The sequence below is a fragment of the Salvia splendens genome, chromosome 6 (genome assembly GCF_004379255.2).
Source record: "Salvia splendens isolate huo1 chromosome 6, SspV2, whole genome shotgun sequence".
Lineage (NCBI taxonomy): Eukaryota > Viridiplantae > Streptophyta > Magnoliopsida > Lamiales > Lamiaceae > Salvia > Salvia splendens.
In genome coordinates this window covers 27,405,543-27,475,534 of record NC_056037.1, presented here as the reverse complement: position 1 = coordinate 27,475,534, position 69,992 = coordinate 27,405,543, and the positions used below count along the sequence as shown (strand labels likewise).

The following is a 69,992-nucleotide window of genomic DNA, read 5'->3' as shown; positions in this document are numbered from 1 at the left end:
ACAACTTCATCTTCTTTAACAAATCAACATGGAAAACAGGGCAAAGAACAGATCTGAAAAGTTAAGGAAGACGAAACATCATAACAATCCATGAATTAAATCTACTCCTAGAATCTAAACTGTGGCTACGTAACACAAAACTAACCCATGATCATGCAGAAATGGAACATAAACACTCAGATCTAAACATCCTAAGACAACTTAGACATGAAACATCAGATCTAGCCAAATAAAAACATAACCAAACATTTTAAACTAAGTTATGCATCACAAAACAGAAATCAAAAGCATATCTGAAATACCATGCATGAAAACAGAACACATTGGCTGGAGATAAAATCATTATTTCAAATCTACTAAATCAAAACATCAAATATCGATAACATTAAAAGTAAACTGAAAACAAACTACGAAAGCAGTAAATTGTTTCATCGCCCCTTCTCGGAGCGGAATACAGAACCGAAAGCTGAAGAACGCAGAAAACCAGCTCCAAACTACCAGCTAACTAAACTGAACTAGGACCAAGTGTGTGGGTGCGACAGAATCAAGAACAAGAAGTGAAAGAGCTCCGATTTCAACCCCAGAAAAGAGCTGAAATCCTAAAGATATTCTAATTAAGAGTGCTTGTGAGACCCCCCTTTCAGTTGCTCGGACTCCTCTTTCTCTTGTGTTAGGCTTTCCTTATATGATCTCTAGGGTATCGTCCTCTCCGTAATGTCATTACTACCTTTCACATTTTGTAGTGGGGTCTCTCGCTCTATCTTCATGTGGAACTTCTGCTGGGTCCGTTTGATTTTTGACTTGATCCACTCAATGCCGCAGTTTTTGCTTCTTTTCTTGCTTCGCGCTTCCGTCCAACTGATTTGTTCTTTCTTCTGAAAATGGTGGATTTCACACACACCTGGCTCAAAAATAGACGTTGGTACATGGATTTGAGCATAATTTTGCCATGGAACACATGCATGAACCGAGCCTTGTCACATGCTAAAAGCAATTACAATATGTAATAGACGAGTACTAATATTTGTTTACAAATATTATAGTAACATAAATTGAACGTGTGAAAAAATATGTTGTAACTTGTTATATAGGCCACCTGTCTTACACTACCATAAATACTTGTATAAATACATTCCCACGTAATTACATATATTTCTAATTATCCTACACGTGTTTTTAAAAAAGATTGATGTGTATGGTTTGAAAACATCCAAATACAAGCATAGCTACTAAGACACGTGTGTTTCGTTAACCTCATTTATTCATAAAATATAGACTAAAGTCCCAAAATACTCATTAATATATTGCGATTTTTTTAATTTTGGTCCAAAACATTATCTTTTGAATTATTCGGTCCCTCACATTTGAAATCGGATCACATTTAGTCCGAAATGGACGGAACCGTTAAAATGTAACGGTCAACGAATTTTAAATTGATTTTGACCGGATTAAGAGTTATAATTATGTTTTATTAATGTCTAATATCTAATTAACCTAAATAACTAAAGGCGAATAAGAGTTTGATGCATGCGTTGCTGAAGGGGACGTGCGATCGCATGCATCGTGATATTAGGAGTACGTGGAAAATAAAGCTGAAGGAATAATGGGTACAAGTGGCATCCGAGTTGGCATTCAAGGGGGAGCATGTGGCATGGAAAGTGCATGGAGAGTGTGGAGGGCGTGTGCTGTGACGGAAGGGGACGGACGTTGTTTGTTGCTGACGGCCGTGAGGAACATGCAGACGGCAAATGATCTACAAAATGAGGGGGACCACCGCTTTGTTAAGCATGTCAATTATGTGATTGTTCTTGGCCTACGGATCTGTGATCCAAAGGATTTAGCTATCATTTCCTTTTATACCTTGTTATCACTTTCAGAGTTCTTATCAATATATTGCTCATTCCCCTTATATTCTCATTTCCGCTTATTTCGCTGCTTTTGGGTGAGAGTGCGTGTGTTCCGATGACAGATTTAGCTCATACCCTATCAAGTGGTATCTAGAGCCTTCGTTCTCCGGACATGGCTACTCCGAGTACGAGGTCTGCAACGGAAGCAGAGAGGAAGCTGATGGATGTGGTGGATAGGCGGGTGAGCGAGGTGATGAGTGATGTGGTGGATCGTTTGGTGGAGAGGCAAGATAAGCTGGATGGGCAGTTCGCGGAAATGATGCAGGCCCTCGCAGCTATTAACGGTCAGCTCCGGCGACAACCGTTGAAAGCGGAGGAAGGAGAGGCGTTCGTGGGTATGGGAGGTGAGAACGCAGATCCACCGAAGGATTGGGGGCGATCCACGCGCTACGAATTTCCCAAATTCGACGACGACTGATCTGAAGGGAGGCTGATGCGTGCAGAGTTCTTTTTCGAGGTGGTGAAGGTGCCGGAGAGAGGAAGGGTGCGTGTAGCGGCGATCCACATGGAGGGCAAAGCCTTGCAATGGCATAGGGGGTTCATGAATTTGCAGGGTGAAGCGGGGTACGCCAACTGGGATTGTTATGCGTCGGCGTTGGGAGCTCGCTTCGGTGCACAAGCTTACGAGGATCCGCTGGCGGATCTGAGAAATCTTAGGCAATCGGGATCACTCCAGGAGTATATGGAGGCGTTCGATGAGCTGTACCCACGAACTGGTATCTGCGAGGATCATGCCTTAAGTCTCTTCTTGTCCGGACTAGTTGATGAGCTACAAATGCCCGTTCGGATGTTCTAACCGAAGAGGTTGGTGGAGGCATTCTCCTTAGCTAAACTACAAGAGCTCACAGTGCATGCGTTGGGAGGAAAGCCGAAGAGTAGCCCGGGTGGGGGGCAGTCCGGGAGTGCCGCATACTCTGGTACTAAATCCTTGGCTGTGACAGCTACGACCTCGAAGCCGGGGGGATTTTCTGGAACTTTAGCACCTCAGGAGCAGAATCGGGGTGGAAATATGCGACCTCGTTTGACTCCAAAGGAGATGGATGAAAAGAGGGCAAAGGGGTTGTGTTATTGGTGTCCAGAGAAGTTCACAACTAATAATGTGCTCAAGGCGGCGGGCATTCGTGATGCATATGGCTGGAGAGGTGGAATCTGACAAAGAGGAGGAGCCAGTTACAGAGGAAACCGAGGAGCTGCTTAATCTGGAGGAGATACAACTCTCTCTCCATGCTATGTGGGGAACCAAGGCGCCGCAAATCATGCGTATTCGAGGAGCGAGTCATGGAAAATCCTTGAAGGTGCTAGTTGATACCGGAAGCACTCATAATTTCTTGAGCTCTCGGATGGCCGAAAAGATTCGATGCGAGACTGTGGAAGTTCCTCTTAAGGCTGTAGAAGTGGCAAACGGTGAAGTTCTGAACTGTAATCGCAAGTGTGTAGAGTTTTCGTGGGTGATGCAGGGGACGAGGTTTGCTACAGAGGTTTCATCGTTGGCCTTGAGACTTATGACCTGATTTTGGGAGTCCAGTGGCTGGCAACCTTGGGCCGCATATGGTGGGATTTCGGTGACATGAGCATGGTCTTTAAGCTGGGAGGGAAGGAGGTACGGTTGACAGGGGAGAAGGGGGCTGCTCCAAGGGAGCAGTTACAGTGTCTTCATGTGTGGAGTGAGCAAATTCTGGAGGATGAAGATGTTAAGATCAGTAAGGTGATGACTGCAGTTGAGGGGAAAGGAATGTCCTGTTTTAGTGCGAGTCAGGAGGAATTATGGCCGGCTTTGAGTGAGGTATTGCAGGAGTTTAAGGAGGTTTTTGAGGAGCCACAGGGGCTGCCACCCCAACGGGAGCATGATCATCGGATCACTCTCAAAAGTGGTGCAGAGGCGGTGAAAATACGCCCCTATCGGTATGCCAATCAACAACAAGATGCAATCGAAGTCATGATAGCAGAAATGCTGCAGACAGGGGTGATTCATCCTAGCCAGAGCCCGTTTGCAAGTCCCATCGTGTTGGTGAAGAAAAAGGACGCGACATGGCGTATGTGTGTAGATTATCGCGCCCTCAACACTATCACCATTAAGGACAAGTATCCGATTCCGGTGATTGAGGAACTCTTGGAAGAGCTGGGATCAGCAGCTTGCTTCTCCAAAATAGATCTTCGATCGGGCTATTGGCAAGTCCGTATGGCTCCGAAAGACATCTACAAAACAGCTTTCAAGTCACACACGGGCCACTACGAGTTTTTGGTGATGCCCTTCGGGTTGACAAATGCGCCGGCAACATTTCAAAATCTTATAAATTCGGTATTCCATGAGTTTTTGAGGAAATTCGTTTTGGTCTTCTTTGAAGACATCTTGGTATATAGTGATAATCGAGAGGAACATGTGCGGCATCTAAGGCTGGTTTTGGAGTTAATGAGGGAACACAACCTTCTTGCTAAACGCTCGAAATGCTCATTTGGATGTAGTGAGGTATCTTGGCCATGTAATCTCGAAGGCAGGGGTAGCAACTGATAAGGGGAAAATTGAAGTGGTCTTGGCTTGGCCTCAGCCTCGAACTATCAAGCAGGTGCGGAGTTTCCTCGGTCTAACGGGGTACTATAGGCGGTTTGTGCAAGGGTATAGCTTGATAGCTCGGCCCTTGATTGATGTTGTCAAGGGCAGTGAGTTTCAATGGACTACACCAGCTCAAGAGGCTATTGAAAGACTCAAGTACGCACTAACAACAACCCTGTTTTGGCACTGCCCGATTTTTCGCGAGACTTTATAGTTGAAACTGATGCGTCGGGAGTAGGGATTGGGGCTATCCTTATGCAAGATAAACATCCGATCGCATACATTAGCAAGGTACTATCCCCAAAGTATCAAGCTCTGTCCGTTTATGAGAAGGAATTATTGGCTATATTTCTTGCGGTGAAGAAGTGGTGCCACTATCTTCAATGTAGGAAGTTTGTGATTTTAACCGATCATCAAAGCTTGAAGTACCTGTTGGAGCAGAGGTTAACTACCCCCACGCAGCAAGCATGGATGACGAAACTCATGCAATTTGATTATGAAATTCGTTACAAGAGGGAGGTCGAGAACTCGGCGGCTGATGCGCTATCTTGGGTACCAGAAACAGAGTTATATGCACTCACATCATATGTTATTCCTCTCGAACTTATTGCTAAGGTTCGTTCTTCATGGGCTAAAGATGCTCAGATTATGCAAGTTATTGAAGATAAAAAGAAGGATTCCACTTCTCATCCCAAATTTGAGTGGAGAAATGAGGAGTTGAGGAGGTCGGGGAGGCTGGTAGTTGGGAGTGACTTGGAGCTGAGAGCTCAGATACTTTCATTATTTCATGCCTCGGCTGTAGGAGGGCATTCAGGAGGTTTAGCCACTTATAAACGCCTCTCATCGCTGCTCTATTGGCCAAAGATGTTGAGGGATGTGCGCGAGTTTGTGAGGATGTGTGTAGTATGCCAGAAGTACAAGGCAGGGAACTCTCCTCCGTCAGGATTACTTCAACCGTTGCCAGTGCCGACGGCATTATTCACTGATTTGACGATGGATTTCATCGAGGCTCTCCCGACTTCGCAGGGGAAGAATGCTATTTTGGTGGTTGTTGACCGAATGAGCAAGTATGCTCACTTTATGGCTTTATCTCATCCCTTCACGGCCAAGCAAGTTGCCGATGTCTTCTTAAACTCAGTTTTTAAACTCCATGGCATGCCAGTTAAGATAATCAGCGACCGATGAGCCATTTTTGTGGGTGCATTTTGGAGGGATTTCTTTGGGTTGCTAGGCATTGAGCTGCTCTACTCGACGGCCTATCACCCCGAGACGGATGGCCAATCGGAGGTGGTCAATCGATGTCTGCAGTGCTATCTTCGTTGTATGATTGGGGAGAGACCTCACTCATGAGTGGAATGGCTGGGGCTAGCAGAATTCTGGTACAATACCTCGTACCATCCTCTATTCGGATGACTCCGTTTGAGGTGTTATACGGGTTTCCTCCGCCGATACATGTTCCCTACTTACCCAGAGACTCGCGGGTGGAAGCGGTTGATATTGCTCTGAGGGATAGAGAAGAGATGATAGATGTGCTCAAAAGAAATTTGCAAAGGGCGGCTGATCGTATGAAAAGGGAGGCTGACAAGCACAGGGTTGACCGGGAGTTTGAGATAGGAGAGTGTGTGTTGCTGAAGTTGAGGGCTTATAGGCAGAAGTCGATCAAGGGGAATCATCAAAAGTTTGAACCAAAATTCTATGGACCCTATCAAGTCTTGGACAAGATTGGGAAGGCGGCCTATAAATTGCAACTGCCGGCCACCGCCACTATCCACAACGTTTTTCATGTGTCCTTGTTGAAGGCTGCTGCACCACCCACTGTTCCGAGCTCTGACCTGCCTCCGGCTTCACAGATTCAGGAGAGTGTTCCGCAGGCAATTCTAGAGCGCAAAATGGTGAAGCGCCGTGATCATGCAGCTACACAGTGGCTTATCCATTGGGCCGGTCACTCTCCGGCGGACGCATCTTGGGAGTTCGCAGATGAAATCAAGGCTCGTTTTCCTTGGTTCCTTGAGGACAAAGAACCTTAAAGGGGGAAGTATTGATGCATGCGTTGCTGAAGGGGACGTGCGATCGCATGCATCGTGATATTAGGAGTACGTGGAAAATAAAGCTGGAGGAATAATGGGTACAAGTGGCATCAGAGTTGGCATTCAAGGGGGAGCGTGTGGCATGGAAAGTGCATGGAGAGTGTGGAGGGCGTGTGCTGTGATGGAAGGGGACGAACGTTGTTTGTTGCTGACGGCTGTGAGGAACATGCAGACGGCAAATGATCTACAAAAGGAGGGGGACCACCGCTTTGTTAAGCATGTCAATTGTGTGATTGTTCTTGGCCTACGAATCTGTGATCCAAAGGATTTAGTTATCATTTCCTTTTATACCTTGTTATCACTTTCAGAGTTCTTATCAATATATTGCTCATTCCCCATATATTTTCAATTCCGCTTATTTCGCTGCTTTTGGGTGAGAGTGCGTGTGTTCCGACGACAGATTTAGCTCATACACTATCAGAGTTATAATTATGTTTTATTAATGTTTTATTAACACAGAAATTAATGTCTAATAACCTATTATTCAATATTCAGGTCACATTTTGTTCTTCAATCGATCAATTCGAAGCCTATTTTAGTGAAAAAAATGAGCATGTCGTAGTTCCTAGACGCTGCGGATTCTTATGCTGATCTGCAGATATGGAACAACGCCGCCTTCGACAACGGCGAGATTTCTGAAGATTTGGCGGCAAGCAAGCAGCCCTGGGGATCTCTGAAGCCGAATTTCAGAAACCCTAATTCATCTTTCGATTCTGTTCCGGATAAAGAAAATCAAGGTTTCGCATCGGAGAATCAAAATCAATTCCACCCTGTTTCCCTTTTCCCCAGATCGGCCTCGACGACGCCGTTTAAGCCGTTCACAGCGGTCAAATCAGTTCAAAGATTGAAAATGAGAGCAATCGCGGACAATGGTTTCAAGAAAAATCCAGTCTTGAAAATCGACGAGGAGATTGAAGAAATTGAGTTACAAATCACTCGATTGAACTCGAGATTGGAGGCTTTGAAGGCTGAGAAGGCAAGCGCGGGAGCTGTGGAGAAGAAAGGGAGATTCGTTGAGGCGAAGTTCATGGAACAGAAACAGAGCGGCAAGAATGATGAGATTTCGAATTTGGGCGTAAGAACAAAGGCTAACAGAAGAGGGATTAGTTTAGGGCAAGCAGAAATCCTCTCTGCAGGGCGTAGAGGGATGAGTTTGGGGCCTTCTGAGATTTTCGAAGCAGCGAAATCGAGCCAGGTGATGATCAATAACAGCCCTCTGTAGAGTAGGAGGCAATCTTGTTTGTTTAAGCTGTAGGGGATTGATGAGGAGAGGGTGGAGAGTTGCAGTTTGAGCCTGAAATCAAGGAAATTTGCTGCGAAATCGAGGCAAGCTGTGACCACCATTGGTTCAAGAAAGGATGTGAAGAAGGAAGAATCTGTTTTGAACACAGTCCAACGAAGAAGTTGTTTAGAGATGGCGAGAAATCAGTTCCAAACAAGAAGGCGTCTAGGCCGGGGAGAGTGGTGGCGAGTAGGTATAATCAGGGCGCGTCTCAGGCTTCGGCAATGAGGAAGATATCTCTGCCGGAGAGTGATGGTGATGCAGGGAAAAGGGTTGACAAGACGCTGTCTTTTTCTGTGGGGAAGACGAGGGCTAATGAGGGCGAGGGCCGTGTGAAGAAGAGGTGGGAGATTTCTAGTAAGATTATAGTTCATAGCAGTGTGAGGGGAGGAGGAGATTGAGATAGAGATAGAGAGGGAGAGGGAGAGGGAGAGGGAGAGAAGTCTCCTGGATGTGTTGTGGCGCCTGGCCTATTAACACAAATTTTTGTGTTAATAGAACATTAATAAAACATAATTATAACTCTTAATAGCCTTTAGGTTAGTAGACATTAATTAGATATTAGACATTAATAAAACATACTCATAACTCTTAATCTGGTCAAAAATCAATTTAAAATTCGTTGACCGTTACATTTTAACGGTTCCGTCCATTTCAGACGAAATGCGATCCGATTTCAAAGGTAAGGGACCAAATAATTAAGAAGATAATGTTTTTGACCAATATCAAAAAATTGCAATATGTTAAGGACCATTTTGAGAATTTAGTCTAAATTATAACACTCATTTATTGGTAGAATATATAAATACCTACTCTCATTTTCTCGATTGCATGCATGTATGTGAATCAATCACTTCCTCTCCACATTTTTGCTAAAACACGGTACGAAACCGAGGTCGGCGTCTCCCTAAACCCTAGACTAGACATTTATCTACCACCAGCGTTAATTGCTCAACCACAATCCATTAATGAAGACGGAAGAAGTAGTTTAGCTCTAATGGTGTATATAAGGTGATATACAAAGACAACAAAAGTATCCTGTGAAACCATTCTCTCCGAAATGAACTTCCCCATTCCTCAACAAGCAGCGTTCTTCAATCGAGGGAAATGGAATCGAGGGACGGATACCCTCCTTCTTTCGACTATGGTCAATATGAGGGGTGGCCGGGAATGGGACGATGATTGAGGGACTGATGAAGTGCTTCGCATTCTCCGTGGAGTGATCAACTCTCCATTTGGAGCTGAACTTTCTACCGAAGACATATCGATTCGAGTGAAACTGCTGAAGGCCCGATACATAACGTTTAAGAAAGTGGTCGGGACAAACAGAGTGTATTGGAATATGAAAGACAAGGTGGTGATTGCCGACGAGTCGACATGAAAGCAGCGGCGGATCCAGGTGGGGTCTGTTAGGATCGTCGACTGCAACATTAGTTTGATATTGTCCGCTTTGGGTCAAGCCTGCACAGATTTGTTTTTGGGTCACTTCCAAAAGGCCTCAAACTAATTGGGGTTGGACAGGAATTATATACACCTTCCAACTTCCCTCACTCATCCGATGTGGGATAGGTTTGTAACCCAACAAACCTCCCCTCAAACCGAGACCACATCGGGAACACAGTCGACACAAACATGGGTCGTTCCAACCCTGGCCCTAGGTCATCCTGGGCCCGACTCTAACCCGAGTCCTTCAGGGCCCAACCCTAACCGGGGCTCATCCAGGCACAACTCATAGCCACCTGGGCTCTGATACCACTTGTTAGGATCGTCGACTGCAACATTAGTTTGATATTGTCCGCTTTGGGTCAAGCCCGCACGGATTTGTTTTTGGGTCACTCCCAAAAGGCCTCAAACTAATTGGGGTTGGACAGGAATTATATACACCTTCCAACTTCCCTCACTCATTTTATGTGGGATAGGTTTGTAACCCAACAAACCTTCCCTCAAACCGAGACCACATCGGGAACGCAGTCGACACAGACATGGGTCGTTCCAATCCTGGCCCCTGGGTCATCCTGGGCCCGACTCTAACCCGAGTCTTTCAGGGCCCGACCCTAACCGAGGCTCATCCAGGCACAACACATAGCCACCTGGGCTCTGATACCACTTGTTAGGATCGTCGACTGCAACATTAGTTTGATATTGTCCGCTTTGGGTCAAGCCCGCATGGATTTGTTTTTGGGTCACTCCCAAAAGGCCTCAAACTAATTGGGGTTGGACAGGAATTATATACACCTTCCAACTTCCCTCCCTTATCCGATGTGGGATGGGTTTGAGTGAGGGAATGTGTATATAATTCCTATCCAACCCCAATTAGTTTGAGGCCTTTTGGGAGTGACCCAAAAATAAATCCGTGCGGGCTTGACCCAAAGCGGACAATATCAAACTAATATTGCAGTCGACGATCCTAACAGGGTCGAGCCCCCGGACTGCTGCCGGAAAGTTTGCCTTTGACCCTACGGCGTCCGATCCACCGCCCCTTTACCCAACACAGAGAATTGATGATGAGGTGAGCAAGAGATGAGGAGGAACTACGCTGTGGCAGCCGTGTCTGAAATCCGGCGGCGACCAAGAAGGCGAGAATGAAAGATGGAGAGAGCCTTTTCAGATTTGTTTTCAGAGATACGTGCTTGTTGTGATGAGGAGAGAGTGATTACTATTACCGGGGAGGAGAGAAAGTCCTCTACACTTATTACTTTTATTCCCTATAAATTTATATACAAGAAAATAGGTGGCACCATAAAAAATTGACACATTCCTACTCTAGTTATCTACTGCTATTTCTAATTTTATAAATAAACTTTAAAATTTTAATGTATTTTTTTATTTGTATTATTTCAAATTAATCAAGCAGCAAAAATGTATTGATATTGGCCTAACTTCACTTTTAAACAATTTTAACCATTTAATCAATTTTGTACATAAAATACTTTATTGATATTTCCACTAATTAATTTATTTAAATTAAACACATACTTGAATAGTGATATTAATATATAGTGATATTTCTTTATTTTTTCTATATTTTTTACAATATAATTTAACATTTCAATCTTATTATACATATTTAAATTATTTTAAAAAATTATAGTAATTTTTAGAATTTTTGATATTATAGATAATATGTCATTTCCGAATATAAATACTCAAATTAAAAAATAATTTTTAAAATTAATTATTTTACTATTATACTCCACAATATTCAACTTCTGGATGTGCCATTGCATGAAAGCTGATTTTCCAGGTTCGTATACATCCGTAGTTCAATAATTGTGAAAAATGGCCTTACTGAAACACGTTCGCATATTACTACTGTGACGAACCCGAATTCAGCCTTCTTGCGAGTTTGTTTGGATTGTTCGACGTCAAAGATGAGTTCCCTCGTTAGGTTATTACCCTATCGGACAACACTGAGGTCATCGTGTTAAGTGAATCACTCGTACCCGACGCACCCATACGGGGGATGCGATATGATTCCCCGGCCGATTCTGACGAGCCATCCACACCAGTTCGTCATAAGCTATTTGATGTGGGTGGTCCATGCTTCGATGGGGCGTCTGTCTACCAAGTCTCCTACGCGCTTTAACCCCCGAAGACGGAGATATTAGGGCCGCCTAAAGGGTCATCATGCGCATCGTGGAGTCCTTGCCTGATTTCTCGTAAAACAGTCCCGTAATGGGACGGTTTTACCTTGTGCCGAGGATCGCATCATCATGGTTGTTGTGTGTTCGTGTTTTGTAGGAAGATTACTCTTCTCTTTTATGTTTGGAAATTAGCTCTTCTTTTGGTTGTTGTTGGTTTGGGATGTAGTGTTAATTGATGGCTAAGTATTAGTTTATCTAATGTGTATTTTTTAGCAAAAGAGTTATGGAATAGCTTTGATCCATGTGTGATATAATATTAATTGGCATTGTTGAAATAAGTATAAACCAGACAAAATAATATAGATTTTTTGTTTTCTGAATTTGTCTATGTTTCTCTCTTAATTGTTCATCCGTGATATTTATGCTATTACTTATGAATTTTAGTGAAACAGAGATCTATATGATATGGAAAAAAAAAATCAGCACTTCCAGTTTTATTGTGTTGTTGCGCAGATGAAGGAAAATGATATTATGATTTTCCTAAGTGATTAATTTTCATTTATCAGTTTTGTTAGTCTTGTTATGTTGCAAGAGCTTATAACACATGATATCTTGAGGAGTAGGTAGCCTCGTATTATGGCAACCAAACATCACATCACATCACATGAGATATGTTATTCGAACCACAATCATGGATTCTCATGTGATTCGAACCACAATCATGGATCTGACCCAACCCTCTCATGGCATCAAACGAGCCTTTCACGTGAATAGCCAAATACTTCCTCTGTGTTATTTTTAGTGAAACATTTCTTATTTTGTGCATTGAATTTCAAGTTAAGTTTAAACAAAATAAAGTAAAGAAAATATTAAAGCGAATGGTGCTTATTTTAAAAAATGTACTAGTACTATCATTTAGAGCATTTTTTAAGGCGTGGGCCAGCCCGCACATATGTCCCGCCTTTGAACCTTCATATTTGTTGTATTTTTGAGTTTAGGAGGATTAGTCGACGGAAATGGAAGTAGAGAAAAAAAATGAAAAAGAGCGGGGAAGAAGATGACTGTGTGGGAAAAGAGGAGGGAGAAAATTAGGTTTAATATATTTATTGGGCTGGACTTTATTTCAATTTTATGTATTTAAGTATTTATTCAGTTTTTAATGTATTTTTTTTAAATTTTAAATTTCTATGTTTGCAATTCTTAATTTTCGAATGAAGAATTAATTTTTCGTGTTATAATTGCTTAACATTTTTTATTTTACAAGTAAAATAGCTTGTAGTCGTGAATAATGAAATTTAATAGTTGGGGGTGGAGGAGCCTGCAGTGTTATGAGAGTTGTGGCGTGACATAGAAAATGAGAAGAATGATGACGTAGAGGGGATTTGGAGCCTGAATCCGAGACGGAATTTCGGATCCTCTTATAGACTCAAACTTTAACACAAGCAACACTGATTAAGTACTATTAACCTACAAATTAATCATAATTAACAAACAACACTCGAGATCGAAACAGAATCCCCAAAACAGCAACAGATTGCCACATTGCCCTCAAATCTCAATCGAATCCAACACGCATTGGTATAATTGCAGATCAGCGGCGGCAGTGGGTGATGGCGGAGCAGCCGCGAGAGTAGGGGTGGACGGGCCCCCTCGCTCTGTGGCAATCGTGCGTGTAGTAGGAGCGGCCGGATCGCGGCGGGTAAGGGATCCTGTTGGCGAGGAGAGCGCCGTAGGAGATGTAGTAGTGGATCGCTTTGTTCCAGAACAGAGATCGCCGATTAGGCGCGCCTTCTTCCTCGCCGTAGCCTGGCGTCTCACATTTGTCGGCGGCGGCGGAGAGGAGGAGGAGAGTTAGGGCGAAGAGGAAGTAGTTGTGGGAAGCCATTTAGAGGAATGAGGGTTTGGCGTTTGCACGAGAATTGTTTGTTGCTTTGCTCGCCAAAATTATATTCCAGCTGTAATTATCAAATTCTGTATCAGTTTTTGTTTTTCTAATAAATAAATACTAGTAGTACCTTATTCACTGGCAGCTGTTTTCTTTCAACTATGCACATCTCATAAATGTTTTAATGTCTATTTTCTCATGTTTTAATGTCTAATGTATTCCAGCGGTTTTACGGTCCATGCGTAGATTGGATACACGTCTAATGTAGATTGCAGAATTTGCACGTCAGATTGGATACACGTCTAATGTAGATTGCAGAATTTGTCACGTGCAGTAGCTGGTCTAAGTACTTCAATTGGACAGGGATCTTCTTGAGCACGCTGTATCGCCGAGCGTGCTCAACAATCTGACACCTCTCACGTCTAGATCGGGCACTGATATAACAATGTAACACTGTTGTGGTTTCTTCACGATAGAGGAGCATAATGTCCTCGAGCAACAAGCATAGTTGCGCTGATTTGGTGGTCAAATGACTCATCGACCGATTTGGCTATTGGCCTTAACTAGATAATAAGGTATGAGCAAATTGTATGCTTATCAACACAACAACATAATAAAATGGCACCCAAAATATAGATACTCGTGGTCCCTAGTAGAAGTTGCATACACAAACGGAAATTTCAGATCTCAACAAAGTGGGGTCGGGTATTATCCCAAAAGAGATAAGAAAATAACATATTTTTGGCAAGAAGAATAATAACCGAGCAAATACAACTCATGAATTTTTTGAAAAACTCCGTACCTAGGCTTACAGAGGACGAGATCAGGAGCACGATGACGATGTCTAGCCCAACAGTTTGTAACTTTCCCGATTCTTGATCCTGAGATAGGTCTAAAAAAAACTCAAAAATTATGGTGGGTGTTAAACTCAATTCGAGCCAATTATCCGAGTGTGTAAATTGAAAGAAATAGCCGACAACCGGTATACCTGTGGTGATGGGGGAAAGTAAGCAACGAAAATTTTCAGTACACCCCCGTCTCAGACCTGAGCTCCGCTGCTGAGTTGATATTCCGAATCGATTTATGCAAATCTAGGTTGGGTCGACATTTTTTTGTAGCCAGGGAAAATGATGAGAGCTCTCTCTATTTTGGGGATGATTTAAAAATTGCAGGGGCAAAATGGTAATCTTCAAGTCATTTTTGGATCCGAAATTCTAGGCAAGAAAAATAAAGCAGCTCCTTCGGCAGTTTTGAATTACGCATATTTCACAATTAAACAGTGCGGGCCCAACTTTATTCAGCGGGCTTCACTAAGTTAAATGTTGTAACTGGAACAGCCACCAAGATCAAGAAATAAGCCCATATCTGCTCATTTCATGAAACTTGACTATGCCCTAATAATAAAAAGAATACAGTACGTACTTCAGTACTTGTGTATAATATGACATTGAATGCATGGGAGATGATAACAAGTTATTCAGAGTATCTTCCACAAAAACAACCTACAAATGCTTCCGGATAAAATGTATACTCTCCCCGATCCACATTAAATGTTCTATATTTGAACGATGCGAGTTTTAAGAAATTGTTTGACTTTATGAAAGAAAATGAATGAAAAAAGTAAGTGAAATGTAGACCCTACTTTTATATAGTTTTGTAATAATTGTAAGTTAAACGAATTAGTGGAATATATTGCCCATTTACTAAAATAGTAAAAGTGAAACGAAACATTTATTGGGAGCTATTCAAATAAGAAAATATTAGACATTTAATGGGGACCGAAAGGAGTATGCATGAATGCTGAGGTTCATATAAAAACAATTGAAAATATGAGAACATATTATATTGAATATAGTATAAAGTATTTGCACCCAAGGATGTATTCATATGAAAACCCTAACTTTTGTCAAAACGGCAAACCATGTACATTTTATGTACTACTTCCTCTGTCCGCAAATATGAGTCTTATTCATTTCAGGCGCGAGTTTTAAGAAATGTTAAGAAAAGTGAGTGGAAGAAAGTTGGTGGAAGAAAGGTCCAATGGTATATATTAGCTTTAAATGATACTCCATATGAGTGAAATGAGTTAGTGGAATGTGTGGCTTCTTACCATTTATAGTAATAATGAACCGGGACTCCTATTCGTGGACGGACTAAAACGGTAAAACGGGACTCGTATTCGCTGACCAAGGGAGTATAATGTACTATCCCATATAACGTAAAATACTATATGTTATGCAGTACATTGTTAGAAGAGATGGTACATTGTATATACATAAAATGTAAATTATTTGTGTATATAATGTACATTAATGAAGTTTTGCATGTAAAATTGGTTTTGACGTTAACACAACCCTCCTTGTGCACCCATATAAAAATAAAATATGTGCAATGTGATAAAATTAAAGAGTACTAATAATATTAACTCGAGCAGAGCCAAAAAGTTATATTTGGAGCGAACAAAAATAGACTAAAGTCTCAAAATGGTCTCTAACATTTGGCGTTTTTTTTATTTTGGTCCAAAACATTATCTTTTGAATTATTCGGTCCCTCAGATTTGAAATCGGACCACATTTAGTCCTAAATTGACGGAATGGTTAAAATGTAACGGTCAACGCAATTTAAATCAATTTTGACCGGATTAAGATTTATAACTATGTTTTATTAAGGGCTAATACCTAATTAACCTAAAACTTAAAAATGCAAATCCTAAATTAATCGTTCCTCCCACATCCCTTCCCCACACTCGCCGTTCCTCCCACCCGCTCGATGCCTCCCCTTGACCCATTCCTCACCCGCCAGCTGCCATGGCCGGCGATTCCCTCATTTCCTCCCTCTAATCGGCGGAGCGGCTGAACACCAGCTTCCCGCCGCCGCCGGACACCTCCTCTTGTCCGCCGACCCACTAAACATCAGTCTCACCGCCGCCGCAAGGCACAATACCGCAGTCGTGCCTCTCGGCCACCATATAAACCAAATCCATCTATCTCTCTCGCTCGTTGTCTCTCTCTCCCTCGCCGCCCCGCCTTCCTCACCCCTCGCGTTGCCCCGCCTACACAGCCGCGTCGCTAGCGAGCGGCGCCGACTCTTCTCTCATCTCTTTCCTCTCTTCTTCCTCTCTCATCTCTCTTCGAACAAACTCTTCCTTCAACTTCGAACAAACTCTTCCTTCAACTGAAAAGAATAAACTCTTCGAACAAACTCTTCCTTAAAATTAGTTGTATATTTATTTTATTAAATCAATTTTGAACCAAATTTGCGTTTATTTCAAAAAGAAAAAAAATCGAATTTTTATAAAACTTAATCTGGTCAAAATTGATTAAAATTGTGTTGACTGTTACATTCCGTCACATTTAACCATTCCGTCAATTTAGGACTAAATGTGGTCCGATTTCAAATGTGAGGGATCGAATAATTCAAAAGATAATGTTTTGGATCAAAATAAAAAAACGTCAAATATTAGGGACCATTTTGAGACTTTGGTCACAAAAATATATATCAAGAAAATTTAAGAAATAATAGAGATGCATTTAATGAAATAATAGGTTAGTAGTATATGAAGATACATGGGAAATTTGAGTGGGAGCATCTGCTGCTCCTGCCATTAAGCGGAGAGTATAGATTCAGATACAAGTCATTTAAAGTTTATAACGATTTTTATTTAAATACTACTACTCTACCACGGGTTCTCTTATATTGCTTATAGCATCTTAATTCAAAATCAAGAATAAATTTTCACACTTAGATTTTAAAATGAGTGGATAAGAATAAATCTTACGAATTTAATAAATACTCCCTCCATCCCTCAAGAATATGCACTCTTTCCTTTTTAGTCCGTCCCACAAGAATATGTACTTTCTAATTTTAGAAAGTCTTTTCTCTCTAATGAGGTGAGACTCATTCTCCACTAACAATACTTTATTTACTTTTCCTCTCTACCTCTCTCTTACTTTACCAATTTTATATTAAAACCTGTGGCGACCCCAGAGTGCATATTATTTGGGGACGGAGGAGTAGTATACAAAATATCAACAAAAGAGTAAGATCGTCATTCTATTATCATAACATAAATTTCGTGTTTTTTGTATCAATATAGTGTATTACAAATATCAACACAATGACATGAGTATTTCAACACAAGTACACGAAAATATCAAGAGATTTTACATGCATTATATTCAGATTTTTTGATGTATTTGTTGATAAAAAATCTGTTTATCAATATATAAAATAAAAATCATTAAATTTCATCATCCGAACGTCGTCGAAACATATGCAATTGAGATCTCGTTAGGATCCTTATAAAATTACCTTTAATTTGATATATTTTTATGAAAAATAATTTAAATCGAGAGGGTTACGTAAATTTAAAGTTTTAGGATAATTTTAATAAGAGAGAATTGTCATTAATATCCTTTAATTTTATTTAATAATTATTTAAATTTAAAATATAATCCACTTGACATATATCAACCACTAGATCTCCTAATGTAATGGTTTAAAAATTAGTCTTAATTTTGGATTGCTAATTAGTTAGCAATTGATCACATCACACTCCACAACTCTACATATATACTCCCTCCGTCCCATAAAAATATTTACACTTTCCATTTTCGTCTCACAAAAATATGTGTATTTCATTTTTGAAAAGTTATACTCCCTCCGTCCCGCACTACTCGCACGTATTTCCTTTTTGGGCGTCCCAAGTTACTTGCACTCTTTCCATTTTTAGTAAAAATTTTCACCTACAGCCGTCATTTTTGACTTTCCTATACACTCATTCCTTAATTCTCGTGCCACACCCAATGCCCATATTTTTATGGGATAAAGGGAGTATAAGATAATTTTAATTAGAATATCAATTTTTATGACAAATAAGAAAAACCAATTAAAAATGCATAAATACCTAATCTAAAGGAATAAAAAAATAACGAATGAAGCACATGAATCAAATTTCTATAAAGGGATATATGAAATAATTCTCTTACTCATGCAATTTATGAATATTTAGACATGGATACTTTCCTTGACAAGTCATTCTCCGCACGTGTTTCACATGAGAATCCAGCATTTTCCAATGTTCAAATTCCACGCAAAGGGATTAATTGATGCATCCAATTCCATTCCCTTTATACTTCTCTATCTATTCTTTCCCATCCCTTTAGCTTTATCATATTCCAATCCATCTTATATATATGTGCATTTGATTTTCATCATTGCATTATACATATACATCTAATTAAATGATGGATCCTATTAGTAGTAATGCTGAGAAACCAAGAAAATATCTAGAGTTGAAACCTGGTCGCACCAACATTCTTGGCATTCTTCGTGCTCTATCATCCCATGACTACACTGAAGAATGCAAAGATTTCATTGAGTCGAAGGATGAAATCATGGCTGAGCATAGATGGGTTGTTTTTGCCTCAATCTTGGCTCAGAAACTTCTTCACTACATCGACAAGCCTCTCTCGTTGCTCGGCTCAGGATTGGAGATGTTCTTGAACATTCTATGCAATGCTACTAATTTCCACACCTTCTTCTTCAGAGGTGAGTGAGTATATACACATGTATTACTACTATTATATCACACCTTAAATATAATTAAGATTGATCATTCCTGTCTATCACCCTTTATTTTGAGTAATGATAAGGGATATAATCAGTTGATAACTATTTTAAATTGATAATTGACAACAATGTCAACAACCTACGTTATGGATATCAACATGAAGACATGTGTACGTCAACTAAATGTAGTTGACATATATTGACATATGTATGTCTTTTGTTGACGTTTAAATATCGATGTCAACAGAAGACATACATATGTCAACTACATTCATTTACTTGACATCTATAACGTAGGTTGTTGACAAAGTTGTCGGTTATCAATTTAAGATAGTTGTTAACCTAACATGACCCCTATCGATGGCCAGACAATTAAAGTCGATTTATCAAAGTATATGATGGTTTTAGCTTAAATTATTTTGCAGGGAGGGGGTGGTGGCAAGTAAAAAGGTCAGCTAGTTTTGTATCAATAAATGGGGTTTTAGATAGCAGGGTGGATTTGGACAAGAAGGTTGAGCCAGGAACCAAGAAATACTTTGCATCCCTCTCTGCTATGGCATCAAAATTAGCCTACGAGAACGACCATTACATCAAAAACATAGTTGAGAATACATGGAAGGTACTATTTTTTGCAATGAAACAAATAAATTTAAGGTATTATAACCAACTAAATATATAAAACAAAACAAATGACGTGGACTAAACGAGAATGATGCATATCCAGCGTGACATTTCTGGTTAGATATGACTAACCAGAAACCGCATTTGTTTAATTTGCAGATGGAGTTCTTGGGCTCATATAGCTTTTGGGATGGTAAGACATACTGAAATACCTCTTGTCCCACATCGACAAATTAATGATTCTAATTCCTCTATAAATTAATGAGTGGATAAACCCTCCTACCTGTATAAAGGCCTTTTCGTTATAAATGTGGAAGTCTGACGATCATTTCTACTCCATTTTTAATTATATATGAAGATGTTGTTTTTAAGGGGTGATTGATACTGGGCTTCTTTGTTATAAATGTGGAAGTCTGATGATCATTTCGGCTCCATTTCTAATTATAGATGAAGATGATTGTTTTTTTAGAGAGGTACAAGGGAGACACAACCCAAGCATTCCTTTTCCGCGACTCGGGCACGATCACGGTGGCCTTCCGAGGCACGGAGCCATTCAACGCCAAGGACTGGATGACCGACTTCGACATATCATGGTGCAAGCTGCCCAACCTCAAAGGCCGAGTGCACTGCGGCTTCGTCAAAGCCCTCGGCCTCCTCGCTACCGATCATAATCAAGATTGTCCATACGCCACGATCGCGCAATTGCTGCGCTCTAACCACGCGACGAGGCTGGTCGTGACGGGCCACAGCTTGGGCGGGGCGCTCGCGGTCCTCTTCGCCTCGGGGCTCGTGATGCACGGCGAGGATGAGCTGATGGAGAGGTTGGAAGGAGTGTACACGTTTGGGCAGCCGAGAGTGGGAGATGCAAGATTTGGGGAGTTTATGGAGGAGAGATTTAGGGCTTGGGGTGTGGAGTACTATAGATTTGTGTACAATTATGATATTGTGCCAAGGCTACCATTTGACACCAATGCCCTTATGTTTAAGCACTTTGGGAGGTGCATCTACATCAATAGCCTTTATGAGGCAAAGGTATAATTTCATGCCATCACATTTCCATGTACTATAGCTATTCCTAAATGTGATCCATACATCAAAGTTGATAAGATTAATATCAGTTTTGAAATATAAACTAGAGCGAACATTTTTTTGGTAGGCGAACTTTGCTAGTGTATCAACTTTATTTCGTAAACATTTGAAAATATCTTTTGAGGTTCATTAACTTCGATAAAATATCGTTTGAGCTATTTTTTTAATACTATTTCAACTTTTTGGACGAAAATATCCTCAAGTCCATGAAGGGCCTTTCATTCTATTTGACATCTTTTCTTTTTAAAAATATTTAATTTTTTTCCCTTTCTTCGTTCTCATTTTCTCTTTTCTTCCCTGTTTTTAATTCTCTCTTCTAATAATGTTTAGATATTTATAAAATATTTAAATAGACTGAAATACCCTTCGTGGACTATGGGAAATTTTCGTCCAAAAAGTTTGAAATACTAAAAAAAATAGCTCAAACGATATTATATCGAAGTTAATAGACCTCAAAAGATATTTTCAAATGTTACAGATCAAAATTGATACATCAGCAAAGTTCACCAACCAAAAAAAATATTCTCTCTATAAACTAAACATCATGGTGTGAAATTTCATTTTTTTCAAAAACTTATTTGATCACATTATCATTCAAATATCAATATTAAAATGTCATCTTAAAATAGATTGTGGAAGAAGAACCACTAAAGAACTACTTCGACCTTTGGTCAATGGTTTCAAAGAGAGTAGATGCAATGTGGGAGGTGGTAAGAAGCTTTCTCCTACCTCGCATGTTCGGACCAGACTACAAGGAAGGGTTCGTGTTGTTAATGTTTCGAATGTTCGGCCTCTTATTCCCCGGTCTACCGGATCATGGACTACAAGATTACATCAACTCTACTCGATTGTCAACTTATTGATGCTAGGGAAGTGATATGCTATATACCTCATGTGAGCACGATCTCATTCGATGCACTTTTAACACTTTTTTTTATTTTATTTTATATATTTAGTTTGATTCTAATATATTAAAAGATGTGATTGACCTTTTGAATTTTATAAAATTCATAAAAATCAACGTTCAGTTGATATTTTATTCTGTTACTATATGCATACATACACATGTTCATTCATTCACGAATTTAATTAGGATTTTATGGAATATGGTGCGATATATAATTAAATAACAGTTCTAGGTTTGGATCCTCCTACATCTATATATAAACGCTGGTTTATCAAGAATACACAAGAAAAGCACTTCGAATTGTTGATTAATCGTCAGAGATGGCTTAGAACCAATAGTTCATTATCTAATGGATCTTTCCGTTCTAATACTCTATCCGAGAGTTATCAGTATTTATCAACTCTGTTCCTATCTAACGGAACGCTATTGGATCATAAAAAAATAGAGATTGAAAGAAAAAATTCTCGCGGCCCAGAATCAAAAAAATAAGAGTTTGGGCCGTTAAATATCTTGTATCCATAGAACATCTGGCGTAACATAGATAATAAATAAATAGGGGTTAATATCATTCCAATTGCCATTACAAAAGTAATTACGATTTTTGTCATTAAAAGAAATTTTGGACTAGTAACTAATCCAAAAAAGGGACAAATTTTAGCAGATGGACCGGAATGACAAAGGTAGATGATACGAGTATATCTATAGAATATTCTCATATCTCTATTATTTCATATATTATTGATTTAGCATATCTTTCATATTTCTTGATTACTAAGTTAGGTTATTAGGGAGTATTATAAATAGGAGTCTTTGTTATCTTTTAAATCATTCATTGAAGAAATACAATTTATCTTTTTTTCGTCTTTTACTTTTAGTTATTTACTTTCATCGCAAATTCATCTCGCCAAGCCCTAATTGGCCAAGAAATCTAGGCTGCTCGACGGGGAGACCCCGCGAACGAACCTAACCCTTCTCCGGCGACTTCGCGCTGCCGGAACCGATACGAGTATCATCGTATCATCTGGTGCTTTCATCGGTTCTCATCCTCCGCATTACCATCGTCTCTACCACAGCCACGCCTCTACCACAACCTCCGCATTCACCGCTATCATGTCACAATCAACCCACGTTTTGGCATCGCAGCTTGAGCGGATAACAGCTGCAATCAGCAAACTAGAATCCTCACTTACCACTGCTAAATTTCACAGATTCGTAGCAACACAGGCAACGCCGGTCCCGATTCCGGCACCACCCTTTTGCGCTACAGGTCCCTCTTTGGTGTCTTATCCGCACCCCGAACCTGACCCTCCAGATGCACCACCGTTGTACGATGCCGCAATGCCACCGTACCTGCCAAATTCGAATTGGAACCTACCGCCGCCGAACCAACCATCGCACCAGGTCCAACCAAGGCATGCAACCGGCTGGGACCCTCCGGGCAGCCGCAATCCACTAGATTCCCCAGCCTATGCCCACCTACATTATGGCTACGACTCAGCTCTAGATTATAATCCGGCACCTTACCAACAACAACGCACCCCATACGCGTACAGTCAGCCGGGGCAACAAGATCGTGTGTGGAGCTACCCCTGCATCGCCCGAGCCTCCCACCACTGCCAATAATCAAGACAACATCGTGCTGGGGCCCACCGCCACAAGGCGATCCCTTCGGACCCCCACAATTTGACCAGCATCAGCCACTGTCGTCGCCGATGGACCGTCCTACCTGTTGGGACCCACTGGAACAACATGGATACCCGGCGTATGAGCAACCACCCCTCTTCAGCTGGCCGACGCCACCACCAACGCATATGGAGTCCCTTGACCGTGTGTTTGTCGAATTCCGGCCGCAACCACCACAGCTGCACCGTTATCAGGGTGAGACGGAGGAAGATGGATGTTATGGTGATGACTTTATTCACGCACATTCGCCACAACTTTACGAGAGTTTGGATGCTTATGGGTGTGGATATGCGCATGAATTGAGAGAGCAAAAAGAAGTTGACTCTTCTCCATCGAGTTTAGTTGTACAGATTGGGTATTCATGTGCTGGAGCCAGAGATTTTGACTGTTTTTCTGAACGTGGGATGGTGAATGAAATGCTTTGTGATAAACTAGAAATGAAGCTTTCAACATACTCTATATCAGAGACAAAGTCAGAAACAAATGAAGCCATAGATGGTGATGTTGCTTATTCAGAGATAGGAAACATATCAAATCCAGCCATTGGCTTGCCTAGTAATTTTATTGGAGATGAAAGGGAATTGTTAGACGATAGCTCGCCTCCATCAGCCGCAATCTCGCTGCATGTGACAATCCCATTTTTGGCTTCTAATCGTCATCTGCAGGTTGATGTTCCGAGCTCAAGGAAAAAGGAGTGGGAAAAGAATTTGCTCCTTGGTCTTCCATTTGTATCTGAGGTTTTGCTTAAAGGAGCTCAAGATTTGAGTTGTGAGAAAATTGTTGGAGTGCTTGTAGCTTTGCCTCAAAAGGAAGTTTCCCATTCATTCATAAAGTGGAGAAAAGAAAATTATTTTAATGGAAAGGTGGATTTGGTTTTGCCGGATGAGATTAATGAGAAGTCCAACAAAACTAAGATTGAGTTCTTTTTCACTGTGGGTGTCCTTGCACTTCGTCAGCTTTGTGCAATTCTTGAGGATTTGCGTACATTTGATCCGGGTGGGGATACCTCGCCAAAGCTTCTGGTCGCGACACTCTTCATTTTGTGTTGGTTTCCACCTTGAGGACAAGGTGAATTTCACCCGTGGGGGAGTTGATACGAGTATATCTATAGAATATTCTCATATCTCTATTATTTCATATATTATTGATTTAGCATATCTTTCATATTTCTTGATCACTAAGTTAGGTTATTATGGAGTATTATAAATAGGAGTCTTTGTTATCTTTTAAATCATTCATTGAAGAAATACAATTTATCTTTTTTTCATCTTTTACTTTTAGTTATTTACTTTCACTGCAAATTCATCTCGCCAAGCTCTAATTGGCCGAGAAATCTAGGCTGCTCGACGGGGAGACCCCGCGAACGAACCTAACCCTTCTCCGGCGACTTCGCGCTGCCGGAACCGATACGAGTATCATCGTATCATTAGACAATATTTCACGGACGAAGGAAGTACTATATGTGTGAGTTTCGACTTTTGCATAGCCCGGTGGATCAAGACGGCCCGTTATTTTGTTGTTAAGTCGTCAAATTTGTGTAGTGTGTGAAATGCGCGTAGTGTGTAAAATTTGTGTTGTGCGTGAAATGCATGTAGTGTGTGAAATTTGTGTAGTGTGTGAAGTGTGTGAAATTTGTGTAGTGGATATATAGTGAAAATATGTAATTTTATAACTATTTGGAATTCAAATTTTCTAGTTTTGATATGGAATTTAAATTGTGGAATTGAAATATTTGGAATTGTAATTCAATTCCAAATCCAAATATTTTTATGGTACTAAACATTGAACTTGGAATTAAAGGCTCCAATTCCAATTCTGCCCTTCCAATTCCATGTTCCCAAATATAGGCTAAGGCTTTTTAGCAGTCAGTTTTGTGAACTAATCACAAAATCACATGAATGTCACAAGATTTGCCTGTGGATATTTTCCTAGACAATGACATGCCTGTTTGATATAAATTCAAACAAGAAGCATGCTTTATGCAATTATTTCATTATTTGATATCAAGTATGATGATAAAGGAGCAAATGCCTACTTACCTCTCACCATTTGCATTGTTTAGTTCATAACAAATTACAGTGATTGTACAACAGCTTATTCATTAATTGCCAAGAATGAAGGGTTAGATGAAATGAGAGCTTAGAATTTGATGATACTCTAAAACATTTTTATATCACCCTCATGTTCTATTTTAGAAATCATGCCATTTATATTCAAGTCATTTCTTCAATCATGCCGATTATATTCAATCCCACATTTCACTATCAACATACTTTATTTTTTATTCTCTCCCTTTTTTCACTACTCCATATTTCTGTGACCTATGATGATTTGATCAAGAACACCATCATCCCCAATTATCTCTTGGTGCATATGAAGCAGCTACAAATAGAGCAAAGCTTGAAATACAGAGAGCACGACATCCGCGTTGGAGGCGCTGCTTGCCCTGACAAAGTGCTTCTCATGGCTTCAGCCTTCGTCTGCGCCTCCCTTAGCTTCTTCGTTATCTTCTCCATCGAACCTGACCTCTTCTTCTCCAGTTTCACCTGCCCCAACCCAATCCAATCACACCAACTCAGTTAGTTAGTCTTAACAATCAATGCAACAACAGAGTTTGTGGCCAACCAACAACCTCCAGTTTCCTCATTGCAGCCTCAGCTTTCGCCTTTTGCAACTTCTCCCACGCACAAATCTTCGCTTCCTCTCTCTCGAACCTGCACACACACATACATGCCTTGCATTTTCAAGTTGAAACTAATCACTCAAGTTTCAGCCTCAATATCCAAATACATACTTGGACATGTTTTTTGATGACTCGGTGACATCCCAGGTCGTAGGTGAGTCCATCTCTTCGACCTCTTGCTTCCTCGGTCCAGTACAAGTGTTGTCTACCTGGACATCTCTGATATCATCTTTCCCTGCGTGCAGGCGCTCTAGCATAGGAACTGAGGAACGAGTGGAAAACGATAGCCTTGCTTTGGATGATGAACGGGTGCTTCCATCAGGGCTCATTTGAGTAGCCATGTCGCGGCGTGAAACCAGGGCTTCTTCCTCCTTGTCGCCCACTTTGTCGTCTGCCCATTAAACTCGTCAAATTCTCAAAGAGACAAATTACTTTGTTACACATTTGTAAACATGCCGCAAAGGAATTACTATTGAAATGACTACATTAAGTTTCATTTGTGGAAAGACATGAAATTGTAGTAAAGAATTAATCAAATGAAAGATAGGCTTAAGGCCATACAAGAATCAAGTTTCATCAATAAATTTTGATCTACACCATTTAGCAATGGTGGATTTATCATCATTTCAACTAGTTCAAATTGAAGTGCACATTTCTACCAAAAACATAATCTCTAAACTCACATTACCTACTTGTGACCCCTAATTAGGTGAATCATCATACTCTTTAGGGGTCGCCTTTTTTGCATTAACGCTCATGTCGTCCACTAACAATGATATTACTTTCGCGTTAAAAAAATACTAAAAAATAATATATTACTTAAGTCAATACATAGTACTATATAATATAAATCAACGAAAGCATGCTACCTAGAATTCACAACACAAGAGCTACTTGCATTTTCCACAACGGCACGACCCTCTCTCGTTTTAGAAAATGCCAGAAATCACATATAATGATATAATCTAACAAAAGTATCTTCACCTAAAAATTCACACCATAATCATAATCCTTAATATTCAATAGAAGTGATGGAAATGTGATTCTCACTTCAAATAAAACCACACAAGCTCCAGCCTCCTAAACAAGTAGGAGAGGGGATTCAAGTATATGCTCGACTCTATATGCTACATTCAGTCACAGAAGTTCACTGGTAAATCCACATCAACCTGGACACACTACTTTAGTTTCAAGACTAGCACAATGCATAACACTTTCTTGGTTTTAATAGTTTAACAACAATGTGAAAACAACCATCAATTAATCTATCGAAGAGGCCATAGAAAGAGGAGAAGACTCTGTACCTTGAGAGCTAGGCTCAGAAATCTCGCTAAGCATATCAGACAGGCCAATCATACTAGCACCACGTCTCCTGTCGTCTTCAGCATACAAGGAACGAGACCTTGCGTCAATTTCAGACTCATAATGAACAGATAAACCCTCGGGGACCAAGACACCCGTAGTAAGAGGTGAATTTGCCATGAAATTCCTCACTGTCCTGCCTTCGTGCACATGCATGATCGGGGAGTAGTTGGGGAAGTACACAAGGCCCGTTGGGGTTGGCCCCAGAGGGCCACTCTTGGACTTGGGGCGTCTCTGAGCAGCCACAGCGTTGAACGCGCCAAAGCCTGAAATCGGGCTGGTGATCCATCTCTCAGCATCATCCCATTTCGAAGGCACCGTCCTCCCACTATTGAAGGGCATCAACGCGGACGCAGAGACATGCCTCCTACCGCTGCTCGCAGGCAATGGCACCCGCTCAGAGCTCCACGTCTTTGGAAAATGATCGCCGTACTCTGGTGTCCCCGGGCTAGTGAAGGCACCCGAGTTCCTAAAAGGCGGCCCTGAATTCCTTCTCATGCCTCTAAATTTAGCCCAAATGTGGATCAAAACCCTTGCAAATTGCAATCACCCCACCCCCAAAAAAGGTCATAAACACATTGATAGAAGTATAACTAACAAATTCTCAAGTAAAACAATAAAGAATTCAGATCTAATTGCTGGGGAAACTAACAAAGCAAAGCCCCTTTTCCCGTATCAAAGACCCAGACAAGGAAGGCAGACATCAACATATGACATATGACATATGACTGTAAAAACAGAGTGCAAAATAATTCCAAAAAGCTCCATTTTTTACCTGCAGCCTGCAAGGTTATGGGTGCCACAGTGGGGACCACCGTGATGTCGTTGTTACCAGCCAAGAATGGCTGATAAAATCAATCCACACACACCCTTACAATGGTGCTGACAGCATTTTGACACATAACCGAATTCTGTAACCTCTAAAACCCCACAAACCCTTCTTCCATTACCACATAAAAACACAATCTTTCGCTGTCAAAGAGAGCCATTGGCTACATGGTTGTTACATTTCCCCATTTTTCCCTTCACACACTTACACACACACGCAAATGGGACCAGAAAGTGAAAGGCGAAAGGGAAATGCTGCATTTCCCAATTAGTTACCTTTAATTGAGTTCAAGCTCTTGCCTTTTCGTCTGGAAACTTCTTTTATGGAAAACTGATTATTGTAGAATAATGGGATGAGTCCAAAATCTTGTCTTTTTAATGTTGGGGAATAGTTTAATGCGGGCTGGCTAGATTCTTCCGAATGTGAAAGGGAATGGAAATAAGGTTGTTTTAAGATGGGAGCTGAGGAAATAATGTGTTGGGGATGGTTTGAATTCTCTGCACCTGAAGACTGAGTATTATTCAAGAATAATAATTTAATGGGGAGAGAGAAGAGATTTTGCAGATGATGTGTCCCAAAACATACTACCCACTTTGGATCTCATTTCATTTCCAACCCATGTGAGGATAATCCCAAAACATACTACCCACTTTGGATCTCCTCTACCTTTTTCTCTCAATGAGGCGGTGAATTTGTCCAGCATGAGTATTGTATTGCCAAAATATATAAGGAAATTACTCTCTCCGTCCCTAATAATTGTTCACTTTCATTTTAGCACATATTTTAAATAATTAAAGCATCCACGGTGGGGTGGACGATGGATATAAATAATTAGAACATCCACAATGAGGCGGACGATACCGCAGACGATGCAACGCGTTTTTCTTTTCTTTTTTTAATTTCTTTAAAAATGTATATATATATATATGCCATGCTTCACCACTTCTATTTTCACTTCCTCTTCATCGATTATAAGAAATGAATCCGGGTGATTTCCTAAATCTGAATAGTCCCGATGGATTGCCGATGTTCGGCGGTGGTGCACGGTGGTCGGGTACAGACCCTGACGAATACCGTCCCTTCAATTCCAACACCCAGTATGATCCGGATTTCAGCACGGATTCGTACAGGCTGTCCGACATGGACCCCCCTGACGATGTACGAGGATGAGAGTTCGGGCACACCGATGTCCTCCCGGCGTCCCATTGGCAACAAGGCTGCCAAGAGCAAGGGAAAGACGAATGCGACAACCTCACACAACCCGGCTCCGACCGAGACCCCCAGGACGTTATTGGACACGCACAACGCCCTCAGGCAGACCGATGACCCGAGTGAAGCCCAATACCTCAAGAAGATGATCGATGCACTCCAGCGCTAGTTGGGAATGCTTTAGACCAGGTTTTTTATCTGTACTGAACTTGTTTTTTATTTATACTCTTGTAACTTTTTTTAATTAAGTAAATGTAGGATTTGCCTTTAAATTGTGCTGTTTTTTTATTTATTTTGATTGATATATTTGAAAACATAAAAATTAATTAACAAAATAGTAGTTAACTATAGGCGGACTATAGGGCATCCCACTGCAGGTGGAAGGGTAGGAGGATAGAATGCTGATGTGGCGGAGCATAGGGCACCCCGTTGTGGGTGCTCTTATAAAGAAAGGTGGATTAAAAAGATAATAAAATATAAGTTCTATTTTTACATATTAATTTTATAATAAAATATAAGTATACTGAGTTAGTGGAATGTAGAGGCTACTTATCATTGATGATAAAAAAAATGAAAGTGGACAATTAATAGGGGCAGATGAAAATAGCAAAAATGGACGGTTAATAGGGGAGGAGAGGGTAACAAGCATGTATTTGATCAAATTTCGAAAAGGTAAACAGGAGATCAAAATTTTTAAAACGTAAAAAGTTTATAGATATGTCAATTTCAGGTTGGATGTGTGGAGGAATAAAATTTTGGCGGTATAAAATATTTTTATTACAATTATATATGTTAAATTAACACAAAAGGTTAAAATTAGTTACATTTGGCATATGAGCATCATGAATTATGTGCACATCTTTAAAGCTCGTATTACCATATGTGATATTTATACTATTGAAAGACTGTGATTGAAATTTGAGCATCATCTCGTTTGTAGTTTGACATAACACATTTGACTTAAAACGAATGTTGAGTACAAAGTTTGGAAGGACATAGTTATACGAATCTTTTCTTGAGTTTAGAAGACCGTTGCAAGCAATGGTTGAGATTTAAAATACTTCTAGTAAAACTGATTTCCAAATTAACATTATCTCTTTTGGAGCTTTACATACCACCTCTTACTTTTAATAATCAATAACTAAGTTTAAGCTTTGAGTATTTTTTTTATCACCAACTAAACAATACAATTCTTACTTATAAGCAAAATCTCATCTTCAGCTTGAAATTTTTCAAGCACGGTTGGGTTATGATCATTACCGCATTTTGAATTTGAATATCATCATCTCATAAATACTTTGAATTTTAAAATATTTTTGTATTTGGAATTTTATTATTTTCGTTTCATTTTATCACATGTATATTTATTATATTAAATTATAACTCTTATGTGCACGATAGTCAGCTACTTTACCTTGTTTAGTTTATACTTATTTAATGATAAGTAAGCAAATTTTATTTCTATTCTATGCATGAACGTAATCCTTCCGTCCTGGATTACGTCCTATAAAAATAGTACATATTTATTTATGGAAACATTTTCTCCTTCATTTTCACTTTATGGGCCCCACCATCCATTACGTTATTTCAACTATTTTTTCTCATTCTCTCTTACATTATCAATTATGCATTAAACATGTGTCATGTCCAATTTGCCTATTTTTATTAGACAAAGGGGTAATATAAAAGTACATAAGCTTTAAAAAATAATTCAAAATAATATTATAGAGAAAGAAACGTGTCATTTTACCCCCTTTAAGGCATTATTAAAAATGAGGGTTATCCATATATATATAGAAGAGACATTATCACTATCGAGTTGATGGGGGATAAGAGTAGGGTTTTTATACTCCCACTCACATACGGGCTAGAATGCACATCAAACTTCCACATATGAAATAGAGTGATCCATCACTAACTTCAGTCTGCTATGATATAATGTACAATGGAATACTCACTCTTTAAAGGGTCTTACGGGAGAATAGGATCTACTTATATATAGAAGACATAATCATTACCAAGTTTATGTGGGATGAGAATAAGTGATGTGATTCTCCGTGAATTTTTATAAGACTTGCATCATAGATCCAAGCACAATTACACACAAAATATGGATAGAAAAGGGGTGAATGGTGGTGTTATGAGTTAGGTAGATTTTACGGTATTCCAATGGCTACTTTCACTAATAGATAAACCTAAATTAGCTCCACATATCTATCGACACTCAGTCTAGCAAACATAAATGTAAGTTAATTGATAAATCAAATAATGTGACCACAAATGAAGTGGAATTGCTAGAATCTCACAAAGGTGAAGGATAATAGTTCAATAAGAGTGAAGTTTTAGAATCCCACATTGGCTTACCCGGGCTAGGTGCCCGAATTTATCCCATCGAATAGATGTTTTCGAAATGAATAAAGTGGGCTTGCTTGGCCGAGTAGGATTTGACGTCTTGTAGCATCTGTACCAAGTGCTGAGCTTTGTATTCTCCTACACCCAACATCTCGACACTTCAGTCCCATCCACCTGACCGGGTGGCACCCTTTGACTTGCATCTTTTGTCAGAGCTATCGGGCCATCTTTGTCCCACATCCTTCATTCTTGGGCCCCAAATAGACCCTCAGTCCTCAAAGTTGTAGTGTTCATCGCCATCGCACATCCAGTTTTCATCAATAAGGATTTTAGCATAATAATCGCATTATTATGCTGAAACCCTTATTATGAAACCAATTTTATAGTATTAGAAGTTTTTAACTGGTGTGAATTTTTAAAAATTATTTAATTTTATAAAAAAATTGAGTAAGAAAAAAAATAGTGAAACAGAGAGTCATAGTAACTACAAATACTATAAGGGAGTGTTTGTTGTACCATTTCTTAAGAAATGGTGTGGGGCAAGAAATGATAAACCATTTCTTAAGTTACAAAAACTGATGCTCATTGTTTGGTTTCCCATTTATCATATCTTGATATTTGGTATATGATGTTTGGTATCCATGATACCAAAAGTGAGATACGGAAAAGACATTTTTGCCCGTGAAATTTTTTTGTATTTACAATTTTATCCTCCAATAACCTAATTCATTCTAATTAGAATGTTTCACCCTCTTTTTTCACCCTAGCCGCCACATCTTCTGCATTCATCGGCTGAAACCCTTTCTCAAAGCCAAGCACCACGTTTTTTCGAAGGAGGTAAGCTCGAAAATGATTTACACTCGCAAATACTGATTAATGTTTTCGTATTGGTGTAGAAATTTTATCCGACTTCGTTTTCCCAAATAGCATGCTCTGTAAACGTGTTTTTGGAGAAACTCTGTCAAAGTTCAATCTTGTCGAGCAAATACTTCGTTCCTATGCATCTGCTTTTATGAATCTGTATCATCAATTGCAGAATGCTTGTATTTGGTTAGCTTTGAAAATGCTATCCAATTTACCTCTTTAGTTATGATGCCAATTTGGCAATAGATTCTCCAAGATTTTGACCTACGATTACTGTTTGGAAGATTTAATACTTCAAGTATTGTTCATAATGACAAGTTGGATCAACTGATTTTCCTTTAGCATCACTTTCTTTGGATTGGGTTTAGTGTTTTAATTTGATTTGATTTTGCATCAATATGTTTTAGATATCTATCATGTTGAAACATAGTACTAGTAGAATTCTTGTATGCTACTGTACATGTCTTGCTCTATGAGTGATGCAGTTATAAGCACTTTGATAATTCACCTTTCTATCATTGAAATTTTGTTTCTACAATATATTTGGACAAATTCACTATTGTCGGTAGCTTATTTGACTATATTCATAACATGTCTTCTTTATTTAATTTGGAGAAAGCTCTGTCAAATTTCGATCATGTCGAGCAGATACTCGACATGCTTGTTTTGTTGTCTTGTTTCGTAAGCTTCCTGTGAAATATCGATGTTGTCATGCACAAATTTTAGAAGAAATGAATGACACGCAACTACAAGCATGCTTTCAATGCTTACTACTACATCTCTGAATGTTTTTTTTTCTTCAGTGTAATGACCGACTCACGACTGTCGAAGCTCTCGTCTTATGATTCTATGGGCACTATAAGTATTTTTTTTATATAATCTACGTCCTAGCACATTCTGATTGTCACGTCGTAGCACATTCTGCGAGTTTCAATAATTGATGTGTGTTTGTGTTAAACGTGTCTGTCAAATTTCAAAATTAGCATCTGGAGGAGATTCCAAAATCCCTTCCACGTTTAGCATCCAAAATCTACTCTGCATTTGGGAGGAGAGATTAGCATCCGAATTTTTGGGAGGAAATCCATAAATCTACTCCACAACAAAATTAGCATCTGGAAGAGAAATTGGAGAAGAAATTCAGCAATTTTTGAATGCAAAATTGGGGAAGAAATTCAGCAATTTTATGAAATTCAGCAATTCAGCATTTTGAGCTTTTTGGGGCAAGAAAAATTCAGAATGCAAGACTACAAAATTAGCATCTGGAGGAGAAATCCATCTTCATCATATTGCCACCATAAACTGTGAAACAACAAAAATTGGAAAAATACACTTTCACACACAGAGTTGGACAAAGAACAGAGTGCAAATTCATGTAACTAGGGTTCTCCAAAATTTCACAAAAATTTCAACAGATCAAAATAATTGATGCCAATAATTTCAGCAAATTCGTAACAAGGGCATTAATCCATTGCTGAAAAAGCTAATTCAATTTTGGGAGCCCGTTCATATCGGAAAAGGGGAAAACCCGTTCATATCGGAAGCTAATTCAGAAAAAAGCTTACCTCGTCGACTGAAAATGGCCGTCCTTGCCGGAATTAGTGGGCCAGTCTTCTCCGACGCGAAGAAGGAAGAGGAGCGAAAATGTCGTCAATTCGAATTGTTGGGCAAGAAAAATCGCAGGCTTGGGGTTAATTGGGGAGATTTCCAATGAATATGCCATTATTCAAAGGGAGTGTTACGGTAAATGAGGTGAGAAGGTGAGTTATCTTTAACGCGTTCGATGTGGCTGTTTTGACCATAAATGCGAAATAAATCTGCCCAAATATGTTGTTCGGTGTACATTGTTTCTTCCGTATGGCCCCACATAAATGATGTTTATGGCATTGTATCTCTCTTAAATGATATTACTACAGTGTACGCAGTTGGCGTGTTCTACACTTTTTGAAATAAGAATTGTCCCAAAAAATGAGACCCAACTCCCCAAATTACCCCTCTCATCTAATTTCTCCCCTTCCCTGTCACTCATTTGAACATTCCAGATCTGAGTAAAACCCTAACCCATAAGCCAGCGGTGGATTCGAATCTGCCATCACGCTGTCTTTGATTTATTCACGGTGTCAAAACAAGGTCATCGGACTAGTGTCACCCCGTTTACAAGCGTAGATTCATTGTTTGGTTGAATTCGGGTTCCAATCTAAAGTAACCCACGATTCAACCTGTTCTTTTTTAAAACTTTCAGGTGACAAGGGAATTTGGGTTTTTTATAGGTTGCTGGACTAACCAACATAGCTACACCTACGACGTAGCAAGAAACGGATCAGTTACAGAGGTACATACTGCCCCGTCGGGGTGACCATCTTCGTGTTGTTTAATTTGGCTTATATTTGTAATGAAATCTGCGTGCTTTGCTATGATAACATCAACGAGACTGGTTCTTTGATTATCAAGGATCCCATAATTTTAGGTTTTGAATAACCAATAATGTAGGAAGTTTAATTCTTGAAATTCTTTTTGTGTTCTTCTGTTTTGGTATTATTTTTTTTGGAATGTGTGCATATGTATCATATAGAACGAATAGGAAGTCACTACTTTGGTCAGCGGCTTACAAAACATTTGACACAACCATTTCGCCATAGCCCCGATGAGAACTCCAGTTAATTCCGCGAGATTACTGATGATGCTTGAAGACATCATGCTATTATACCGGGTAGAGAGCACGATTCTCGTGCAGCGTTACATCATAGCCCGGACCAACCGAGCTAGGCGTAGGATCATTGAACATGCTAGGCAGTACAGCTTGATAAGTAAGGTTCCTCATCAGTTGAAACACTTGGATCGACTCATTCATGTTACTGATGTTGACTGCATAGTAAACTTAAGAATGGATCGCAACACATTTGGGAAGTTGTGTCGCATTCTCACTGCGCAGGGAGGCTTGAGCCCAGGGAAAGGATTAGGCATTGAAGAACATGTGGTGATTTTTTTGGGCGTCTTAGCGCACCCCGTGGTTCGTTTCAGTTTTTTCAGGTCCGGTTCGATAGTGTCCCATTACATAAACAAGGTTTTGGGGGCTGTGTTGAGTCTCCACACAGTGGTATTGTCGAAGCCTAAACCCGTGGCGGATGATTGCATTGATCACAGATGGAAATGGTTCAAGGTAGTGAATTTTTCCCCCGGCAGCATGAAATTGGTGTAAGCTCCATTTCTGTATGGTTTTTTTACACGGTTGTTGTTCTTGTAGGGCTGTCTCGGTGCACTCGACGGTACACACATCAACGTACTGGTTGGCACCAGTGACAAACCTCGTTCGCGTACTCAGGGATGCGGTGGCGCGACCCAACGGACTAAGAGTTCCACATGGTATGAAGCCTGGTCTGTCGTTTGTCTGAGGGCATTTGATATTATGTTTGTATGGTTTTTAGGTATTTGGTTTATCTCTTTAGGAATCTCATTCATCTGTGCACCGTTTCAGGCTGTTACTATTTATGTGACAACGGGTACGCCAATAGCAACGGGTTTTTGACGCCGTACAAAGGAGTTCGATACCACCTCAAGGAATGGGGCATAGGGAATGCACAGCCACAAAATCCGAAGGAATTGTTCAACATGAGGCACAGCAAGGCTAGGAATGTAATCGAGAGAGCCTTTGCGGTTTTGAAGATGCGTTGGGGAATATTATGTAGTGCGTCTTATTACCCAATTCAAACACAAATCAGATTAATCATGGCGTGTTTCCTTCTCCATAATTTTATTCGCCACGAGATGAGCACCGATCCCTTTGAAGAAGCGGTTGATGGAGAGAGCTCAGCAACCGGCCCGGATCAAGTTAGTCCACAGCCTGAATACATAGACTATGTAGACCCAACTCCAGAATGGACTCAGTTTAGAGACTCCATTGCGATGGCAATGTGGAACAATAGATAGAGCGTTTGTCACAGTCATGTTATTAGATCCACCCAGACTTTGTGAACAACTTTGTACTTGCAACAACTGAATTAACATCTGCATTATGTCATAGTAATGTGTTGCCACATGATGTTCTAATTCCAATTGTACTCCATGTTGTCCTGATCTCAATTTAAAAAGCATATGCATCATGTTATATTAGATGACACCTAATTCAAAAGGCACAAATTGACCAATTCAGACTTACACACATATTACTGTGACGAGGGCATTGACATATTTCTTTACCAAATTTGTTTAAACAACAATGCAGAACAAAGTAATGAAACAGAGTTGAAGGCTACTATTCAATTACATATATTTAAAAAATAAAGCTGGAACAATACATAAATCCATCAGTCGATTGTGTTCAAGGTATTGAACACAGTACAAAACAGGATAAACGAGTTCATACTCCGCAAACGATTTGTATAACATCAAAGTAGGGACTCCAAATTAAACGGCTAACAATACCCAAATCAAAGTAGGGACTCCAAATCAAAGTAGCGAAGCTAACAATACCCAGGTGAAAATGCTGTTCTGACTATAGATCTGACAAGCTCGATCGAAAAGATTGCTATTTACCTCGTACTTCAGCTTGAGATCTGTAAGCTCACTGATGTCCTTCACTGATGTTGCTATCTCTAATTGAAAAGGTGTGAAAATGAGGTAAGATTTCTATTTGAATACGTGTTATGCAGAATGCGCGGGAGATGAAAGTGTGATCCGAAAATTGGGTCAATTTTGGTTGATTGCTCATGAAGTGGGACCCGTAAAAAATGTGTGGTAGCTGAATTTCCACAAAAGTAGTCTTCCGAAATTAGATGAGACGTCACTTACTTCCATTTATAAATTGAGCTCTATCCCTCCATTTTTTTATATCACTTCCCCCAAGTGAGGTGCAAATACGTCAAATCCACCATCAAATACTCACATTTTTTTCCTCAATCTACTCTACTTCATCAATACATGTTAACAACTCAAATATGCAAAGTAATGAGTTCATAAATCCACCTACGCATACTCTCATAAATGTGGGAACAAAGAAATGATGCAGAGAAGTAGATACAAGTCTTTCAAACTAATCAATGTACCAACCTCTATTTAATAGCACCATCAAACCAATCGTTGTTATTCAGCTCGCATTCCATTCCTTCCTTCACATACACAATGCATATTCCTCAGCAAGCTGTGTACCTGTACTACGGCTACTGGACCATGGAGCTCGATGAGATTGTACTAAACACGATCAACAAGCTGAAAAGGGAGACCCAGTGGAAGTTCGATGATTTTCCATATTGGTTTTTTGAGAAGGCGTAGCACGCAGTGCAGACTAAAACCAACATTATGCTGACCGAGGTGGACATCAAACAACGTCTCGACTTCCTGAAGCAGAGGTACACCACCTTCAAGGCGGTAACGAAGAACAAAGACGCATCATATGACGTGGAGGCTAAGGTGGTGCGGGCGTCTGATGTGATCTGGGAGGCAATTCTGAAGGTAAGTATGCTCCTATATGGTTTTAATGTGTGCGTGCAACTCTTGAGCAAAGTTACTTGTGTGGAAAACTCCATTTGCGGCAGCTTACTACCACCGAGATGATCCCTACTTCACACTGTTGGCATGCTTGTACGGAATGGACGACGTCAAGGAAGAGAGAGAAGTTGAAATCATCGTGCTTTCTGACTGTACCGAGGAGATCCCTACTGATGAACCGTCGTGTTACGAGGTTAGTGGCTTCGAAGCAGAAGTGAACTCGCCCATGATGTTACCCCCGCAAACGGTTCGACGTAAACTATTTCCGGAAGATGCCGCACCTCCACTTGATCAGGAGTCAACCAATGACGTGGGCATGTATTTCATAGACATTGGCCCAGATGGGAGGCTGGTAACTCGCCTTGAGAGTACTCGGGTTTTGCCGAGGTCAGCTGCAGCGAAGACAGATGACGCTGGTCCCTCTACTCGATCACCCAATGCGAGTTCCGTTGCATCCAACTCGCCTGTCGGATGGTGGCCTCACAACATCATGCGTCTCAATTTCTAACTATTTTATATAGTGATGAAAATGTCCTAAACTATGCTATGCTAGCATATATCTTTGATTATCAAGGATTTGCATCTCATTTTGCCGGACCTACGTTTTGGGAGGTGGACAAAAATCCATAGTAGTGTAATAGGTAGAGCATCGTGTTTTGGTTTGCTGTACAGAGTCGTTCCCCCACCTTGTTCATGCTCTGTTTATGAACTAAAAATATGTATATTAGGTAATGTTGGTGCTCTGTTTATGAACTTAAAATATGTATATTAGGTGATGTTTATGTATGTTCTTCATGACTGCAGATGCTCTGTTATAGCTAAAGCAGCATACACGCACATTTGATCGACTACGTCGTGTAGTATGCATTTGTTGTGCCTCACCAATTACACCTGCAAAAAAATTTGCGTTCGTTGAACCCCAGCAATTGCGAGACGTGTTTTTTTGCTGATAGGAAGAAACGGACCACGCATCTTGCATTTTTGTCCTGATTTTACCCAAAATGCTGAATGGGATGGGAGAGATTACCCCGAGTTGAATTTCTAGTCTACTGCGTTCGGTGTGTGATTTCGAATGGGAGGACGTCTCCTTGATCCACAAAAAATGCATCCACCCGAAGCCTAAACCGCGTGCTGTTCGTAATGCGAAATTGAGATTAAAATTCATACTTATGGGCTGAGGGGTAATTTGGGAAATTCTGTGTGTATGGCCGCTCAATTAACAAATGGGGAATTATTGTTAATTTCAAAACACGTCCCATATCTGAAAAGGTAAACGCAATTTTATAATCTGATGCAAGTGGGCCACACCTTATCAATTCTGTGGCTGTTTTAATTCTGCCCAGCCCAAAACAGTCACATCGAACGAGCCCGGGTAACTCAAGAAATGGGGTGTTTTCAATTGGCCAAAAACTCAAACCAAATATGACGAACAAAACACCAGATAGGGTAAGAAATGGACAAACCAACCAACCAAACACTCCGATTCCCATTCAAGACGTTTTTCATAAAAAAAAACAAAAAACTACAAATACTATAAAATTGGTCTAGTAAATGAATAAGTTGAATGATTTGCCAGTTTTATAGAGTAATAATGCATTGAGCGTCGTTTCGGGTAAATTCCATGAATGTACTTCATGGGGGTGGATATCCGCCATTTGTACCCGGAAAAAAAATGTTTCCAGTGATGGGAACGACGCGTGAGCATCTCGCGTGTTTTAACTAAACACGCATGAAACTGTCGCGTCTTTGTTTAAACACGCGTGACGCTCATGCGTCTTTGTTTAAACACGCGAGACGCTCTCGCGTCTTTGCCTTGCTACATGTCCCAGTACAGGCGACAGAAAACTTCACTTCCACCTCGCTCACTCTCTCACTCTCAGCGACGCCCAACGTCTCTAGCGGCGGAAATCAAAGTGAATCCGATATTTTTATGATCTAATTCCTATTTTAAGTGGTGTTAGGTAATTTTTGACCATTAATTTCAATTATCATTGCTATATGTTAGTTAGGTATAGATTTAGGGTTCATGGTTTGACATTGTGTGACAAGAAAAACATTGAATTTAGGTCATTGATGTAGTTATATGTATGCATTGTAAACTAAATATATAATCGAAGCATTGAACTTGGTATTGAATTTTCGTATTTAATTTTGTGCAATATTTATTTAAGTATGTTGAATTTAGAGTATATGATGTTTTATTCCTGATACCATACAGATGTTTGGATTCACCAGTACGCAGGTATGTTATGTAGATACTTCTTATTCTTACATTATTATCATGTCTTACGGTTGCAAATCTAATGCAGCTGCGTTCCGTCCATTGAGACACCAAGATTATTGGTATGAACCTGAATGGACGTTGGAATGTTCACCAGCACGGCTACTTCCTCGTTCACGTGGGCGGTACAACAGAGGCAGGATACACAACCAAATGGATGAGCGCGAAGAAGATGCACCAAGAGCTCCTCCTCGATGCCGCCTTTGTGGAGAGATCGGCCACAATAGAAGAAAGTGCATGTTAGGACGTGTTGTGTAGTCATAATATATTTGAGAATCGTGTTTGATGCTTGAATTTTATTATGTTTACGAACATTATTTTAGATTTTCTAACCATGTTTAAGACTGAAATGACATTATTAAGTAATATTGTTCCGTAAAAATCATCTTGTTTAGATTCCAGAGACAACACCCGGTCGGGTGAATTTCCAGTTTCAAAACACCCGGCCGGGTGAAATATTTAAGGCAGGCGAAGTCCAGATGAAACGCCCGGTCGGGTGAATTTCCAGTTTCAAAACACCCGGCCGGGTGAAATATTTAAGGCACCCGGTCGGGTGATTTTCACTTCCATTTCGCCCGGTCGGGCGATTTTTCATTGCGATTTCCAGAAGCATTTCACCCGGACGTGTTGAAGGCAATATTGTTGTAATGTTAGGGTTTTTGTATTAAACTTGTGTGATCTTGCACTTGATATTTGAACTCAAAAATTACACATCACATATCATGATAACTGTCTACTTAAAGGACGATGGTGTATATTTACTCGGGCCTTTTCCTCTGTTGTCACGGCTAGACCTTCTACGTGGGAACATGCCCATAATTGTCTGAGACAAACTTGGCCTGGAGCGTTCCTTGTCGGGGCGGGACGTGTGTGCACTACTACTAGGGCGATCAAGTTGTACAATACTCCTAGGAGGGTCATGTTCTCTCCTCGTGGGGTGCTCTATGTAGGCGCTATTTCTGGGACGCTCCAATTGTGCAGAACTCTCATCAGCATCGTCAGCATCGTCGTCATCATCATCATCATTATCATCATCAGCAGCATCATCATCCAATTCCTCATTTGTTGGAGAGTGCATGATATGGACATCTGAGAAGAATGGATCCTGTGTAGTAGGCTTCCATGGTAGTAGGCTTCCATGGTAGCCCAACTCTATCAAAGGGAGTCACCCAACTAGACTGTGGCGCGTCTGACCATGTAGGAAACCAACTTTATTAAACACGCGAGAGCTTCATGCGTGTTTGGTTAAAACACGCGAGAGAGGCTCACACGTCTTTCCTATCACTGGAAATATTTTTTTTCCGGATACAAATGACGGATAACTTCCCCATGATGTACATTCGTGGAATTTACCCGCGTCGTTTCCCCAAATTCTAATTTATCTTTCCCTAATCAGAAGAAAAAGCTCAGCTCTTAGCCACTGCACAACCTCTCGCTCGCCGCCGGAAACCTAACTTCCTCTTTCTGTCTTCGTCAACTTCTCCGCCTCCACGGTAAACTCAAAAACCTTTGCTTTCCGATTCTATCTTCTACAACCAAAAATGTTTTGAATCAATTTATGAATCACTTTTATTGAAGGTTTCGTCTTAATGGACTGTAGACTTATTTCTTTCAATCGGAGCGGTGGTTTATTTGCTGCCACAACATCTAATACTCAACGGCTCTCACCTTATTCTCTGCGAAGTAAGTTCCTGAATTTCCTCTTAATTGGTGCTTTAATTGGCCAGGAAGTGGTCTTAGTCGGAACAAATAACTGTGCATTCGATATGTTTTGGCGGCGAAACCTGAATTTGGGTTAAATTAGGAAGTTTATTGTTGTTTTTTTGGGACTAGTGCTTTGTATGAGTGATTTGTGAGCTTGTTTTTTGTTATGTATTCATGATCTTGAAGCATAAAAGAATGTAAATCAAACGAGCACAGAATGTCATGACAATTTGGTACTGGGGTTGAGGTTGTGTTGGTGTTCTTCTCGTTTTGATTTTGTTTTCCGATTTCTTTGTTCTTTTGTTGTGGGTTTTGATAGATAGATGGGTAGACACACCTTATGTCGATCAATCAATGGAGCACTTGAGATTGAACAAGGAGTGGGATCATGAACATAAGTCATGAACTTCCTATATATTCAGTTATTTTCCGATTTTTTTGTTTTTTTTAACCCAATGTACGCCCTCCATCCCAACTAAGTTGAGTCAAAACTTTTGGACACAAAGATTAAGAAATTGTGTTGAAAAGTAGGAGAGGAATAAAGTAGGAAAGATAAAAAGAGTAAAGTTGGTGATGGACTAAAGTGAGAGTGGTTGGATGTTTTGTTTTTTTTGTCAAAAAAGAAAATGACTCAATTTAGTTAGGACATTCCAAAAAGGAATACGACTCAACTTAGTTCGGACGGAGGGAGTATTATTCATGTAAGAATGTCTGGGATGCAACAACATTGTAAAATTGTATACCCGTTTGTTTGGATAAGTGAACATTCAATTGGTATGGTTCTCAGTTCTCTAAATGTGGGGCCTTAACATAGTTTTAACTACCTGACCCCGTAGTACGTTTAAGCACTACACAGACTTATTCTTTAGTGAGGTTACATCCTATACCAATTTCTGTGTAGTGACTGATGATATAAGAAAGATTAGAGTGTCATTGGATTTTCGAATTAGCTTATTTAATAGGCTCCTCCTCCATCTTATTATTACTACTTGTTATAGGGTCATTTTGTTGCGCTACATATTGCTCAATGAAGTCGTACAAGCTTGCAGACCTTTCTAGGACTGAGGTTGATAGCCTCAAAAGTCGTCCTCGAATTGACTTTTCATCCATCTTCAATGTGGTAAGACTTGATGCTTTGGCTGCCATGTTTTTAGCTGAAATATGCTGTTTGTCTTCTAGGCTCATAAAGGGAAGCCGTTATTATATAATGTCCAGTTCTTATTATCTATGTTCTTCATGATCTATTTGTGTTATATTTACTACCTTACGTTGATATGTACTAGGTTCAACCGATTGTTGATGATATTCGGAGTAAAGGTGATGCAGCTGTGAAAGAGTAAGTTTTTCTGTACCTTTTGAGCATACATCTTTTCATCATTATCTTATGTCTGTGGTGTAAGGAGATAGTAAGATATACAATATTAAATGCACTTCAGGTTATAATTTTCTAACCAACAGCTGACACAACTTTTAAAACAGAATTGGTTTTTCTTCCCTAGTTGTTGGGCTGATTGAATATAGCACTTTTTTTTTCTCTTTTCTTGACAACAGCTACACGATGCGGTTTGACAAAGTCAGACTAGACAACATAGTGGAGAGTGTCAGCGATATTCCAGATCCAGAGGTATATCCTGCATAATGTTAAAAATCCTTCTCTGAATGTGCTAGTTACTGAATTTGTGGGATATACATTTTTCTAGCTGCCTTCTCTCAATGCTTCTAACTAGAATTAATTTGATTAGCTTGATCCAGCTGTTCAAGAAGCATTTGATGTGGCTTACAATAACATTTTTGCTTTTCATGCTGCCCAAAAGCCAGTTGAAAGAGTTGTTGAGAACATGGAAGTAAGCAGTTGAATGGTTTTATTTTAGTTTATATATCATGCATTCTCCCTATCTTGCCTAATTCCTTCCCATTCTTTCAGGGTGTTAAATGTAAAAGAGTGGCAAGATGTATTTTATCTGTGGGTCTTTATGTTCCTGGTGGCACTGCTGTGTTGCCTTCTACAGCTCTCATGCTTGCAATTGTATGTGATTGGGGACCTTATATTATTTTTTTTCAGTTCATTTTTTTATTTGGGATATAATACCATGACTTTATTTCTAGCTTTACTAATGGGTTGTCCTAAATCAGCCTGCCCAGATTGCTGGGTGCAAAACAATTGTACTTGCAACCCCTCCTGCTCAAGGTGGAAGCATTTGTAAGGTTAATGTTCTTATCTCGAAATTTTGAAAGGACTCTTCATTCTTTTCATATACTATTTTCTAGTTGTCGATCACCAACCATTCTATGTTCGTAGGAGGTTCTTTATTGTGCAAAGAAAGCTGGGGTTACTCATATTCTTAAAGCAGGAGGTGCTCAGGTCAGAATGCAGTATACTCTGTGTATATTCTGTATGTCCGTGGACCTTCAGTGTTACTAAAATTGACTATGTTGTGTTCAGGCAATTTCAGCTATGGCATGGGGAACTGAATCTTGCCCTAAGGTAATTCTGAATGACAAGCAATCCTCCGTTTTATTAAGTGGAAGCTCAGATATTTCTTTGGTGTACAATAATTGAAGCTGATATGAATTTTAGTTTTCCATGAAAGTCGCATTACCTTTTCATTTATCTGTATCCATCAGTGTAGCTAATGGAAAATCTGATGTTTCTTTGTTTACGTCCCTCTGTCTTACTGTCCAACTTCCTCTCTTACTTACACAAATGCATATACACGTTGTGTCTGGTCATGAATAATAACACTAGAATATGGTAATGACTTCATGAGCTGTGTGAAAGTCCTCACCCCAGCATGAAAATGCTTTCATATAAATACGAATTTCTTTTACCTGTAAATAGTGAAAATAAATTTGAAAAGTATTTCTTATTGAAAGTGTATATTATTATTGGATAGTGGCATTCCCTATGGAACATAAAATGTTAAATAAATTACAGGGAAACAATTGAAGTTTCCATTCTAGTTGAAGAAAGTGTCTTACTTTTTTTTTTCATCTCGTTCTCTTCTTCTGACTTTTCTTGTCTGTTTCGTTTTAGATTCTATGTTTGTAATTGTGGTTTGAAATTATACCTCACTTTGTACCAGTTTTTGGCATTCAATAGAGATAAGTTCTCACTAAAGTGTACAGGTAACTATTGTGTTTGGAGCTATCATTAGTTGATGATATACATTCTTGTCAAACTGAAGGATAATGGAGAATTATGTTTCATCCTTAACCTTCGTTCTTAAATAAGTTCTGGCTATCTCTCCACTTTGAGTTCTGGCCTTCTGGGTAGAGAAGATATCTTTTTGTTGGTTCTTGTTCCCCTGAAAAATGTCTTTCTGGGCCTAAAAAGTTTTATGGTGAATGTTTTTTCCTTCTTGGTGATCATATATATATTGAATCTGATTTGTTTGAGCCATTCATTTTACTTGCATCAATTACAAGTTGCTGCTGTCCCTGCAGGTAGAAAAGATATACGGACCTGGAAATCAGTATGTTACGGCTGCAAAAATGATTCTCCAGGTATTTATGCTTTCTATCCGCTGAAAAATTAGTAAAACCATTACTCTTTTTGTGTTACTGCATGTTTCTAAATTGTTACTTCTCCTCAATAGAACAGTGAGGCTATGATTTCAATAGACATGCCTGCTGGGCCATCAGAAGTGCTTGTCATAGCTGATAAGCATGCCAGCCATGTTCACATAGCAGCAGATTTGCTTTCACAGGTATCTGCCTTTCCATTTCTTGCTTCCAGATATCCCTTCTTCTACTCTTGCACCAATGCTCTCATATAAAGATAGAGTTGAATCCGCTTAACCGGACAAATAATTAAGTCTTTTAATAAATTTAAATAAATTCATTAAAGCATAAGGCCCCCCTGGTCGAAAACTGTAACATAGTTAACTGTAGTTGGGAGATAATGAAAGAAAATCGTAGATCTTGTTCTCTTTCAAATGGTGGTTATGTACATGAAGATATTTCTCACACCTTCTGTTTATTTTCTGACTAAAAAACTATGTTCACAATTTCAGGCTGAGCATGGACCTGATAGCCAAGTTGTTCTTGTAGTTGCTGGAGACGGTGTTGATATAACTGCAATTGAGGAGGAAATCACCAAGCAATGTAACAGCCTTCCTAGGGGAGAGTTTGCTTCTAAAGCACTAAATCACAGCTTTATTGTTCATGCACGTGATATGGTTGAGGTACGCATATCTATTACTACACATTTTAGTGTTGCCTAAAACTAATATTTTTCGAGAAGAAAAATGCCCCTGTACTCGGGCAATGTGGCTTTTGGTTGGTCATATTTCGGGTCATTATTTATATATACACCGTTGCAGTTGAGCAATTATTTAATTTCGATATCTTGCTTTCATGATATCTTCATATTTTGTCCTAAAACTTCCATGTTTGATATTGACAGGCCATTGCCTTTTCTAATTTGTACGCACCTGAGCATTTAATTATCAACGTGAAAGATGCCGAGAAGTGGGAATCTTTCATAGAGAACGCAGGTTATCATTAAGCATGTGGATTGCTCTCTATCATCTGCAGTTTGCTTGATAGTAATTGGAAATCATCAGCTTAAACGTGCAAATTATACCGCATGTAGGTTCTGTATTTTTGGGTCAGTGGACTCCGGAGAGTGTGGGAGACTATGCAAGCGGCACCAACCATGTTCTACCGACATACGGGTATGCAAGGATGTACGGTGGAGTGTCGTTAGATTCTTTCTTGAAGTACATTACAGTTCAGTCGTTGACAGAAGAAGGTCTAAGGAAACTTGGGCCTTACGTAGCAACTATGGCTGAAGTCGAGGGGCTCGATGCACACAAGAGAGCCGTGACACTCAGACTGCAGGATATTGAAGCTAGACAAGTATCTATCTGAGGTAAGGGCAGACTGAATGTGCTCCTTTCTTAACTGCTACTCCCTATCTTTATAGAGAGAGTTGTTGATGTTATACAATGTAGCCTGAGTTTTTACTCTAGAGTTGTGTCCCTTTATTCACAACTAAGAAAAATAATACCGTACTAATAGACTAGTCATTGAGTTAAGAAATTCAGTTGTTGTCACTTGTTGGGGTTAATTGTAAATTTGTTCTTCGTGGATGGAAGTATGAATTCGCACATAATCTCGAAATTGAGGTCGATCGTCTTGAGTTGCACTGATCCGGCTTCATCTTTGCCCTAGTTGGTTGCATCTCTCGTTTGTCATGTGATATAAGCATACATGATTTTGACAATGCATGATTGATATCAAAATGCGTCATTTTTTATGGGACAAACAAAAAAGGAAAATATGCCGTGAGAGAGTACTTTACAAGATGATTTAGGGGCATATCTGTTTATTGTAAAGTTAGTTTTACTTAGCTAATAAAAGTTTTCTCAACCATATTGATATTTAACTACTTTAACAAAATCTCTCTTTCATTATCCTTCTAATTACTGGAGCATAGCTCAAGTAGCAGAATATAGGCTTTTGTCTGACTCATTTCACTTTTGGAAAAGTTGCCCATATACGATTCTTAGTTACTAAGTTTTTGTTGAACATTTTATTTCTCTTAAAACAAAAGAAGAATTCATTGGAAAATAGAAACATATAGTAGTAGTATGGATAGTTTTCCAATCAAATCACAGTGGCTATAATTTGCATCTTATTTACAATTTTGTATACATCGAAATACTTTCATAATTCTGAAATGAAATGACAACTTTATTATGTTGTGTACGAATGCATTTATATCCATTTTACTGTGTGAGAAGTACCAACTCCTGTAGTGTATAATAGCAAACCATAATTTAATGCACAGTTACAGCCTCAGTGGAAGAATACAACCCTCATTACTACCAACATTTTGAAGGTAACAAACTAAAAAATCTAGAGAAAATTTCGTGTAGAAGCAAAAACTGTTCATTTTTTTACACAAATTTGCAAGAAATAATGGAAAAAGAGCTAACCACTTTAGTCATCTCTGTGGAAGATCAAAAATTTGGTGCATCTCTATTTGTGTTTGTGAGTACCTTCTTGAATTTCCAAACTTCTCTGTTTCTCTTGCTATTTGGATATCGTTGTGTCCGAAATACTGAACAAAAACTTTTACAGCAAAACGAGGAAGGAGTGCGCCTATCGTGATTAACAACAAGCATACCCAGAACAATTCTGTCTTGACGATATGAAAGAACGCCCTGCACAAACATTCAACTAGAATTAATTGTTGGAGAAACTCCCTAAACTAACATAAGAAGATAGAACACTCTTTACCAGTAGCCAGGCAGGAAAGGAAGCATATCAATAGCAATGACACAGAGGAAAGTCGCAATAATTGATCCCCAGATGGCTGCGTGTGTTATCCAATACCACCGAGTTACATCCATAGCCAAATGAATATTCACCATAACTACCACACCAAGTGTCCAAAGATCGCCTAAGCTTGAACCATCAACATTGCTTCCCCAATAAGCAAGGAGAGGAACAAAGAAGACAGCTACACTTTGCCACAACATGTCCAACATTGTCACCCAGAATAATTTTCCATTGTAACTTTCTTGCCTTTGCCCAGCACCATAAAGCTGGGGGTGCTTAAGCAGAGAAGTTCTACTTAAATCCTTATCAAGAACTCCAACAATTATTGTCGGTACTGATGTGTATAGTACTGAATACAACACACTGCTCCAATCGGTGATGGCAGTTGTCAGTGTATAACTTGTGAAGAGCACATACCTGGAAGGAAAGCATATGATAGTAGATAAGCAAAATTTTCTAAAGTTTCTTCACTTTCCTATCTACATCAGAATCCAATTTATTCTAGTGTAAAAAGTTTAGTCTTATAATACTGCATGTTATTCATTTATCATAAATGATCTAATTTCCCAAAGAACTAACAACATGTATAACGCTACTAATAAAAATGGAAGTTTCTTTGTACCATTGGCATTTTGCATCATTAGCTATTTGTTTATACATAAACGAGTCGTTATTCTTTGATCATAAACAATACTCAAACTTACCAGAATAAGAGAAGGACAAAAACTGCATTCCTGTAGAAGTTGTACAATATCATGTAGCTCATCCTATTATAATTCCAATGCCCGTGCACCAATAATAGTGGGACCAAAAATCTAAATTGACCCATTGCAAAATCTGATGCCATCACAGCTTGGCGGCCTTCTTGTCCACTGATTCCTATGCCCACATCAGCCATTTGGATCATTGAAACATCGTTTGCACCTGAAAGTCAAACAGTTGACATAATCAGCAGCCCAATCAAGTGATATATGTAGTTGACTGATTTATGTTCTTGTTTTCATACTTCCTTTCATCCTTACACAATGAAAGATAGATACAATGATGCTTACCATCACCAATGGCAAGGGTCATATTATCAGTTCTACTTTTTATCAGAGCAACTATTCCAGCCTTTTGCAGTGGGGCTACCCGACAACAGAGTACAACATCACATTTGCTTGCTAATTCAAAAAGCTGCCAACCAATAGGCATGTATTAATACAATAAGTTGGTAAGTTCCTGGAAGTTAGCAAGAGGGACCTGTGGAGGGTTACCTGTTCTTCAAGTTCCGAGTCCAGGATATAAACAAGGCTTGTTCCATCAATAATCAGGCCAAGCTGATGGCTGCTATTTTCAGAGCCTCCAGATGGAGCATCAGCGAGCTTATTAGACACTAGTAATGCCTCAATTAAGCTCTTCCGACATGATTCATGAGAGTTGTTGTTTATCACTATCTGGGTCATCATGCTTGTTAAAAGTTTAGATGAGTAGCCAATTGAAATGGCTGTTTCTTGCTTGTCCCCTGTTAGAACCCAGACTTTGATACCTGCTGTTCTTAAAGACTCAATTGCTTCTGGGACTCCTTGCTGTAATTTGTCTTCAATTGCAGAAGAACCTAATATTGCGAGATGATGTTCTACATTGTTTGCAACTTTTCGAAGCAAAGAAGCCCTCCCCATCAAGGCAGTGCTTGCCACTTCATAAGACGACTGCCACTGTTCAAATTCTAATGAACTCAGATCCCGAACACCGATGACAAGTGTTCGCAAGCCTTTTGATGAGTAGGTCTGAATATGAGTTTCTGTTGCCTTTAGCACATTCAAGTTCTGCGATCTGTCTATGACACTGAACATGGATGTATCAGCACCTTTTACAAAAACCTTTATTGCCTTGTCAGGGCATCCTAGTATCACTGACATCCTCTTCCGGTCACTATCAAACTCATGCAGACCCAAGACGTTAAACCTGCGCTGCCCATTAACGAGTGCATCTGAGAAGGCATAAATAATTGCTGGAGAAATTAAAAAAGAACAAGAAAAGGAGAAGGTAAAGGAAACCAACTAAAACAAAGTGGAAAAGTAAGAAATATGAGGTAATAATAAAAGCAAAACTATAGGGTTTAATAAGCTAGTTAAAGCCCACCACAAGAGACTTATGAGGTAATTATAATAGCAAGAATACATAGAACTAGTTTTACTCTTTTAGCTGAAATTTTCATTGTACACCGTTACACAAATGAATCCGATAATACTTTTTGTTCATGCATAATTTCTCTCTTCAAACTTATGAGGTAATTATAATAGCAAGAATACATAGAACTAGTTTTACTCTTTTAGCTGAAATTTTCATTGTACACCGTTACACAAATGAATCCGATAATACTTTTTGTTCATGCATAATTTCTCTCTTCAAACTTTTTTCATGGATTATTTATCAAGGATATTCGTACCAGTTATGCAATCGGATAGGAATCCCATTTTCAAACATATATACATTTCAATAATCTAACTAAATATGTCCAGCTACAGAAATGAGTTAGTAAGTCCACTTAAATCATGAGGTTATAATGTGTGAGCAAAATAAATATAACTTACCTTTGTCTTTCCCCCTGTACGTCGATAACTATGTGGCCTGAGGTTCGTTCAACAAGCATAAAACCATAAGCTGCAGCAGCATACACTAATGCCTGCTCATCAGGAGATTCCCCCTGATAATCTATCAGCTTCACGGCAGGATCTGGAGTCTCAATAGTTAAAGGCACAATAGTGTTGCACGCAGCCAATGCCAAGAAAAAATCATGCACATGTCTCCCTTCGTTGGTGTGCTTTCTTTTTGATGTGTTGAGAAGCTCTGGGTCTACCTTTACCTTCATCTTGGGCCTCAAAACCTGTTCACCACCTGTCACCAAATAAGATATAACAATGGTCTTGCAGGTGGAGACTACTGTAAGCTAATGAGAGGAAGAAATTAGAGAGATTTCAGTTGCAGTACCTCGACCCAGATTTCCAGTTTGACTATCCTCAACACTACCGTTCCCACTACTGTAGTCAATGCCCCCAATACTTGCACACTGAAACTCCATCTTGTTTTCAGTAAGAGTACCAGTTTTATCTGAAAAGACATATTTGATTTGTCCCAGATCTTCATTTATATTCAACGCCCTACACTGAAATCTTGAGCTAGAGGCTTCATCATACATCATATTATCTCGAATCATAAAAAAGGCCTGACCAACGCGAACAAGCTCCATGGATATGTACAATGATATAGGAATCATAATTTGGAACACGATAACTGACATGAGGAACACAAAGAATACCTCCATGCCCCATCCATAATAATTATAATCATCTTCTTCAGCCTCCGAATAGTCCTTTTTCCTATAGAATTGCATTAGATCCAATTCACCCTTGTGGTGTCTCAACCAAATTCCATGAAGAACAGAGACTATTGCACACAGTGCACAGAGGAAAATTGAAAGGAAAATGATCTCGCGATTCATAGATGTTTCAAGACGGCTTCTCTTGGATGGAGCTCCAGAATTATTGAGCATTGCCTTGGTCTCTCTGCCTGCAAAAACTGCCACTCCAATTGTCCATTCAGTGTTCTTCAGCTCACAACCGCGTAGAATGATGTTAGAAGGTCCAAGAGAAATATGCTTTCCATCAATCTCCATATTTGCCTGGAAACCATAAATGTTACGGTTTGGTTTCTCACACTTGATCAATCCACTAATCCTCTCATTCTCTAGATTTTTCATTTGTGTTTCTTGCTTGGCATACCGTGTTTTCAAATTCGATTCACCATCCAAATTGGTAGTCTGCACATAAGCAACTCCGGTGCTGTCACTAGTGGAGAGAAGCACCATATCACAAGGAAGAGTTTCATCCACGCAAACTCTAATGATCTCACCGACTCGTATATCCTTCCACCTTACCAGTTGAAAACTTTCATCCACCAAAACCCAAGCCAATCGTTTGTTCTCAATCTTATCTGACCGATGCCGCCTATAATCCTCATACGCATCCTTAACTGCCGTGACAAGCAACACGAAGGCTAATGGCATAATTGAAGCCCCCCTACCAAAAACAGCCAGCTGGGGGAGCTGATTGAGAATAGCAATCACAAGAAAGTATATGTACGCAACCCTGTGGAACTGCTCAAACAGATTTCGCGGCAAGAATGTCAAGGCAGAGTATTTCCCAGTCCTGATAGAGTTCCCAGCAAACTCAAACTTGTCATTTGTTTTCTCAGGGTCATTTATATAGATTAACCTCGCATCATCATCACGTATCTCCTTATAAGATGCACTAAACCCTTCAGACTCAGCACCCCTCGAGCCATGACGCACTGATGTCGGTCCTCCTCGCTCACTGAAGCTAACCTCCCTGAGAGAGTGACCACCAGACGCCCTTGGCTGAACGGAAAGGGCTGATGAACTCCGGTTGGAAAATTGAGGGGAATTCTCATTAATCTCAATCTGGGAATGGTAATCCATCCCAGAAAACTAGCAGGAATCGACCTCAAACTACAAGAGTCAGAATAATACCAATTCCCCTCGTTACCTGTGATGCAGAAGCAAAGAATCAACAACTATCATAATGCCACGATTCATCCCCTCACAATCAAAATCCCCAATATTTACGCAACTCGCAGCTCTGATCACCGAACATATCAATCAATACCAAAATTCACGCACAAATCAGGCGCTGATCTCCCCCAAAATCACAAATTAAGAGCAATTACATAATTATAGCTGAGTAACTACCTCACATTCAGCAATTGAGCGACTTGAAATGCAAACAGAAAAAGCGTAATCACAATCAAAATGAAATCCGCTCTGAAATTCAAAAGAGAATCACGGTAATCAAGTGAGGGTAGAAGAACTTACTTCTGGTGTGAGAGATTTAGAGAGAAACGGAGCGATCGCATAGAACAGAAGAAGAGAAGCAGAAATTGGATGAGGGCGGCGCAAGTGTTGGTGAGATGTGATTGGGAATTTATGCATCGTCGGCATTGTCGTCGCGGTCAATTGCAGCATTATTATTCTATTAAAATATACAAAAAGGGGCGAAGGTTGCAAGGATCTGGAAATGGGATCATATTCATATTCATATATATACAATCCAAATTCAATTGCTTTTGCATTAGAGCATCTCCACTGGGCGGATATCCCACTCGGACATCCACTAGGACATCCCAAAAATACCTCCCGCCACGTCACTAGGACTTCCCATCCCACTGCCACGTCACTAGGACATCCCCTTCACAATCCGCCCTTCCCATCGCCCTTCCCACTAGGACTTCCCGCAAAAAAAAAAATCACAAATTCATAAATAAAACAATTTACGTTTACGGAAATAAAATTTCAACACGAATACGAACGGGAAAAATTAATAACTTCATTTATAAAAAAGCATACATGATTTGAAAAAAAAATTACATAGTAATAAAACAAAAAAAGTACTAACATCAACGTCAACCCTTCCGCGTCCAAACCTCTTCGATAATATCGTTCTGAAGTCGAACATGGGCATCTGTTTGCCGCATGTCGGCAAATGCACGCATCCGCTCGACCTCTCCATGAGGTACCCCCATATTCACATTCGCGGTGGCCACGCCGTGACTTGGACCTGCACCCGTATCATCTTCATTGGTCCACTGAGTCAGTTCCGCACCTTCATTTTCGACAATCATGTTGTGCATTATGATACATGCGTACATGACATCGCCGATGTTGGGAATATACCACTGCCATGCAGGACCCTTGACTACCGCCCATCGACTCTGGAGCACACTAAATGCCCGCTCCACATCCTTGCGCGCTGCTTCCTGACGGCTCGCAAAGTATGACTTCTTTTGTCCGAGCGGATGCTTGATTGTCTTCACAAAGACGGGCCAGTTTGGGTATATCCCATCCGCCAAATAGTATCACATATTGTGTTGGTTGCCGTTGGCGACAAAACTGATGGCGGGACCAACGCCCGCGCACTGAGCATTGAACAGGGGCGACGACTGGAGAACGTTGATGTCGTTGTTCGACCCGGCTACTCCAAAATAAGCATGCCATATCCACAGCCGGTAGTCAGCTACAGCTTCTAGGATCATCGTGGGATGCTTAGCTTTGAAGCCAGTAGTGTACATCCCCTTCCAGGTAGGGCTGACAAATCGTGCGGATTGGGTCGTTATCGGGTCAACCTGATAATGACCCTAAGGAAACTGTAAATCCAAACACGAACCCGACCTGCTACCTTCAAATCTGAACACGACCCGCACCCGACACGAACCCGTTATCGACACGATATAATATGGGTTGACACGACAAGATAACAACCCGAACCTGATATTACACAATTAAAACCTAATATTACACGATTAAACCTTAATTTTTAACCTAATTTACATAATTAAAATTCGTTTTATACTATTTAAACCTAATTTATAAGAAATTAAAAAATTAAAGTAATATATATTTTTTTAAATAATAATAAAAATAATAATATTATTTCTTAATGGGTTACCCGTATCCGACCCGCATCCGACCCGAACCCAACCCGAAATTATCGGGTTCTTAATGGGTCAACCCGATAAGGACACGAATCCAATAAGACTTGACCCCAACCCAATAATTTCGTGCGGATTCGTGTCAGATTATCGTGTCGTGTCGAAAATTGCCAGCCCTACTTCCAGGCGGCGGGGCAGTTCTTCCACTCCCAATGCATACAATCTATGCTGCCCAACATCCCAGGGAACCCGTGCACCGACCCATGCATATCTATCAGGCTCTGGCAGTCTTCGGGGCTCGGACTCCGAAGATACCGCTCACCGAATATCGCTCTCACGCCCTCGCAAAAATTCTGCAGACACTCGACGGCTGTCGACTCGCCAATGTGGAGGTACTCGTCGAACATGTCGCCGCGCCTCCGTACGCCAGTTGTCTGATTGTGACAGTGCACTTCTGCAAGGGCGTGAGTCCGGGTTTGCCAGCTGCATCATCCCTGATCCTAAAATACAGGTATCTTCTCTCTAAAGCACCCACGATGTGCAGAAACAGCGGACGATGCATCCTAAAGCGTCGCCGGAATAAGGCTTCACCAAAACGCGGTTGCGGAGCGAAGTAGTCTGCATACAACCGAATATGTGCAGCAATGTGGTCACGGGGTACTGTAGTTCGACGATGGATCGGCTGAGATACCGCAGCCTGCTGCCGCCGCTGCGCCCTCTGCTGTAGCAGCCTATCTATCGCACCTTCCACAGCGACCTCCAATTCATTCTCGCTATCACTGTCACTAGACATTCTAGATATACTTGAAATTAGAGATGTAGAGAGAGAAACTTGTTAACACAAGTGGTGCGAATGAAATAAAATTCAACGAGCCGTATATATAGAGTTTAAAAAAAATTTAAAAAATTAAAAAATCGGACGTCCGGGACGTCCCGGACGTCCGACCCACGCCACAATGGCGGACGTCCGCCCGCCCGTCGCGCCGACGTCCGAGGACACCCGACTTCCTCACGGGACGTCCGTATCCGACCTCCCCTGCCACAATGGCGGACGTCCCGGTCGCCCGTCGCGCACGTCCGACTGGACGTCCGCCATTGGAGATGCTCTTAATCAATCTCATACTACTACTTTGATTATGCAATATTATTAGGGCATTAGCAATGGGGCGCCCTAAGGCGCGCCCTAAGGCGCGCCCTATGGCGCGCCACGTCAACAGTTTTATCCTCCTACCTCCCCACCTGCAGTGGGACGCCCTAAGGCGCGCCCTATAGCACGCCACGTCATCATTTTTTTAATATTTACAAAATCCATACGAATTTTTAAAAAAAATATACATTAAAATATGAATTTCATAAACTTTATTTCATTTAATAAAAATAATACATTACAATGCGAATTAAAAAACACGCAAACTCAGCGAAGGCGGTTACGAGCCCACACTTCTTCAATCATGTCACTCATGTGCTGCGCATGCTCCTGTTGGTTGCGCATTGAGGCCTGTCTAGATAGAACCTCTTCGAAGCCTAACGGTAACCCTCTATCGGGTGTGTCGGTCGATGTGCCGGAAGAGCTAGATGCACGGTCGTCTTCATTCCAGTTGGTGATGCTTCCTGGTGGTCGCGTCGGACATACGACCTATGTCGAATAGGCCAATGGACTTGCTCATGAGTGAAGTATTCATCACGTAAAGACAATGTACGAACAATGCTGAGAAAAATGTACCTCGACATTCTAAACCGGCGGCGGAAAACAGTCTGGCCCCATCGCGGTTGATCGGCAAAATAGTCTTCAACCAGACGTCTGTGAGCTTCCTGGTGGTCGCGTCGTACATACGACCTATGTCGAATAGGCCAATGGACTTGCTCAGCCGCCGCTGCCGCCGCCTCCTTCTCGCGCTGCATTTGCGCATAGCATGCCGCCATGGCCTCTTCAACAGCTGCATCTAATGCTTCGTCAAGCGAACCACCGGATTCAGACGAACTAGAACTATTGGTGTCGTCGCCGAGATTCATTTTGGTTGGATGTAGAGAGAGAATATGTAAAGAGATAGTCGATATGTTCGTATGCACAACTGAATGAGAAACGAGATTTAAATAGAAAATCAAAACCGCGTGCCATCGTCCGCGTCGATCTTCTGCGACCTCCACAATGGGGCGGACGATGGCGCGGACGATGACCATCGTCCGCGACAGCCGCAATGGGGCGGACGATGGCGCGGACGATGGCCATCGTCCGCGCTATCCTCCGCGACCGAAGTATAGGGCGCGACTATCGTCCGCGCCCTATAGCACGCACCCGCAATGGGTGCGGACGATGGATGGCGCGGACGATGCGCGCCATCGGGCTTGCCATCGTCCGCCCATTGCGGATGCTCTTAGAATTGATTCAACTGAAATTACTACAGATAAATTGATTAGTTACTGCCAGATTTAAATAGGTTAGTCCCTTTTCAAGTTTGATCAATTAAATAGATATTAATACCACTTTAATTCTTTTGCAATAGTTATTGATTACTTTCTCCTTCAGTCGTTCATTGTTTCATTTTGACTCCACTCCACATGCATTTTTAAAAAAAATATAACTTTAAAAAAATTAAAAAATGAGTTAATAGAATGTGTAACCCCTTTTATATAATAGAAAGTCAGTGTAATAAGTTAGTTGAATAGTGGATCCACCTACCTAAAATGGAAAAAAAGTAAACGAAACTTTAAATCGCAAACCATTATATTTTCTTGTATCTTGTTATTTTCGTTTGATCCACTTTCAATAATATAAATTCAATAAGATTCATAGTGTATTAACTTTTTTTCTTATTTTTCTTACTAAAGTTAAATAATTTCTTAAAATATTTATTGATTTATATAAGATAATTAATTGAAACATGAGAGAGTATAAAATAAAAATAGCAATGAAAATCGAAATCAAATTTTTTATACATAATTGAATCAACCCTCAAGGTATCCTAGTTAAATGCCAAGTAAACTTTAATCCTCATTACATTGTAATTGCAAGAAAAAGTAGTCTGAGAGCTTAAACTATTAATTTTATTTTAGGATTATGCTATGCCTATCGTGTAAGCTGCAAGTATACGTAGTGGCCTCATAATGCTATGACTTTATAGTAATCAAACAGTACATTTATATATTCCAAGTCATGTTTTTGCCATTAAATGTTCAAGTATTCTCATCTCCTTATCACTTTCCCCTTTCATTCCCGCTTATTTTATCCTCCCGCGATCGCGACCAACAACACTTTCTATCCTTAGGAAGTGCGGGCGGTGACAGCTTTGAATCAGACAATTACTACTCCTTTCACTTTGTCGTCTAACTAGATTGTTGATATTTTTCACAAAACCGTTGGTTGTCACGTTTCTTAAAACTTTGTATCATGTTGAACATGATCAATATATATGCTCCATCTCTTTTCAGGAGGAATGGCAAACACTCCGGCGCCGGTATGTAGCCTCCGGCTAAATGCTGTTAGCATTTCGAGCTGCTTTAACGTTGTGTTTAAAATTTGTTATGTTATTGATCTATTGTGGTATGTTTGTATTGGAATGTTGATATTTATTTCCTCTATTCATGTTTCTGTTTGGAGCCAATGTCAATGGAGATGAAGAGATCCCAATTCAGTTTGCAGGATCCTTACCTTAGTCAACAATGTATGCACCGTTGTTTTAGCTTCAATTCGACTTCTCAAATATATTTGTATTAGAGCAAGATGCTCCTGTTTTAGCATGAAATTGACGTGTCTGCACACACACACACACACACACACACACACACACACATATATATATATATATATATATATATATATATATATATGGTTTTAATCTATGTAAAACTAGATTTAAATACAGAAACGCAGAACAATATCATGCGTACGGCATGTTTAGGTCATTGTTAGTTTATATATATATATATATATATATATTTTGCGGTTTTAGCTTCAAATCGACCTCACATATATATTTGTATTAGCTGGGCCAAACATGTCATATGAGAATGTGGTTATCGGTCGTATGATACTATTTTGTAGTGATCGACGTTCACTTGGGACGGACCAGGAAGAGGAAAGATGACTGCACGTGGAGAAGCTGGAATAATCAGAAGGAGGAGACACTTGTTATCGCCTTGAAAGACATCGTTGCTCGTGGGTGGAAGTTCGACAATGGGTATCGAGGTGGATGCTGGGGTTTGGAGCCCCTTGCACAGCGGAAGTCATGCATTCACAAATAAATCAGATCTACGGATCTATTTGACCGATTATGGGATTAATTAACTACATGTTAAACACAGAATTGCATCCAAGAATGCACATAATTCATGTAAAAGGAATTAAACCTAAAACATGAATTCCTACGGTTTAGAATTACCGATCTGATTCTCCAAAGAATCGACGATTGCTTACGCCTTCTCCACGTGATGTTCTTCGTACTCAACCACGAATCTTCTAATCTGTATCCCGGACTCAGAATCTGACCTTTGGGTGGGCAAAGCTTATCAGAATCGAAAAGGGCTTGATTAGAAAGAAGACAGAATATCAGTTTTCTCAAAAACCGATTTTTCGTCCACTCCCACAGGGGAGCACGAAAATTAATGATTAATTCTCTAATAATCTCCTTTATAATCTCCTTTTATATTGAGTTATAATGGGCCAGATTAGAGATCCATGGAGGTTGGACTTGGGCCAAACCTGTTGGACTTTTACTAATTAAATTGAGCCCCAATTTAATTTAAATCCAAACAGAATATTATTATCATCCACTATAGTATAATAATATTGACTGCCCGTCCAATCCCAAATTACGAGTAATCCGGGCTTTACCTCTTTAATTTATTATTTCCCGTGTTTAAGATATAAATATCCATTAATTAATTTAAGCTGCTATTTGACTTTAATTAATTAATATCTTTTTTCCAAGAGTTGTCTAGTTCAAAATCTTTATTTATTATTCTGGAATAAATTCCAACCGGCCGGGTTTCTGAATAATAAAACCTTTTTCGAACACCTCTTGAGGATATTATCAAACTGGACTCACCCAGCACACGATTCATTGCAATAACAATACTAGCACCTCTAGACATTAATCACCACTACCCAAGATATCAGGATTCTTGGATTGCGAAAAATCCGCACCATTTGATAAATCAAAGTAGTGCATAATCAATATCGTATGCTCAATGTTATATCAACAATGATTAAGAAATAACAATCACCGAGACCTCGTCTTTCAGTAAATAGCAAGAAAGACTTATCTCAACTGTTAGATCCTTCAGTGCTATACCACACCAGTGTCGTTTATTTCCTAAGGTAAGGAAACATGCGGACTGACACTGCAACCTTTCACGATAGGTAGCCAAAGCCTATCTAGGTTGTGAAATTCTATTTCTCTTCTACAAAGGACCGACTGCGTCACCTTCTGTGAACGTCGTTCACGACCAGTCTACTATGCAGAAGAATTAGGCTTATTTGCTTCTTATACATTTAAATGTTTGAGATACATCTTATAAATGCACAAGCAAACATCAATGCGACAAAATTACTTCTTCTCGCCTTGGGATAAAAGTGTATTGTAGAGTTTATTGTATACAAGCAATTCTATCCGTGCAACATGCTCGAAATATGCTTTTCAGTATACCAATTCTAACAATCTCCCACTTATAATCAAAATCATGCTTTCGAGTATACCCACTGCGAAAACTCTCCCACTTATACTCTAAGCAGGTCTCGGGCCATGATACATTGAACTACCGTACTTTTCACCTCATGTGTAAAACATGTTGCCATATAGGCTTTTTGTGAAAAGTTCTGCCAGGTTGTTCTCTGATGATATCTTGGAAACCATAACGTCTTGCTGCGCACTTAATCCTTAATTAATTTCATACTTCATCTCTATGTGATTGTTTAGCTTTATCAGATCGTGTTTCCCTCGAGTTAGACATTTGGCTAGAGTAATCATAACAAAATATAATACTCATTGACATACTCGGATTCACGGTCAAAGCTATTAGGAAGTTACTGAGATTAACAACTACCTTAGTAGTTTCTGATGAAACCACACTTGTAATTTTCATGATAGAGTCTGTGATGTAATCACACTCCTTCATGACTCAGTTTTCAACTCCTAACGTTAACACATAGTCAGAGGATAACTCGATCATCAATCAATTATAAAATCAAGTCGATGTAACCTAAAGGACATAACATGGATGTCTGGTAAACTAGAGCATACCGTTTAGTCTTCTTCAAGTACTATAGTATATTCTTTACCCAATCCAATGTCCTTGGCCATGGTTAAAATGATATCATGCTTCTATGCCAACTGCAAAGCTAATATCTAACTTAATACACATCATAGCATATATGAGACTTCCAATTATGGGACTTTTCATATTCTTCTTGATCTCATTCAATGTCGAAAAACACTGGACTAGAGACAAAATAATTCCGTCTAGAAAAAGAAAAACTTTTTCTTGGAATTTTCAATGCTAAAGTGTCTAAGTATTGTGTAGATGTAGGATTCTTTAAGAAAACATACATTCTTTTTCTAGCAATCTAATGACACAGATGCTTAGAATGTAACTAGATTATCTTAAATCCATCATCCTTAAACTCGGTAGACGACCAGTTTCCTACGCTAGATAACCCTCTCAGTTGTTTATCAACTTTTATAGGTGTTATCATCGCAGAGTACCAAGAATACCAAATATAGTGCACTTTCAACTTTCTTGCCCTGTATTACATAATCATTAAGATGTTCCATGCAGATGATCTCCTCAAGACTTCTACTTAAAGAAAACTATCTTGACAATCATAGTACATACATCCTAATTTAGGTAGGCTACAATAGACAATATACAGATCGACTTAGGAAAAAAATGGCAGGCGAGATTATAATTCCCTCTGGGTATAACCCTTTGCCATTATTCTAGCCTTTTGAGATCCATGCTTACACTTGCAGGTCCACTAGCTCCCACTGACTGAAATAGTCTATGGGTTGTATCGCAAGTCTTGCAAACATTCTTGTCTATTTAAGATTGTTATTCAGAATCTATCATCTTATCAAGAATGATTATCTGAATAAGTCATTGCGTCCTTGTAGTTACAGGGATTAAGTTCAAGTTGATCTAAGACTGAGTCTTAAGACTCTTTTAGACCCATGAACTTATTATGTTCGCAAAGAACGCTCCCACTACGACACGACTCTTACAATCTTAGGTACAAACGTTGATTTTCTTAGTGCATAAGTTTCTAATGGTATGACTTCTTGGTTAAGCTGGAAAATAGATATTCTCATTATCTTGAGAATTATCATATTTGTTAGGCTTGTAGTTCTCCTCATAATCTTCATCAAAGAATCTAGTATTCGTGTAAACAAACACATATCTTGCCGTGAAGATTATAGAACCTGTATCTTTTCTATCATTTGGGACAACCTTAAAACATACCTCAGTACACAACTCCAATTACTTGGATACCTTTTCCAAAACATGTCTTGGAATAACTCTACACCTTGAGATGTGCTGGACTAAACTTACCTCTAGTCCACAACTCGTGTGTTGTAGAATGTACTGATGTTATGGTAGTTTCTTTAAGGTATAACTCGTTGTTTCCAACGTATATCCCATCAATGATAAGGTGTTATTGAGTAAAACTGTTCACTTATCGAACTTGTCTTCGAGAGACTTCGATATCCTCTTATATGACTATCCCATTCTTTAGAAGAATGCTTGGAGTAGTCAACTAGGATTTAACTCCCGCTACTGATCTTAACTCATTTGCTCGTCTCCTATGGTGTAAACCATTGAGACTTACTAGTCTTTCTATGTTGCATCTCTATAAGTATTCTGAATCCCTTGAACCACCAAAAGATTCTAACTTATTGTGCATCAACCAGACTTACCTGACTTTCAAGCTATTTAACAAGTAAGCTGTTAAAATCTCGATAGTCACTTGAGTTAGACAAAATCAGTTTGAACAATTACTAAGTACTTTCTTGGCCTTATGATTAAGTACCATAAATACTTTATCATTCATTGTTTAAGAAGTTGAACTGTGGTGTTAAACTCAATCTTTTTGCAATTACATTGTTTAGATACTATGATGTATAATTTGTTTTCTATGGTATTATGATAGATATGCGATCCACATTTCTCAATAATGCAAGCATTATAAAATGAAATTGAACATCGTAGAATCATAAATTAGTTTAGAAACTGAATATAAATTCATTCTAAACAAGACTGTACCAATAAAACAAAATCTCTAACATCAAAACAAAACAATAAAGTGAGCATAAATAAATAGCTCCCACTGCAACAACTGCCCAACTTGATTAAGATCACTCCTTTAGAAGTTGCGTTGTTATCTAAGTCATTGTCCTTCTTTAGAAGAGGTCAATCCGACTTACAATACATCTTCTCTTTGCCTTTTCACCAAATTTTTCTTGTCTTTCTTGCTTTTAGCAGACATTGACGACAATTCAGCTCTTCCCTCTTTCCATTGCTAGTCTTCTGTTCGATTGAACTAAGACATAGGAAAGATGCAGCGCAGCCTTAATGAATTCGTCAACTATCATGTTATCTTCCTCCAAAAGTAATAAAGTGAATACAATGCTGAAGGTTTCCAACTTTTCAGTAACAACCTTCTTGTACTCACTTCTTATTACATTTGGCGATGAACTGAGTATAGAAACTATTTGAGTAACTGAATCAGAAGATTCTTCAAAATATTCTAACTCTTTTGGATGTTTCAACAGAATCTGGACAACGTCCTCATTGAATATCCCTCTTTCATCAATATAAACCAAGACGTGTCTTACTACTTAAAAGAAAGTAGTTTGACCTTCTATCTCAAAGAACTTGTCAAGTGCACGCATAAAATGCATTCTTAAACTTTCTTTGTAGAATTTTGTCAAGGAAATGGAGGACATGAATTGGTGAGTACAAACTTTATGTTTTCAGCAATGAGAATCTTATCCATTTAATATTTCCAGTCTACATAATTTTGGCCTTCGAGTTTGATTTCTTTAAGGTTCGCAGACATTATTAAGAATTTGGCTGAGAAGAAATAAAACTATTTATCACATACTATGCTTAATACATAATCGCAAACAACCACAAAACAATTTATGTATCTCGCAACCGTGAAAACCAAAATAAGTACGCCTCTAGGGAGGTCATACAAATTTGGATTCCAACAATTTCCAGGTCACAATACCGACGGATAGTCCAGAGACCACTAAGGTGGCATGGCCGCCAAATATTGCCTAAGCATTTACCATAAATATTTGCATCTAGGAATTTTATTTCTGTTTTGATACTCCTTCTAGGGAAGGTCGTACGCCACTAACAAAATTCCATAGCTATTTATAAATATGCTTAAACATACGAACTTGCAATTTCGTAGGATTATGGCTCCCACTAGGGTGGGTCGCGATAATATTAGAAACAAGCTTCTAGTTTAAGCAACCTACTATAAAGAAGTCTAATCTTATGAACTTGCTATTTCGTAGGATTATTGCTCCCACTAAGGTGGGTCGCGATAATATTAGAAACAGCTTCATATATAGACCAATTTATGGAGACCATATACAACACACTGTTGTAATTATCGCTTAGTCATTTTAAACATGGTTTTTGCATAATTATCACACAAGCAGATAAGGCAGATAATCCACTTAAAACAGATCAACACCAAATAAATAGATAAGTCCATTTACTTCATGGTAATTAATCACACTGGATAATTATTGAAATTATTTAATAAATCTAGGGAGATTTAATTAAATAATTAATTCTTATCTTATCCAAAATAGGAATTTCGGATTTGATACGATTTATTTGGATAATGACTATCCAAATTAATTTAGGATTTATCTAGATACAATGGAATCTATCTAAATCCTCTTAGGATTATTCTAGATTTTACATGGATAAAATCAAATCCTAAAATTCAAGATAAAACTGACCTTGGATTATCATTATCTAAATCTTACCAGGATATTTCAGGATAAAAACAAATTTCTCCAAATCCAAAAGACGAAGATAAAATCCAATCATTCTAAGATTCAAACAATCTTAGATTATTTAGAATAAGAAACTAGAATATATCATATCTATTAGGATTTATTCTAGATAAAATTAACTTTATCAAAATCCAATTAGATTAGGATTATCTTGTATTATCTTTGTCCAAATTTATCTAGGATATTTTTTCTAAATAGAAATAAATCTATTTATATCCATAAAATTAGGATAAACTAGAATTAATATTAATTAATTCAACTAGGATTTAACTAGATAGAACTAAATCTATCTTAAATCCAAAAGATAATTACAATACTAGATTAACAATTATCTAAATCTTCTAAGATATATTCTAGATAGATATAAATCTATCAATATCTATAAGATAGAGATACATTTAATTATCTAAATCTACTAGGATATTTTCTAAATAGAATTAGTTCTATAAATATCCACAAGATAAAGATAAGCATGGATTTTAATTATCCAAATCTACTAAGATATGTTCTAGATAGATATAAATCTATCAATATCTACAAGATATGAATAAACTTAATTAATGTTTATCTTAGTCTATCTAGGATTTATTCACGTAGAATTAAATCTATATAAATCCATAAGACAATAAAATTAATTGTTATCCAAATTTATCTAGGATTTATCGAGATAGAATCAAATCTATCAAACTCCATAAAATAAGGATAAATATCCGATTAATCCATAATTTAATTAAAAATTAAATTTAGACAATCCACTTAAAATATATTCAAATCTTATTAAAAATTATATCTTGAATTATTTTCCAAATTGAATCCTAGGATTTGGAATCCCTAATCAAAATTTGGAACGCGAAGTACGAGACGAGACAAAACGGCGTCACGCATAGGGAAACCCTAATCTTGCGTCTTCGTACTCCAACTGAGCCCGCAGCCGCTGCTGCTCGTCTCCATCGCTACCGCTGCGTCGTCGTCACTGCTGTGACGTCGCTTACGCAGCCGCTGCTGCCCCAACACGAAACTGCTGTTGCGTCATCACCGTTGCTGCAAGCGTCCCGTCAAGGCAGCCCAGCCCGAAAGCTTGGGCAGCCTGAACTCCGGTCGCCGCCGCTGTCACAAACGGACTGTCGCTGCTGTTGTGTCGCGGTTCGATCGGCGCTGCAACTTCTGCTCGCTGATCGCCTATCGAGTCCGGGAACTTCCCACGAAGGGCTCCCACTCGAACAGCCACCGCTGCTGTGTGCTGGGCTGCTACTGTTCAACGTCTCCGGCAACCCTCCAGGCGACAAAGATCACGCCAAGTTTGCTGGCCGATTGAAATCATGCGATTCTACCCGCAAATCTTAATCCGATTTCAATTTACGTGCAATATATGGTATCATTAAACAATTAATAAAATATATCAAATAATTTAGGTAATGATTACATAACATTACATAACATATCCACGTAAAAAGAAATTCTCGGAATGGATTTACGCCGCAATTAAGAAATCTATTCCTTCGCGTACCTCGTCTTTGTGTTCGAACAGATAAATCAAACAAACACAACACTTAGCGAAAAAAAACATGCATTCAAGCAATTCACAACATGAAATTAATCCACATAATCAGAGCCAAAAATTGGCTCTGATACCAATTGCTGGGGTTTGGAGCCCCTTGCACAGCGGAAGTCATGCATTCACAAATAAATCAGATCTACGGATCTATTTGACCGATTATGGGATTAATTAACTACATGTTAAACACAGAATTGCATCCAAGAACGCACATACTTCATGTAAAAGGAATTAAACCTAAAACATGAATTCCTACGGTTTAGAATTACCGATCTGATTCTCCAAAGAATCGACGATTGCTTGCGCCTTCTCCACGTGATGTTCGTCGTACTCAACCACGAATCTTCTAATCTGTATCCCGGACTCAGAATCTGACCTTTGGGTGGGCAAAGCTTATCAGAATCGAAAAGGGCTTGATTAGAAAGAAGACAGAATATCAGTTTTCTCAAAAACCGATTTTTCATCCACTCCCACAGGGGAGCACGAAAATTAATGATTAATTCTCTAATAATCTCCTTTATAATCTCCTTTTATATTGAGTTATAATGGGCCAGATTAGAGATCCATGGAGGTTGGACTTGGGCCAAACCTGTTGGACTTTTACTAATTAAATTGAGCCCCAATTTAATTTAAATCCAAATAGAATATTATTATCATCCACTATAGTATAATAATATTGACTGCCCGTCCAATCCCAAATTACGAGTAATCCGGGCTTTACCTCTTTAATTTATTATTTCCCGTGTTTAAGATATAAATATCCATTAATTAATTTAAGCCTGCTATTTGACTTTAATTAATTAATATCTTTTTCCAAGAGTTGTCTAGTTCAAAATCTTTATTTATTATTCTGGAATAAATTCCAACCGGCCGGGTTTCTGAATAATAAACCTTTTTCGAACACCTCTTGAGGATATTATCAAACTGGACTCACCCAGCACACGATTCATTGCAATAACAATACTAGCACCTCTAGACATTAATCACCACTACCCAAGATATCAGGATTCTTGGATTGCGAAAAATCCGCACCATTTGATAAATCAAAGTAGTGCATAATCAATATAGTATGCTCAATGTTATATCAACAATGATTAAGAAATAACAATCACCGAGACCTCGTCTTTCAGTAAATAGCAAGAAAGACTTATCTCAACTGTTAGATCCTTCAGTGCTATACCACACCAGTGTCGTTTATTTCCTAAGGTAAGGAAACATGCGGACTGACACTGCAACCTTTCACGATAGGTAGCCAAAGCCTATCTAGGTTGTGAAATTCTATTTCTCTTCTACAAAGGACCGACTGCGTCACCTTCTGTGAACGTCGTTCACGACCAGTCTACTATGCAGAAGAATTAGGCTTATTTGCTTCTTATACATTTAAATGTTTGAGATACATCTTATAAATGCACAAGCAAACATTAATGCGACAAAATTACTTCTTCTCGCCATGGGATAAAAGTGTATTGTAGAGTTTATTGTATACAAGCAATTCTATCCGTGCAACATGCTCGAAATATGCTTTTCAGTATACCAATTCTAACAGTGGATACCTAGCGTAGCTCGAAGATGCTAGGCGAAGTCGATTTCCGTCATCTGATATTAGGGGCACTCCGCACATCAACTCTAAGATTACGGAATGAAAAAGGTGCCACGGATCGTTGGTTCTTATTTTGAATAGAAGTGCGGTAGGGTTTAACACGAAGGGTGACTACAAAATCTATTGTAACGACGATCAATGAGATCAAATTGTGAAGGCTAGACTTGTTCAAAGTTTTCCTCCGAAACTTCTTAATTGTTATATATGTATGGGTTGGATTAAACATATATGAATAAGTTGTTTTTTTTGGTCACGACTTTAGGCTGATAAAGATGCTCGTTTTATGAGGAGCAAGAGTTGGCCCTATTGGGGGCATTGAGAAGTAATATTTCGGGAAGGATCGTTCTAGTTGTAGAATTGCAGCGGATTACATGGACTCCGTGAATGATCTTTACTCTCTAAAACAAATGCAAGAGTCCTTTGGTGCTGGTGGAGAGCAGCTGATCCCTGATGATCAGCCAAGCATGGACCCGTTGGATGCATGATGAGGATCGCAATGCGTAATGCTTTGAGCCCTCGCAAAGTTTATGTTAGGGATGATTCAGTTACTTAGTTTTTTTGTTGTCGACACCTAGTTTTAATCATAATGGTTTGTGTCGGCTTGATATGCTAAAATTCTGTTTTTGTTGGGATTAACTATCCGGACGTAGTGGCGCTGGACTTGTGTGTCGACTTTAGACTAATGTGTTATGTTGTTTGTGGCTTTGAACCTTGCTATATATGTGGAACTAAGAGCATCCGCAGCGGTGGCGGTCGTCGCCACCGCCGTCCGTGCCAGCGGCAAGGAGAAGGGTCGCCGCCGCTGCGCTCGCGCCGCTGGCACGGCGCTGCTCGATGTATCGAGCACGTCCGTGCCAGCGGACGCACACGTGGCGGCACGGGATTGGGCAACGGCGTAGCCGTTGCATTCAAACTTTTTTTTTAAAAAAAAATTGGTATTTAATTATAAATAATGCTAAAAAATAAAAAAAAATATATTTTCCAAATCCCAAAAATATGGCCGTTTTTTTCCCGTTTTTTCTGAATTTTTTTGATTTTTTTTGATTTTTTTTTTCCAAAATCATCTATAAATACACACATTCATCACTCATTTATCACATCAATTCATCTCTCATTCATCTCTCATTCATAATTCTTATACAAACTATCAACACATTCAACCTTCACTCAAAACATCAAATGGATTTCACTCATCTCATGGCGGAAGCGGAGCGCGAAGAATAAGAATACTACGAACAACATCGTGCCGCTTACGAAGCATATGTCGCGGCGAATACCCCCGCTCATCCTCCTCATCGCACTAGATCAAATCGCCGCTACATCCATCGTGACCGGGAGGGAGCCCACGAAAGGCTCGTTGCCGACTACTTTGCCGACCATCCGCGGTTTCCGGAAGATTACTTCAGGCGCCGTTTTCGCATGTCAAAGCGCTTGTTCATGCGAATTGTCAACACATTGTCCGCACGTGTTGAATACTTTCAAACAGGTGTAGATGCAGCCGGCCGGCAAAGTATCACGGCGTTGCATAAGTGTACGTGTGCCATCCGACAACTCGCTACTGGGCAAACGGCCGACATCTTCGACGAGTATTTGCATATCGGTGAGTCCACTGGAATCCTTTGTTTAAAGAATTTTTGCGAGGGCGTTCGTTCTGCTTTTGGAGATGAATTCCTTCGGGCACCCACCACCGATGATTGCCAACGGTTGCTTCGTCTTCACGAATCAGTCCATGGCTTTCCCGGAATGCTTGGCAACATTGACTGCATGCATTGGAGGTGGAAGAATTGCCCGACTGCTTGGAGGGGGCAACACTTAAGCGGTCACAAAGGCGGCGGCCCAACACTTATCCTTGAGGCGGTCGCCGACTATCGCCTATGGATTTGGCATGCATATTTCGGCGTTGCCGGATCCAACAACGACTTGAACGTGCTCTATTCTTCACCACTCTTCAATGATGTGATGAATGGTGTAGCACCGGCGATCGACTTCACCATCAACGGAAATACATACCGCATGGGTTACTATCTCGCCGATGGTATCTACCCAAGGTGGTCGACGTTCGTGAAGACGCTCCACAACCCGCACGACCCGAGACGG

At 39.6% G+C, this 69,992-nt stretch overlaps 6 protein-coding genes and 2 long non-coding RNA genes across 17 annotated transcripts; 4 read left to right on the top strand and 4 right to left on the bottom strand.

Moving 5' to 3' along the window:
• Positions 1-6,579: 6,579 nt before the first annotated feature.
• LOC121809044 lies at positions 6,580-8,228 on the top strand. The gene is made up of 3 exons (XM_042209593.1): positions 6,580-6,774; positions 7,144-7,740; positions 7,818-8,228. Exons 1-3 carry the CDS (start codon positions 6,580-6,582, stop codon positions 8,226-8,228), a joined length of 1,203 nt encoding a protein of 400 aa, XP_042065527.1.
• Positions 8,229-13,907: 5,679 nt separating this feature from the next.
• LOC121807309 lies at positions 13,908-14,404 on the bottom strand. The gene is made up of 2 exons (XR_006051794.1): positions 14,285-14,404; positions 13,908-14,188 (listed from the first exon to the last, which is right to left on the bottom strand). It is a non-coding gene; the product is annotated as an uncharacterized LOC121807309 (long non-coding RNA).
• A 4,126-nt stretch (positions 14,405-18,530) lies between these two features.
• On the top strand, positions 18,531-21,624 carry LOC121810069 (triacylglycerol lipase OBL1-like). Its single transcript, XM_042210967.1, has 5 exons — positions 18,531-18,846; positions 19,293-19,486; positions 19,648-19,681; positions 19,958-20,520; positions 21,207-21,624. The coding sequence occupies exons 1-5, from the start codon at positions 18,540-18,542 to the stop codon at positions 21,438-21,440; spliced, it is 1,332 nt and encodes a 443-aa protein (XP_042066901.1). The 5' UTR covers positions 18,531-18,539; the 3' UTR covers positions 21,441-21,624.
• A 3,553-nt stretch (positions 21,625-25,177) lies between these two features.
• LOC121810031 lies at positions 25,178-28,715 on the bottom strand. Of its 5 annotated transcripts, none has more exons than XM_042210911.1 (5): positions 28,317-28,715; positions 27,155-27,744; positions 25,962-26,241; positions 25,800-25,881; positions 25,178-25,713 (listed from the first exon to the last, which is right to left on the bottom strand). In XM_042210911.1, the coding sequence occupies exons 2-5, from the start codon at positions 27,708-27,710 to the stop codon at positions 25,525-25,527; spliced, it is 1,107 nt and encodes a 368-aa protein (XP_042066845.1). In that variant the 5' UTR covers positions 27,711-27,744; positions 28,317-28,715; the 3' UTR covers positions 25,178-25,524. The 5 variants fall into 5 exon arrangements, with proteins under 5 accessions (XP_042066845.1, XP_042066847.1, XP_042066846.1 ...); XM_042210913.1 differs by having other exon boundaries at positions 27,155-27,714; XM_042210912.1 differs by lacking the exon at positions 28,317-28,715 and adding an exon at positions 27,988-28,308.
• A 4,377-nt stretch (positions 28,716-33,092) lies between these two features.
• On the bottom strand, positions 33,093-34,169 carry LOC121808100. 2 transcript variants are annotated; one of them, XR_006052106.1, is made up of 2 exons: positions 34,029-34,169; positions 33,093-33,578 (listed from the first exon to the last, which is right to left on the bottom strand). It is a non-coding gene; the product is annotated as an uncharacterized LOC121808100 (long non-coding RNA). The 2 variants fall into 2 exon arrangements; XR_006052107.1 differs by having other exon boundaries at positions 33,093-33,765; positions 34,029-34,163.
• A 279-nt stretch (positions 34,170-34,448) lies between these two features.
• LOC121808099 lies at positions 34,449-36,516 on the top strand. Of its 3 annotated transcripts, none has more exons than XM_042208457.1 (4): positions 34,449-34,593; positions 34,706-35,623; positions 35,708-35,826; positions 35,939-36,516. In XM_042208457.1, the coding sequence occupies exons 2-4, from the start codon at positions 35,108-35,110 to the stop codon at positions 35,955-35,957; spliced, it is 654 nt and encodes a 217-aa protein (XP_042064391.1). In that variant the 5' UTR covers positions 34,449-34,593; positions 34,706-35,107; the 3' UTR covers positions 35,958-36,516. The 3 variants fall into 3 exon arrangements, with proteins under 3 accessions (XP_042064391.1, XP_042064393.1, XP_042064392.1); XM_042208459.1 differs by having other exon boundaries at positions 34,456-34,593; positions 34,734-35,623; XM_042208458.1 differs by having other exon boundaries at positions 34,489-34,795; positions 35,103-35,623.
• Positions 36,517-41,565: 5,049 nt separating this feature from the next.
• LOC121806782 (histidinol dehydrogenase, chloroplastic-like) lies at positions 41,566-47,048 on the top strand. 2 transcript variants are annotated; one of them, XM_042206929.1, is made up of 15 exons: positions 41,566-41,721; positions 41,829-41,911; positions 42,931-43,052; positions 43,216-43,268; positions 43,484-43,556; positions 43,675-43,776; positions 43,857-43,958; positions 44,066-44,137; positions 44,232-44,294; positions 44,376-44,417; positions 45,377-45,436; positions 45,529-45,639; positions 45,946-46,116; positions 46,338-46,428; positions 46,527-47,048. In XM_042206929.1, the coding sequence occupies exons 3-15, from the start codon at positions 42,960-42,962 to the stop codon at positions 46,802-46,804; spliced, it is 1,311 nt and encodes a 436-aa protein (XP_042062863.1). In that variant the 5' UTR covers positions 41,566-41,721; positions 41,829-41,911; positions 42,931-42,959; the 3' UTR covers positions 46,805-47,048. The 2 variants fall into 2 exon arrangements, with proteins under 2 accessions (XP_042062863.1, XP_042062862.1); XM_042206928.1 differs by having other exon boundaries at positions 41,807-41,911.
• A 584-nt stretch (positions 47,049-47,632) lies between these two features.
• LOC121806781 (phospholipid-transporting ATPase 1-like) lies at positions 47,633-53,272 on the bottom strand. 2 transcript variants are annotated; one of them, XM_042206927.1, is made up of 8 exons: positions 53,094-53,272; positions 51,194-52,992; positions 50,797-51,100; positions 49,477-50,167; positions 49,273-49,396; positions 48,925-49,144; positions 48,179-48,637; positions 47,633-48,102 (listed from the first exon to the last, which is right to left on the bottom strand). In XM_042206927.1, the coding sequence occupies exons 2-8, from the start codon at positions 52,698-52,700 to the stop codon at positions 47,883-47,885; spliced, it is 3,525 nt and encodes a 1,174-aa protein (XP_042062861.1). In that variant the 5' UTR covers positions 52,701-52,992; positions 53,094-53,272; the 3' UTR covers positions 47,633-47,882. The 2 variants fall into 2 exon arrangements, with proteins under 2 accessions (XP_042062861.1, XP_042062860.1); XM_042206926.1 differs by having other exon boundaries at positions 51,194-52,767.
• Positions 53,273-69,992: the final 16,720 nt, after the last annotated feature.

What these genes read in the sequence shown, in the direction of transcription:
- LOC121810031 (XM_042210911.1), bottom strand. Translation starts at nt 27,710, where the DNA reads ATGAGAAGGAATTCAGGGCCGCCTTTTAGGAACTCGGGTGCCTTCACT. An exon ending in TTCTGAGCCTAGCTCTCAAG is followed by an intron (nt 26,242 to 27,154) that starts GTACAGAGTCTT and finishes TTTAATGGGCAG; the next exon opens with ACGACAAAGTGGGCGACAAG. An exon ending in TCATCAAAAAACATGTCCAA is followed by an intron (nt 25,882 to 25,961) that starts GTATGTATTTGG and finishes GTGTGTGTGCAG; the next exon opens with GTTCGAGAGAGAGGAAGCGA.
- LOC121806782 (XM_042206928.1), top strand. Translation starts at nt 41,818, where the DNA reads ATGGACTGTAGACTTATTTCTTTCAATCGGAGCGGTGGTTTATTTGCT. An exon ending in GAGTTGTTGAGAACATGGAA is followed by an intron (nt 43,777 to 43,856) that starts GTAAGCAGTTGA and finishes CCATTCTTTCAG; the next exon opens with GGTGTTAAATGTAAAAGAGT. An exon ending in TTAAAGCAGGAGGTGCTCAG is followed by an intron (nt 44,295 to 44,375) that starts GTCAGAATGCAG and finishes TGTTGTGTTCAG; the next exon opens with GCAATTTCAGCTATGGCATG.
- LOC121808099 (XM_042208457.1), top strand. Translation starts at nt 35,108, where the DNA reads ATGAGAACTCCAGTTAATTCCGCGAGATTACTGATGATGCTTGAAGAC. An exon ending in ACAGATGGAAATGGTTCAAG is followed by an intron (nt 35,624 to 35,707) that starts GTAGTGAATTTT and finishes TTGTTCTTGTAG; the next exon opens with GGCTGTCTCGGTGCACTCGA.
- LOC121809044 (XM_042209593.1), top strand. Translation starts at nt 6,580, where the DNA reads ATGGGTACAAGTGGCATCAGAGTTGGCATTCAAGGGGGAGCGTGTGGC. An exon ending in TTGTTAAGCATGTCAATTGT is followed by an intron (nt 6,775 to 7,143) that starts GTGATTGTTCTT and finishes GCTGATCTGCAG; the next exon opens with ATATGGAACAACGCCGCCTT. An exon ending in AAGCAGCGAAATCGAGCCAG is followed by an intron (nt 7,741 to 7,817) that starts GTGATGATCAAT and finishes TGATGAGGAGAG; the next exon opens with GGTGGAGAGTTGCAGTTTGA.
- LOC121810069 (XM_042210967.1), top strand. Translation starts at nt 18,540, where the DNA reads ATGATGGATCCTATTAGTAGTAATGCTGAGAAACCAAGAAAATATCTA. An exon ending in CCACACCTTCTTCTTCAGAG is followed by an intron (nt 18,847 to 19,292) that starts GTGAGTGAGTAT and finishes ATTATTTTGCAG; the next exon opens with GGAGGGGGTGGTGGCAAGTA. An exon ending in ATAGCCTTTATGAGGCAAAG is followed by an intron (nt 20,521 to 21,206) that starts GTATAATTTCAT and finishes ATCTTAAAATAG; the next exon opens with ATTGTGGAAGAAGAACCACT.
- LOC121806781 (XM_042206927.1), bottom strand. Translation starts at nt 52,700, where the DNA reads ATGGATTACCATTCCCAGATTGAGATTAATGAGAATTCCCCTCAATTT. An exon ending in ACTCGGAACTTGAAGAACAG is followed by an intron (nt 49,397 to 49,476) that starts GTAACCCTCCAC and finishes ATTGGTTGGCAG; the next exon opens with CTTTTTGAATTAGCAAGCAA. An exon ending in CCTTTCCTGCCTGGCTACTG is followed by an intron (nt 48,103 to 48,178) that starts GTAAAGAGTGTT and finishes ATGTTTGTGCAG; the next exon opens with GGCGTTCTTTCATATCGTCA.